General features: G+C 31.8%; 3 pseudogenes; all 3 read right to left on the reverse strand.

Annotated features, from left to right (window-relative positions):
- Positions 1-1,858: 1,858 nt before the first annotated feature.
- LOC145607334 (wall-associated receptor kinase 2 pseudogene) lies at positions 1,859-8,225 on the reverse strand (annotated as a pseudogene).
- Positions 8,226-30,394: 22,169 nt separating this feature from the next.
- On the reverse strand, positions 30,395-36,758 carry LOC145607335 (wall-associated receptor kinase 2 pseudogene; annotated as a pseudogene).
- Positions 36,759-59,017: 22,259 nt separating this feature from the next.
- On the reverse strand, positions 59,018-65,386 carry LOC145607336 (wall-associated receptor kinase 2 pseudogene; annotated as a pseudogene).
- Between the last annotated feature and the right edge of the window lie 6,703 nt (positions 65,387-72,089).

Below are 72,089 nucleotides of genomic sequence, written 5' to 3' on the forward strand. Positions count from 1 at the left end.
TTAAAGTAATAATATATATATATATATATATATATATATATATATATATATATATATATATATATATATATATATATATATATATATAAATATATATATATATACATATATATATAAATATATATATATATACATATATATATATATATATATATATATATATATATATATATATATATATATATATATATATATATATATATATTGTTTTAATCATGTATTTTAACCCTCAAAATAATGATATACGAAGTATTACTCGAAAACACCATTTTTTTTATAATTCTTAAATTGTACGGAAAGATTTAAAAAATAATTTAACTCAATAAACTGACAATCAATACTCACATTAAGTCATATTTTTCCCCTCATTTCTACTTGAGCCACTGGCCACCTTATTTTTAAATGGGGGATTTTTTTTTTTGTGTGGCTGGTCACACTGTGTAGCCAGGATGACTCGAGTTACTTAGTCAGGGGTTACTCGAGTTACTTCGAACCGAGTAACCCCTCAAGTAACTCCTGACCGAATAACTCGTAAGACCTAATTGAACCCCTCGATTAAATTAAACCCCTGACCGAGCAACCCCTCTAATAACCCTTGACCGAGTAACCCGGACCCTAAACCAAACCTCTCAAGTTACCCATGAGTGAGTAACCCCTGACCGAATTGAACCCCTCAAGTAACCCTTAAAGTAAACCTGAAAGAATAACCCCTCGAGGAACCCCAGACCGGGTAACCCCTTAAGTAACCCATGACCGAGTAATTAATAATCCTTGATCAAACCCCTCAAGTAACCCCTGACCGAACCCCTCAAGTAACCCCTGACCGAGTAACTCGAGTTACTCATGAGCAAGTAACCCCTAACCGAGTAACCCTTAAGTAACCCCTCAAGTAATTGTTCACAAATTTTTTATAAAACGGGTAGTTATTCACAAAATTGCCTATCTTTGGGGTTGTTCTTGTTGACAAATTTTCTTATTATGTATGAGAATGGTAAAAAAAATTTATTCTATTTTTTTAACAGTAAATAAACTTGAAAATTGAAGGAATGATGTCAACTGATAATTACTATATATCTTTTCTTACTAAATTTTTTCATATTTTAAAATATAATGGGAAATTTTCAACGGTGACTCCCAACTTTATTTTACTACGCACACATGGTGACTCTCTTAAAATTAAATTATACAAAATGACCTTTTTTAAGAATTTCATCCCATTTATAACCTTATTTCATTAAAAAGAAAAATTAATAAAAACTAAGTATGGTTTGAATAATTTAATTTTTTTTAAAAAAGTAAACCTACCACCAAACCAGCCACCCCACCTACCCAGCCACTATCTCCCCTTCCGGCGACGCTACTCCAAGCCCCACGGCCCCACCGCCGGCGACGCTGCTCCACCTCAACCGCCTAGCTAGAACCCCCAACCCACCAAAGACCCTCCTCAATTTTATTATAAAGTTCTTAATTTTTAGTTCATCTTTGTTGATATTGCTAAGACTTTTTAAATATCATTAGATTCTATTAATAAAATTAATACTAGTATATACTTTTAATTAAATTTTTTTATTTTTTTTTAAATAGAAAGAAATTTGTATAAAAAAAATTACAAGAGTAAGACAGCTTGCTTTGCAATGCATTAAGGAGGAACTAAGGGCACAAATCAAACCACCACAAGCATAAAAAACTAACACAATTCAATTAGTTTATCACTTAAGAGAATTTTAATATCCCATTATTTAACATGTGTGCATGTACTTGAACTTTGAACACAATCGGAAAACTAGAACTTTAAACACATTAAATTATATATATATGGTGCACAAATTAAACATCATAACTATATAGATGCAACTAGCTAGCTAGCTAGAACTTTGTCGAACATGAAGTAGTGAACAAGCATAAAAATCATCTCCCATGCATAGTCCAAAAGCACCACCAACTACACAATTCAACCTTGGCTACTTGAAGAGTAGTTCATGTCATTGTTGTCATAGCCATTGTTGAAATCATGCGCCTCACCAAGCATATTTTCACTCTCTTCTTGGAGTGGCATGTTATTGTTTGACGAGTATGGATGAGAAGAAGTAATACATGTAATCCTTTCTAGCTCTCTTGCGACCTCTTTCATTGTTGGGCGATCCTCTCCTTTAAGCTGTAGGCACCTTCTTGCAAGATTAGCTACTTCCTTAAGCTGCTCGATTGCACCATCACTTACTAATTTGTCATCAAGGATCTCAAACAATCTATCTTCCTTAAGCTTCCTAAGAAAATGTATAGCAAGGCATCTCTCACTCTCCGGCTTAGAATATGCAATCGCCTTCTCTCTAGTTAGTAACTCAGCAAGAACAACACCAAAGCTATAAACATCGCTCTTATCAGTGAGCTCACCAGTTTGCATGTACTCTGGATCAAGATACCCACATGTTCCTTGAACTATAGTTCCTAACTGCTCTTGATCTACCGGCACTAGCTTAGAAGCTCCAAAATCAGCAACTTTTGCTGTGTACTTATCATCCAAGAGAATGTTTGCAGACTTAATATCTCTGTGAATTATCGGTATAGAAATTGTAGTATGCAAATAGGCCAAGACTTGAGCAACTTGTGTCGCAATTCTTAAGCGAATATCCCAAATAAAAAATTCTACTCTTCTTTCATCATGCAAATGATCATGCAATGTACCATTACTTATGAACTCATAAACAAGTAATGGTACTTCTATCTCCAAACAACAACCTAAGAGCTTTACCACATTCCTATTGTTGATTTGGGACAAGGCAATGACCTCATTTATAAATTGCTCAACTTGGGTGGAATCTACCTTGAGTGACCTTTTGATGGCAACAATTTGGTTGTTTGGTAATTTTCCTTTGAAAACCATGCCAAAACCTCCGCGACCAATGATGTTATTCTCATTATAGTTATCTGTGGCCTCTTGTAGTTGTTCAATTGTAAACATTTTAACCATATTGCCAACTGATACATCTCGTCTTGAAAGTTTTTGTTGTAAAATATGACCACCATTTTGTTGAAAGCATTTTTTCTTTAGTTTTTGGATCTTCTTTTTTCCAAGTTGCCAATGTAAACAAAATCCAGCCAACAAAGATACAATGATGCCGGCACCAACACCTAACCACATAAATAATAATCTAAGTGTTAATAAGTTGTATGTGTTAGACTACTTTTCTTGGTCTCGTACAAAGATTTTAAATGAGAAAAACTACTTAATAACATGGTGTAAATCAAAGTGTTGCATTAAAACAATTACGCGCTCGAGTGATAAAACTGGCATGTAGTCATGAAAAATGATCTTAAGTAAATTAGTTTGTGGTGGCCCTTATTATTTAACACTGTTAAAGATCCAATTCAACCAAAACTTTAACCTAATAGTCGAAGCCCTAGATTGGATTATATACTCTATCATATTCTTTCACGTGAGAGCCTTTTGGACTTGAAGTGTTGAAATGGGAACGGATGAGATCCAAACCTGTGACATTTATGTCATGTTGGCTCTTGATACCATGCAACCATGCTAATGGACCAAACACAACTAAAAATTTAAGTTGATGGTTAAAGTTCAAAATTGGTTTATATACTCTATTATACTACAAAAGTAATAGATTATTTGCATAACCTATTATCAAGCACATCCACAATTAATGGTCCATAGTGACCTAGCTTGTCATGTTTCACCCAGTTGAAGCGTGAGAATGCTAAGATCATATGACTTCCAAAGCATTCTCTATGACATTTTATGAATTTTTGGTATGATAATGCTAGGATCCTATATAATTATAAACGTGACATTGCCAAACAAAAAAAGAAAAAAGTAGTGGAGATCAAACTTACTGGCCTAACCAACATAAAAAGGAACAATAAAATTCAACGGAAAGGGTGATTAAGAGTAATGACTAATTAAATATCAGTTTCTTTCCTTTATCAAGCAATTTGAATAGAGTATAAACTATTCTAAGGGAGACCTTAAAATGCTATGAAAGATGCTCCATTTGTTCCCTTTTGTCAATTTTAAGGGATGAAAGATACTTCGTCAGTTTCTTTTTTTATTCATTTGATTTTCAATAATTACTTTTATTTATCTAATTTATGGTATTTATTTGAACTTATTTAATTATTTCCTCTGTCTCATAATAATTGCAAGTTTGCAACACTTTTTTTTTTTTTTTTTTCATTTGTTTTATAATATATAATTGCAACACTACCAACCCCACCTACACTATACTACAAAACAGAGGGAGTGAAACTTTTTATAAGTAATTAGAGCATATTTTAGTGATAAACTAAACATGTATAACTACTATTGTTTTTTAACAAAACATGTATAACTATTGATCAAAACTTATCTTATTTTTTTGAACCTATTTAAATGATTTCCCATTAAATTAAGTGAAAATAAGATAAAAAGAACCTGTCTATAATTTTGAGCATTTGATTGGTTATATCCTTATATGGAGTGTAAGTAGTGTGGTTATATTTAATAATGATTACAATACGGATTTAAATTAAATAACTACTCCCTCCGCCCCCTTTTGATAGTCCCTTATGGGCATTTTTCACGGGAATTAATAAACACAAATAAAAATAGTAAAAGTTCATTGAAAAAGTAAATTGACAATTGGTATGCAAAAAAGTAGAGAGAAAAAGTAATAAAAGTACATGGGAAAACAAAATTTACATGGAAAATTTAAATTTGCACAAGTATTGTTGCAAATTGGAGGGAATTTTTGTAAAAAATTAATATTAATGGTTGTTGGAAAAAACAAATGGGGTGAACATTTTTGGACTAAAATTTACCCATAAGAAACTATCAAAAGGGGACGGAGGGAGTATCTAAAAAAAAATTAGAAACATGATGACACTTTCAATTAATGGTACGACCGTACGATCAAATATCAACACTCCCAACTCCCAACTCCCAAGTCCCAACTGTGGTTGAACATGTCACCGAAGTTTTAATAGAATTGTCTTTGTTTTAGTGCTTCTAATTTAAGCATGTACTCGTAATTAGTACAATCATAGCATGAACTATGTTCCCTAAAATCATTATTAGCAGTTTATTTTGTCAACTCTAATCATCATTGCTATTGGCATATTTTGACTTATAGTTGTATATGGCTTTTATTCACATCTACAAAATAATTAAATACTTCCTCTAAACTTAAATACACCCTCAATTACTAAAGTTTGTCCTTGAACCACTTAAAATGTAAAATCATAACATCTTTAATTTTAAAACCAATAACATAATACTAAAAGCGAATCTGACATGACACTTGTAATATTTTGATTAAATTTTTTTTCGGTATTATTAATATACTATTTTTTTTTAATATACAAATATTCACCGTTCAAAAAATATATATATACAAATCTTCACGAATATTAATTTATATATAAATCCTATAATTTTTAATTTTTATTTTGTCAACTATATACGAAGAAATATATTATATATATGCATTATGTGAAAATATTTAACATGTCTTTCATATATTTTATAGTATGTATTTTTTTTTTCCTTATTTCAAAAAAAAATAAAATATAAAGGTATTTTTCTATAATAAACAAACATGTAATATATTAGTCTTCCAAAAAAAAACAAACATGTAATTTATTAGAATAACGTACTACTCCCGTACTCTGTACCATTCTACATCATATTTTTTTTCCTTTAAAAGTCTTTTTCTCTAACAAGGATTGACACTTAAGCTTTAATTTTATATTATTTGATTTATTTATAATAATAACAATTCAATTTAACACCTATATATATATATATATATATAACCTTGATTATTAATTATTGTCACAAAAATAAGTCAATTAAATTTGTATAAAGCATTGTTTTAGTCAAAGTATGTTATAAAACATTGTGCCGGTCAAATCATATCAACAAAGTAGGGACATTATGAGGTATATGAGTGCATCGTACGAGTTCCTCTAAAAAAATTGTATATTGCACAGGTTATAGTTAACATAAAACTTAATTCTAATTTAAAATCCTATAATCATTAAATTTGTATTTTTTTTAATGTTTAATGATCAATAAATTTTGATAAACTCGAGTTGTGTTTTTTTAAAAATATATTCAAGTATTTGTTTCAAATAAAAAATATTGATTTTTTGTACCAAAAAAAAAAAAAAAAAAAAAAGAAGTTAAATTAACATTATGATTCATAAGAATAAATAAGTTGATACTTCCTTTGCTTTCATATGATAATCCCATATGGAATAAATCACATAATTTAAGAAATTAAGAATATTTGGAATTTAACATTAAAGCACAAAACATGTCATAATTTGTTTTACCTTATTTAATTTTTAGATTTTATTGGGAAAACATCACCCATAATTGCATTTTTAAGGGTGGGTTTCCTTACGTACATAAAGTCATGTCATTAATCCACAATAGGTTAATTTCACCAATAAGAATTTAATATGTATAAAATAGAATAAAAAAATTAAGTTTAAAATGGAATACATTCAATATGAGTAGATTTTAAAAACACAAAGTCTTATATGTGGCTAGCGACACCGTGTGGCAAGGGTTATTACGTAGTGTAATAGGGGTTATTTGGTCAACGTTAAAGGGGTTATTTCGTCAATATTATAGGGTTACTCAGTTAGTGTTATAGGAGTTATTTAGTCAATATTTTAGAGGTTACTTGGTCAGCATTATAGGGTTAATTTATTCTTTTGTAAGTGATCACACGGTGTGACTAGCCACACACAAAACGAGTTGTTTTTTGAAACACCAGATTGAGTATATGAGACTAACAAATAGAAACGGAGGAAATATGTAATTTTAGAGAGAATAAACTAGTAATACTCACCAAGGATGATTTTTATTGCCAGTTGCATTCTCTTTCGGATACTTCGATCAGCAATGAAATGACAATGAGCAGATTTTGTGCCACTGCCGACGAAGTCTTTAGGGCAGGTGCAATTGTAACTTCCCGGCGTGTTAGTACAATACGCTGGTTTCTCACATGAATTCAGTTCACTGTGCGCGCATTCGTCGATGTCTATATATATACACAGAACACTCAATTAGCTACATTGAAATGATGTTATGATGATATGACACTTGTCAATGCATCACTTTTAACTAACAATAATATCTTTAATTTAAAAAAAAATAGATTTGTAAATAGATCTTTTTTTTTACTAAATCGATAAAAAAATGATTATGTGAATATTGTAAAAGTTCTTGATTCTAATAAAAACTCGAGACCCAAAATGAAAAAGATAGAATTACCTTGACAAGCGTAAAGATAGGGATTACCCTCGTAACCAGGGTTACACTGGCAACGATATCCCCATTCCCCAACAGACGGGTCGTAGCAGGTACTATTTTCCTTACATAGGTAATAATTATTACCTTGTTTAGATGCTGCTGTACAATTATTTGTTCCAATCGACCAATTATAGACCCTTGGTACTTTGTAATTACTTAAAGAAGTGTCGTTTTGTTGTAGAAGGTTTTGAATATTGAAGGGGAATATTTTATCATTTTTTGCCACAACAAACGCGGCACTGCACGGGTTAAACTTGGTCACATTGATATGGTGATGCATACTCGAAGCCATTATATTAATGTCGGTTACTCCGTCTGGAATAGGGACCTCGCAGCAGCCTATTCCAGCGCATTCATCACCCACATCTTCTTTATTAGTGCAACTAGTTATACATCCTGTTTCAAAATTAATGGATCTATTCATCTGCAAACCAGAGAATACACCTATGGTATCGCAACCAATAGCGCCAACAATGTTATGGGTCCTCGAGAGGGCAAACCTCGCAATACGAGTCCAGGTTTTAGACTGTTTGATATTCGCACCACCACTACCATAACATTTATATGAGATTGGGCTACTTACCCGGAATTCGCCTTTTAGACTGATTTTTTGGACTTGAATACTACCATCATCACCATAAGTTGGAATTGGAGGGTTCCGATTCATGTCGCAAGTGATATTGTAGTGCTTGCCGTCTTCGGGGTGATGGTAGTGGCACTTATCTCCTATTCCGAAAGGATAGGGGATCGTCACGTTGCCACATTTGTCTGGACAACCTGGAAGAGCTATTTTTTTTGTAGCAGCAACATCTTCACCCACGGTGTGTGCGTGATGTAGTGATGATGATATTGATAATACTATTACTACAATTAGTAAAGTATGAGCCAAATCCAATTTTACTCTCATCATTTTAATTTGTTTGTGCACAAACTTATGTCATCAACTACTGTATTAATTAAATATCTTGATTTTTTAAACAAACTGCTTGTATATAACAACAACTAGAGTATGGCACACACGCCCTTTTGAAAGACTCCACAAAATACTAATAACTAGGTCTTTGTTTAGTTAGTACAAGCTAAGTACTGTACAACTGCTTTACATTTATTATTATGGCCATTTTTTCTATGTATCGACCTATTTTTTTCAATTTCTTAAAAATAACTCAAGTAAAATCTAATGTTATAAACATCAACTTTTGTATATGATCGGTGTCACCTAATAACAACGAGTAACCCCTAACTAATCAAATAAGCCTTGACCAAATGAGTAACTCCTGGCCGAGCTAAGTGAGGTAAACCCTAGCTGACCGAGTAACGTGTGAACAAGTAAGTGAAGTAACCCTCATCATTCTAAAAATTAAAAAAAAAAAAAATGTAAAATCCTAAGTGATGTATTTAAACAAAAAAAAAATGAAGGGATGATAACTAATTCCTCTATTTTTTAAGTGTCTCATTAGAGCTTAGCACACAAGCTGACACGGAACTTTGACTACTAATAATATCTTTTATTATCAATAAGTATAAATTACAACAATTGAATTTTAATAATCTATTTGTTTAGATGATTCCAACAAGTCTGTACCCACGAACATTGGTTGAAGTGAATCAAGTGAATTAATTAACAATGCAAAAAGTGTAAATTAATTAAAAAAGTCAAAGGAAGTACAATTATAGATAAGTTTTAGTACAAACATAATGTTAGAAGTGGCAAATAGGGTCGTTCAATTTCGAGTAAATGTGTACGGATTTAGATTCCGGTTCGTAGGCTTTATTTTGGTTTAGGACTTTAGGTATGGATTAGATTGGTTCCATTAAATTGTGGTCTTAATTTTTGATTTAGTTGGTATCATGGTATGTCGGTTCAGCTCGTCAATCAGTTTTGCTTTGAGTTATCAAAAATCAAGTTGATTATGTAACTTTAGTAAGCTTGAATGATTTTTTACACATGGATGGTTTTTTTTTTTTTTTTTTTTTTTTGAAACAATTACACATGAATTTTAGTTTCATACTACTACTTAATTAATGCCCAATATCCCATTTTTATAATTTCATCATTTTTTATGTTCGAAAAAAATTTGTTGAGTCGGAGTCACGGTTATTTAAATTTAGAAATACTCCGGTATGACTTTTTTGTTTTTCTTAAGGGATTGTATTTTTCTTTGTCTATTTGTACATATACGAAGTATATTTTAACAATGGAAAATGCTATATGTAGCTCTAAGGGATATGTATAATAAGCTAAAAAGGGAAAGTATTAATGAAATATATTCATTAATTACAGTGAGTTGCACATGATTTTGTCATGCATTTCATATTTATACCAAAAAAGGAAAGATATAAAATGCTTATTTTTAGCTAACGAACGCCTGTTGAAAAAGCTAATAACTAAAAGTAGAAAGATTACATTAAAATGAACATTAATTACACCTACCGACGTGTGATTTTGTCATGAATTCCCAAATTAATACCACTTAGGTAATATTTTAAATGCTTATCTAACGCCTCGGGCGCGTTCGTTAGCAGATCGTTTTATCAAATTTGTTAAAGGGTAATGCTATAGAAATGATTATATTCAAGTAATTTTGTAACCACATAATTTTTAAAAATGTTTGTAATGTAAATTTTTAATCCAAAAAAATGCATTAAAATTATTTAAGACCACATTAATTTTATTGGTTAAAGTATATCCAATAGTTTATCTTTGGGCTAACGTGATTTGTGCATGCTCACCCATATTCTTCGGCGTAATAAGTTTTTAATAATTAAAACTACCTAAATCTGATCTATAAATTACATGAATTGATCAATCTATTTAAAATTGAATTAGGCTTCCAATTCAAAAACATAATAATACTCCGTACAATACAATGGGTTTTTACAAGAAAATTTGCACACAAGTAATTTCTCTCCTTTGCCTAATAGACGTTTTGACACATGCCGCAGACAACGTTACTCTAGTTAACAAAATGTGCGGTGCAACATTCGCTCCAGAAGTATGCATTAGCTGCATAAAGAGCAATAGCAAGGACGCTCTTACGGACGTAGATGTCATCCACCAAATGCTTGGATGCTTGTATAACGATGCTTTAAAACTATGGCATGATATGGACAACATTATCAATAACAACTCCGATTTGACAGCGATTTATATCTTTAAAAAAACTAAAGCTAACTCTACCCCGCTGCTAATGGTATCTGGAGTTGTTAGTGCGCAAGCTGAAGTTTCTAAAAGGAAATTTAATGATGCTAAGACAATAATTAGACAAAATGTTTACAATAGTCTAAAGAGAATGAATTATAACTTGAACAATTTTAAAAACCGTAATGATGCTAAGACAAAGACTGGTACAATTACATTTAATTGGCCTCCTCTTATGTTTTCTGGAGTTTTTAATGTTGAAGCTGATTATAAGATCTCTGATCAGTTGCTTGCTTCCGTCAAGGCTTAATAACATTACATTGTACTATATGTTCAATGTCATCAATAAGTTTTTTTTTAACTAGTATATTCATGAGCACTTGTTAAGCTCAACTAGTTTTTAGGCACATTCGACGCATAGACTGTGTTTTTTGTTTTTTTTTTTTAATACCAAAAACTTTCAAATTTAATTCTCTAATTGCAAGAGAGTTAAATAATACTTTGTATCAAATAATTGAAGAACAATCCATACATTTTTATAATTTTATATTTGTACTTATTCAAAAAAAATATATTATATTTGTACATCCATACTTCCTCCTTTTATTTTCGTTGATCATTTCTCATTTTATGTAAAAAATATATTAGAATTTGATTTTTGAAAAGACGTTTAGAACTTAGAAGAATCTAACTAGCAATTCCCCTATTTTTTAGAAAAAAAAAAATTAATTTTTATCATTAGTATCTATTATCTAATAATATATATTTACAAAATTTAGAACAAACTACAAAAACAAGAAAAAGGTGTTTCCACTTTTTAATTGTCAGTTTTCTAATTTATCATGATTTTAATAAGTTTGACTATTTTTTAATTCATTATATGACATATATCATATAATTTTGAAAAACAAAAAACCAAAAAACAGAAAACCACAGTGATACCAAACGAACCCTAATTTTTGTTATATTTCCTTCCTTTTACTTGAAAAAATTTAACTTTTACATTATTTATATATGTCACTTTGACTAGATTTGATGATTATGAGGGCTAGGTTCAAGGGCTCGTCGAGGTCCGTTTCGGTAAAAGAGGAATAGATTTTCAAGAAAAAAGAACTGGATATGTATTTGTAGAGAAAGAAGGGGTTTTTTTTTTTTAGCAAAGCTAGCAAATACTCCATCTGTCTCCTTTTGATAGTCCCTTATGGGCATTTTTCACGGGAATTAATAAATACAAATAAGAATAGTAAAAGAAAATTGAAAAAAAAGTAGAGAGAAGGTAATAAAAGTATATGGGAAAATAAAATTTACATGGGAAAGGTAAATATTGCACCAATATTGTTGTAAATTGGAGGGAATTTTGGTAAAGAATTAATATTAATAGTTGTTTGAAAAAGCAAATGGGGTGAACATTTTGAGACTAAAATTTGCACATAAAGGACTATTTAAAGAGGACGGAGGAAGTATATAGTGGCATGTATCCCAAATTTTCTTTTCGTAACTAGATGTAACTTGAAGTCAAATCTGACTTTTTCCTTCATAAGTTTTCTCCAAGTCAGTGTGGCAAAAGCCTTCCTTTAAAAGACAAAATATTAAATCAGGTCTAAGTCTAGTTAATGGTATAGTATTGCAGATAAAGGAGGGATGACTCTATTTTTTAAGGAGGTTATATAAACGGAGGGTTGAGAGAGATTTAGAAGTGTCTCACAGGGGTAGGTTGGTCATTTCATGCGGGATTTAAATTTTGCCATTTTAGATTCAGTGGTACAAAATACACTCTCAGTGGTACAAAAATATAATTTTAATGGTATTTAAAAAAAGGTTCAAATATCTAATTACGCTGTCAAATAATACCATTACATCTCAGTGGTACATAATACACTCCCAGTGGTACTCAATGCGGTTTTAGTGGTACTTAAAAAAATCCTCAGTGGTACAAAATATACTTTCAGTAGTTGTGGTCCCAATTTTTTTTGTCGTTTTCGCACGTGAAACCATTTCTGACTCCAAAGGTGGGCCCTACCTCACCCTTTTTCACTCTCTCTATCTCTCTCTTCCTTTCTCCCTCTTCCTAGTACATTTGCTATATTATTTTATGTTGTGAGACATTTTATTTTGTCTCACAACCCTTCAAATGTAGTTCCTCTTTTTTAAGTGCCTCGTTGGAGCTTAGCACACATGACGATAAGATCTGTCGTCATGTGTGCTAAGCTCATATTTTGACTGCTAATAATATCTTAAATAATCAAAAAGTATAAATTAAAACAATCGAATGTTATTAATAATTTATTCGTTGACGATTTAGCAATTACATACCCACATAACTTTTTTTTTATTGGGTTTATTTTCTGATCGTACCCTTGAATTTTTTAGTTTTCTACCTTATACCCTCCTAAATTCAAATCTTTACAAGGTGACCTTGAGTTATTAGTTTATTTTACATTATACCATTGAGTTTTTGGATTTTTCTATATGGTACCCTAGAGTAGTAAAATAAATGACTCTAAATTAATTTGACCCAAACCAACACCATCTAATCAACTTATTTAGCACCCTCAAAGACACAACTAGCATGTTTATTGCAAAAAAAAAAAAAAAAAAAAAAAAAAAAAAAAAAAAAAAACTTGAGTCCCCTCTTAAACAAGCTCTTTTAGTTAAAGTAGAAGCAAAAAAAAAAGTTGTTATCTTCCATCTCAAACAATCATACAAAAGTTCCACTAAATAGCGAATAATGAAGATTGGTGATTCCTCCATCTAATATAAATATAGAAGTGGTAAATAGATCATTTAGCACTTATTTAGCACCCTCAAAGACACAATTAGTATGTTTATTGCAAAAAAAAAAAAAAAAAAAAAAAAAAAAAAAAAAAAAAAACAAACAACTTGAGTCCCCTCTAAAACAAGCTCTTTTAGTTAAAGTAGAAGCAAAAAAAAGTTATTATCCTCCATCTCAAACAATCATACAAAAATTCCACTAAATAGCTGTAGACACCCATTTGTGTCTCCCCAAAACCAAACCCAGTGATGAATGCCTTTCGCGTCGAACCATAATCGAATGGGGTGAAAGTGGTTGAAAGTCAAGTGTTGCGGTTTAGTTTTATTAAAATTCTCTTCTCTCTGTTTTTGAAAATAACTCTATTTGAAAATAGCCAAATCAGTTTAGTTTGGTTCATAATTAAGGTCCAATAATAGTGTAGTTGGATGGGGCTCGAAAAGACCTTTCCAACAATATATTATAAGCCCAATTCCGATGAATATTGAGGAAGTTATGGCCAAAATACTAAACTGGGCCCGGTTAATTATTTACATACGGCCCAATGATCTAGAGGAGGGCCAAATATTAATTATTATTCCTATAATCATTAGGATTAATTATAATTTTCTAGAAGTTTCTAGAAGGTTCTTTTTAATTCTAATATTATTAGATTTAATAATTATTTATTTTAAATAGACTTTTATTTGGAGTAGAACATTATTTTATTATTATTATTATCTTAAAAGTACGTATTTTATCTTCTGTACGGATTCTGTAGATCAAGTTGATTAAAGATCGGATTCTGCGTGAAGAAAACACGTTAATACAGGTTGTCACCAAACGACAAGTCTGTCGCCACGCGACAGACCCTGTCGCCTCGCGACAGAGTCGATTCCTGGCGACAGCGTGTATTTTTATTCCTTATCAAATTCTATGATTTTTCGGACTGCTTCCTTATAAATAGGGTCCCCGAACCTCTGTTTTGATTCATCAACTCTCATCATTAATTCTCTCTATGCTCTCTCTAGGCAATATAGCTTAATTCTTATTCTTTCTCTCTCTTTCTAAACTACCCCTTTTTACATACAATATTCCGCATTCACAAGACTTAGAATCTCTTAACCAAGTTCGAAGTTGCCTTCGCCCTAGACGTGCAAGGTTTGATAATTTCTGAGGGTTTGGTCCAAAACTAGTCAAAACTTTGTTTAATTTGATTTCAATTTAATTATTTAATTGTTCTTTATTATTTTCATTGAAGTTTACTAACTTGTGTATTTTGTTATTAGAAAGAGGTACGAGGCTTCAAAGTAAGTAGATTAGCTTACTCCCAATTTTATTAACAATGTAGAAAACATGCTTATTATTGTTTTATGATTCCTAGTATCATGTTAGGATATTCAATTCCTAGTATCATGTTAGGATGTTATTTTATGCTTTCTAGTATCATGTTTAGGGTGCCTTTATTCTTTCTAATATCATGTAAGTACCATGTTAGGTTTAAAGCTTTGATCTTTATTGTTTAGTGACATGCTAGGAGTTGTTATTAATCTTGTTAGTATCATGCCTAGGATCTTGCTATTATTATCAAGCTTTATCATGCCTTATCATGCTATTATCATCATTATTGTTATGTTTATTATTATGTTGCTTGATATTTATTTTATATTGTTATTGCTTGATCACACCTTTTATGCATGTTAAAGGGAATTTGTACTTGAAATCACGCTTAATAAGATAATTAATAATTTGGTTTAGGTTAATGTTATTTTAACTCAAGTGATCGCCAATAATAGTTTTATTTGTGCATTAATATTCAACCAACATAGATAAACAGGTTAGGTTCAATATGATGTTTGTATGTTATTCGAAAAGCGCACATAAATACGAGCAGAACAAAGTAGAGGCCTATTTTATAGGGCGGGTCCTTTCTTTTGTAGATTGGATTCGTACCCTCATCCCCGGACCCTGTTTGGTTCAAGACCTTATGGAGTAGTTGATGGTCCTTTTGGATTGTCTTTTGGGTTTACAAGTTCCTAAAACTTGTTGGCGACTCTTTTGCTCTCTTTTCTTTCCCTTTGGAACGCCACCATACTTTAGTGTATGATCACAGTGGGGTTCAAGTTTGGGGTTATCATAATGCTTGAAATATTCCCTACAATAGCGAATAATAAAGATTGGTGATTCCTCCATCTAATATAAATATGAAAGTGGTAAATAGATCATTTAGATGGTGTTGGTTTGAGTCAAATTAAGTTAAGAGTAATTTATTTTACAACTCAAGGCTACCATGTAGAAAAACACAAAAACTCAAGGGCACCTTGTAGAACTTTGGACTTACGGAGTTCAAGGGTACAATGTAGAAAACCCAATAACTCAAGGGTACAAGGGTACAATGTACAAGGGGTATCATGTAGAAAAACCAATTTTATTTCTTTTTTTTTTTTTTTTTTTTTTTTTTTTTGTATAATTCACAACATTGGCTGAAAGCGTGAAATGAAACAAGTAACTAGTGCAAAACGGCCCTACAAGTGAATGAAAAGAGTCAAATAAAGGAAGTACAATTATAGATACAAGTATGTTTTAGTACAAACATAATGTTAATGGCTAATAAGGTCGTTCAATTACAAGTAAATGTGGGGTAGGATTTAAATTCTGGTTTGTAGGCTTTTGGTTGAGGTATGGATTAGATTGGTTTCATTAAATTGTGGTCTTAATTTTTGATTTAGTTGGTATCATGGTATGTCGGTTCAGCTCGTCTATCAGTTTTGCTTTGAGTTATCAAGTTGATTATATTTAACCAAAAATCAAGTTGATTATGTATTTTTAGTAAGCTTGAATGATTTTTTACACATGGATTTTAGTTTCATTCTACGGAGTAATATCCAATATCCCATTTTTACGTTTTTATTTTTAAATTCGGAAATATAACTTTTGTGTTTTCCAAGGGAATTGTATTTTTCTTTGTCTATTTGTACATATTTTAACAATGAAAAATGCTATATGTAGCCCTAAGTGTTATGTATAAAAAGCTAAAAGAAGAAAGTATTAATAAAATATATTCATTAATTACACTAATTTGTGCAAAATTTTGTCTTTACGTTTTTAAACTTACAACCCGTCTTGTGTATGGCCAACCACACCGTGCGACCACTTGTAAAAGAACAAAGTAACTCATATAATGGTTTCAAAAAAAAAAAAAAGTAACCCATATAAAACAGACCAAGTAACCCCTCTAATACTAACTGAGTAACCCCTATAACACTAACCGAGTAACCCTAAAGCACTGGCGAAATTGAAGGAGTTATGTCTTCGTCATGTGCAATTACTAGATATATAAATGGATCAAATTATAAAGATAATTAAGTCCGGACATTTGGGTCGTCGTTTTGCCATAGCTAGAGATACTTACGATCTTTGGACTAGTAAAATAGGCCAAAGCCCAATTGGACGGATCCTATAAGGTCACACAAAGGGGCTAGATCGAGCATTAGAGGACGAGCGAGGCCCATCATGGGCCTCATCACTCTAGGTAGCCGGCCATATGGAGGAATAAGGAGGGTTTTGGGTGCCCTAGTCTAATTATAATGACATTATAAATAGACTAGGTGCCTAGGTTTGCAAGTAAGCAATTATTAACTGATCTTTTGATCAAACCCGAATTAGCAAACACGAAACCCAACCCCTCTCAAAGTCCTCTCTCTCACGGCTCTCTCCTCCTCCTCGACGCACGGTGGTGTCTCGTGGTGGTGGTGGATTGTGCGGTGGTCGGTTGTCCGTAAAGGTGGTGATCGCGGTTTTCCTCAATCACTCGACCAATCTAGTATTGGTTGACGGCTCGTTCGAATCTCGTTGACTAAGTAGAGGAGCAACACTTAGGGCTCTATTCTCTCCCTGATTTGCCTGTCGAATAGCTTTGTGGAATTCACGCATCAAAGGTATGATTATGTGTCTTGTGTGTTATGCATGCGATTCTTGGTTTAGGTGCTTTATGAATATGATTCATGTTATTTCCGCTGCGTAGTACCTAATAAACTCCTACAATGATATCAGTTAGCCTCTTGCATGAACGCGCTAGATCATAATAATACGATTATTTGATGTCCACGTTAATTTTATAATCAAATAAGGGCCTGTTCACATTTACTTAATTTCAGTTCAGTTCAGCTCCAATCAGTTCATTTCAGTTCAGCTCAGCTCTAATCAGTTCAGTTCAGTTCAGCTCTTAATATCTCTCTCACATAAAATATTCATTTCAGCTCAATTCAGTTCAGTTCAGCTCCAATCAGTTCAGTTCAGTTCAGTTCATCTCAGTTTAGTAAATGTGAACAGACCCTAAGAGGGAGAAATTAATTTAATTATGGTTCAATTGTTATATTTAATGTGATTAAAGTCTTGGATTCAATTAAATGTGATTTAATTATGCTCAAATAGCCATGAAAAGGACCGAATTAAGCCCTAATATGTTCGAAATTTCGAACTCCCTAACCCTAATTTTCGAATATTTCGAAATTAATAGCCCTAAAATATGATTTTGTGCTTGATTTTGATTTAATTCGATTTATTCAATTCAGTTCAATTGATGTGTAATGATATTGCTAATGATATAAAGTAGGGGTGTTCAAAAAACCCCGACCCGATTTTCCGATGACCCGGTAAATACCCAATGGGAAATTTAGGAGAAAAAGCAGTTTTTCCGGGTCAGGTACCCGACCCGGGAAAATTGCCTTCTATCCGGGTCGGGACATGGGGCGCATTTTTTCAGAAACGGGTACCCGAATACCCGAATACCAAATTAAAATTTTAAAAAAAAATCGCTACTACTTAGTAAACTAAGCCCAGGCCAGCCCATTTTCAAAATTAGGGTTTCAAAATTAGGGTTATCATTCTCTCTCTCTTCCTCTCTCTCTCTCTCTCCGCCGTCCCTCTCTTTCTCTCTTCCTCTCTCTCTCTCTCTCTCCGCCGTCCCTCTCTCTCTCTCTTCCTCTCACGTTGTTCCTCTCTCTCTCTTTTCCTTCCTTCCTTCTTCATCCTTGAGTTCCTTCTATGTTCTTCCTACTTCCATTGCTTCTTCTACTTCTCTATTCACAAACTCTCAAAAATCGATTATCAATCGCCTTCTCATTCAATTCCCTCACTCTCAAAATCGATCCTTGAGCCTCCGACCTCTGCTTTGCCCACCTAAGGCTCGCTGCTGCTTTAAGTAACTCCGTCGTCAGTGGTGGTCGCTTCTACTTCGCCCAACAATAATAAAAATGTCGGTGGTCACTGCTACTTCGCCCAACTGTACCAAATATGTTTTTTTTGTTTATAAATTTATTTATTTGTTCGCATATGTAAGATCTAGTTCCTTGCCATGCAATTTCTAATTATATATTTTTTTCTTCTAATTCTTTGTATATTTCAAATTTTATTGAAACAAAGCTTTGTGTAATTGGTTATTTTGTATGTTGGTTGTTCGATTGTGTGGAGTTTGGGTAGTAGATCTAAATTGTTTTTCAATTTTTTAACTTTTGGGAGCAAATTAATATAAAGCCAAATTTCATTCTTTTAAGCTCTTATTACAACGACGATAATAATAATAATAATAATAATAATAATAATAATAATAGTAATAGTAATCAATAAATAATAATAATAATAATAATCAATAAATAATAATAATAATAATAATAATAATAATAATAATCAATAAATAATAATAATAATAACAATCAATAAATTATAATAATCAATAAATAATAATAATAATAATAATAACAATCAGTAAATAATAATAATCAATAAATAATAATAATAATAACAATCAATAAATAATAATAATAATAATAATAAAATAATAATAATAAATAATCAATAAATAATAAAAGATCACTAATCCGTAGTTAAAAATTACTAATTAATAAGTTCAGTTCAGTTCAGCTCAGTTCAGTTCAGTTCAGCTCAGTTCAATTCAGTTTAATTCAGCTGAGTTCAGTCAATGAGAACAGGCCCTTATTCTTTGTTTCAAAAAAAAAAAAAAATTTAATACTAATTCTTTTATGAAACTAAATATTGAATATCCCTACAATATACAAAATCTTGGTGTATGGTTTACATACTCCCTCCGTATTTTTTTAAGTGATACACTTTGACCGGGACATAATTTTAGACAATTTAATTGACTTAAATAAAATAAGTGGTAAGTGGGGTAGTGGAGTATTAAAAAATTGCTAAAGAAAGATAGTGGTGTTAATAGTTTATTGAAAAGTAATGAATGTGAGAGGAAAGATATAATAAAAAAGTAGTAGTGGTTTGGGTGGGGACCATGAGAGGAGAGAGATATTGTAACACCCCGACCCCAAACAAATTAGGGAGGGGCCTATTGTCACGAAATGCGCATCAAGGGCCAACAACTGTCCCCCCAAACCAACACAAGTCCTTCCGGCGCATTTTGTCCTCACTCAAGCGCACCCCGGGAAAACTTCCCAGGAGGTCACCCATCCCAAGACTACTCCCAGCCAAGCACGCTTAACTAAGGAGTATTCTTAGCATATGAGCTCCCTAAAAGAAAGATGCATCTTGTTGAAATGAGTAGTATATCAAACTCCTTTAAAGCAATCATGAGGGGTATTACATACACCCCCACTTGAGAACGGCAACGCCCCCGTTGCGCCTAGAAGCCTTAGGACTCCGGTATTACGCCTAACGGCAACTGGGTAGCCAAAGTGTTACATCCAGTCTGGCTATGGCCATATGGCCCCAGAATTCTCCCCCGCTAGGCGACTGACATAGGATTAATTATCCACGGTCAGCACGCGGTCGCAGGGTTGCTCTGATACCATTTGTAACACCCCGACCCCAAACAAATTAGGGAGGGGTCTATTGTCACGAAATGCGCATCGAGGGCCAACAATTGTCCCCACAAACCAACACAAGTCCTTCCGGCGCATTTTGTCCTCACTCAAGCGCACCCCGGGAAAACTTTCCAGGAGGTCACCCATCCAAAGACTACTCCCAGCCAAGCACGCTTAACTAAGGAGTATTCTTAGCATATGAGCTCCCTAAAAGGAAGATGCATCTTGTTGATATGAGTAGTATATCAAACTCCTTTAAAGCAATCATGAGGGGTATTACAGATCAGATATAATATTTTAATGTATTTTTTTGCCAAAAAAGGAAGTGTATCACTTAAAAAAACACGGCCGAAAATGGAAAGTGTATCACTTAAAAAAACACGGAGGGAGTATCAAAATAAACCAAGTTGAGTCAAATTAATTAAAAAAACCCTAAAATTTTCTCTATTTTCTCTCTTTAAACCTAGCCACCATCATTGGCGTAGCCAGGAATAAAAAGTTACGGGGCCAAGACTATTATATTTTCGAGGCTAAAATTTCTTTCGTGTTGCTATTAATAATAAAAAAAATCCTAAACAAATTTTAAAGTTCATCATTTTATTACCTTTTGTTTTCAAAGTTCATCATTAACATTATAACAAATACAAGACAAGTATAAAGTACTTCACAAAAAAGTTAAAAACTACTCTAAATCGGTAAAAACTAGGTTAGGTCCCGTGCCATGCACGGTATATTTTAATATTTATTATTAACTTTGCATTATATTTAATTAAAATAAAATGAGCATTTTAATCCTTTGTTCTTATAGAAATTTACAATCATTTTGTTGTATACTCGTATTGACATTTTGTTCAATCCTTTGTTCTTATAGAAATATGTAGTAGAATGAGTTTCCTCAAAAAGAAAACAAGAATACTCGTACAAAATAGAGAAGAAGAAGATGATAGAAATACCAAGTAAATTTTTTTGTGCCTAATTCAGTAGTTCTTGTCAAATAAATGAATGAAGATTATATCTGCTAAAAAAAATATTCTCAAAAGATTGTGTTTTTTTTAAGTACTTATATATATGTTGTCAAAACACATACCTTAGATACTAGATAGTGGAATATCCATATTTAGAATGCAAAAGATCATTAATCAATGTATACACTTAACTATGACAATTATTATTATGTAATAATTTCCTAAAATAAATGTTTTATAGGAGTTTTTTTTTTTAAATAAAAAAATTAATGGCACACCAGAAATTAACATGTGCCATTGAATACCTATTCATCTAGTAGAACCATCTCTAGAAAATGTACATCATTTACATTATTAAAATATGGAATAGTTCATATAAGTAGATAACCCTAGCTTGTATAGTAATATTTTCATTCGACGGATTGATATTTAGAGTGTATAATTTTGTGCCATTAGAAAAAATAACGTTTAAAGTTATTTAGTGGTTGTGACTCAAAAATTTAGATTAATACTTTTTATAATGGTTAGGTAAGATGTTTTTGGAAAAATTGAGCTAAAAATAAAAGGTATAAAGATTATTGCATGATTTAACTGACATTTCTTAAATTTATACAAATTTTCTTATCTTTGTTAAATCTAAAATTGCATAATTTATTTATTTCGCTTTCTCTAAGGTATATAGACAATATAGTCATCATCTCTATTAATATAAAATATAGACATAATAGTATATAACCGAACTACTACTTGTTAGTTATCAAAAGTGAGTCAATTATAAAGTTAAGTATAATATTACTTACTATTAAGTATTACTTGTTAAAAAAAATATGCATAATTCATATTAATTGACCTTTCTTATCTTTGTTAAGTCTTTTTTTGAAGGGTGTCTTTGTTAAGTTTAAGATTGTTTTTTTTGAAGGGTATATTCGTTAAATCAAAGATTGTTTTTTTAAAGGGAAGATTGCATAATTATATATCATCGTAATATATATGTTAGGACAATCATGGTATATTTAGTAGAATATTTACTTGGTGATTATTGTTGTTTCCTTAATTTTAGAAGATAATAAATTGATGGTAGTAATATTTATATATTCATATCTTTGACATTATTGTATCTTTGTCATATAATTTCTCCATAGACTGTAAGATTTTTTTTATTTAGATATATGCAAAATATTAGTTTCTTTAAATATTTTTATTTAAATGTACTAAGGACACACTAGGAGATGACACGTGTCATGGCTGGTGTGCCTTTTAGTATATAGTTACTGATTGATGATTGATGATTGATAAGAATAAGGGGAAACATAAACTAACAATATACAACATTTATAATTTAGAAAATTACGTGTTCTTTTGAATGTATGTCACAACAATACAACATCATACAAGGCTGGCTTTATTGACAATTAACAAAAACCAAGAGAAACATCAACAAGCAAAGTGCAACATCTTGATTTTTGAAAGTTATGTATTTTTTGAATGCATGTCACAACATTATATAAAGTGAAAATCATTATGATCATCAATTAATCAAATTTAGACAAAGTATTATTGAATTTGAAGCGTTGAATATTCATCTACTACTTATACAAGAGAGAGAAACAGGAAAAAAAAAGGAAGTGGGATCATAAAAAGAAAAAAATAACAGCCAAATTATAAAACAAAATTAAAATAAAAGAGAAAAAATAAAGTGGAATTATAAAAGGGAAAAAAAAAAAACGCCTGATTAAGAAAGTTATAAGAATTGAACTTATAACCTTGAGGTATCAAGTATTACCTTTCTAACACTAAAATAAGACTTTTTATGTATAATAAATTTGCAGGGGCTAAGTTAAAAAATTATAGGCCGCAGGGCTAGGCTACGGGGGTTGGGCCCCCTGTCAGCCCCCCTTGTAGCTCCGCCCCTAACCACCATAGTAAAACTTAAGAGACTGTTATTGATTTTTATCGATGGTAAGCCTCAAATTATTCTTTTTTTAATTTAATGTTTTCAGCCAATTGTAGGGTTTAGTCAGTTCTCTAATGTTGGGATGTTTAATATTGTTTGTTTTGTGTGTGTGTAGAGATACAAATTTGGAAGATTCATCTTGCAAATTTGTGATATTCTGGGTTTGTTGGTATAGGGGTGTAGATGTAGAAGATCTGTCTTGCAAATTTGCAGATCTTGATGACCAATCAAGTTTTATCATTCCTGCGACTATACATTAATAGCTCCATCAAAAACGATGCAAAGACACCTAAAATTATCCATGAGTAGAAGCGATGCCATTAGTAGGATGTTTATTAATAGGTAATGGATCTGTTGGTGAAAAGGGGTATAAAGATTGGATTTTTGTGGGACAAACAAAAAGGTTGGAGTTTTTAGAAAAGAAAGTGCAAAGGTTAGATTTTTAATTTCCATTTTATCAATCTTAAAAGAGAGTAAAATAGGTGGGAAAATTTTTAAATAGCGGATGACACGTGTCATTCTTGATTTTGCTTTTAGTATATAGTTATTGATAATTATTGATTATTTAACCATATGTTATTTTATTCTAGGTATATAGTCATCAAATTTTAACATTGTTTTTTTTTTTTTTTAATTTTTAATTTTATTTATTTATTTTTTATTTTTTTATTTCACTGTAATTATATGTTCATTACATTTTTATAATATGCTTTTTCCGTTGTTTTTTATTTTTTTCTATAGCTTGCGCTTTGTGGAGAACGTAACTTTTTTTTTTGGTATATAGAGAGCGCACAAGGGCAGGGGTGAGAATTAATTGCAAGATCTCCTGGAATCGAGAGGGAAGCTCTAACCACTTGAGCTTAGGTAGGGATGTCAATGGGGCGGGACGGGGCGGATGTTGGCCTTCCCATCCCCACCTAACATTTTCATCCCATCCCCATCCTCATCCCCGCGACGGGTCTAATATTCATCCCCATCCCCGCCCCGGCGGGTACAACTCCAAAACCATCCCCGCCCCACCCCCACTTGGATATCCATCCCCGCCTAATCCCCACCAAATACTCGCCTGATCCCCACCCAAGACCCACCAAATTTCCGTGTCTTAAATACACAATCCTACATAACTAATACGGATTATAATATTAAAAAAAAAATTCTTAATATTACACACATTTTTGTTTATAATATAAGTGTAGTACAAAATATTATAATTAATATTTATTTCACGTAATTATTTTATAAAATAATATAAAAGCATATAGATGTGGGTATGAGGTGGGGATGGGGCGGGTACGAAGTGGGGCGGGTGAGGCGGGGCGGGGATGGGGCGGGTACAACTTAAAATCCACCCCGCCCCATCACCCATGGCGGGTATCGTTTTTATCCCCATCCCCGCCCCACCATTCGCCAAACCGAGACCCATCCCCGCCCCACTAGGGCGGGGCAGGTGTCCTACTTGACCCGCTCCACTGACATTCCTAAGCTTAGGGATGTTCAAAAATCGATCCGGGCCGAAAATGTGTTCTGGACCAGATTGGAACAACCTCGGACCGGACCAGATCGAATTAACCGGCCCAGTCTCTTGGTCTAGAAATTAAATTTATTTTTTCGATCTTTGGTCCAGTGTGGTCCAAAACCCCAGAAAAAACCGGTCTTGGACCGGACCAATTTTTTCCTTTAATTTATGCATAAAATATTAGCTAATGGTTAAACTTTAATTATATGGACTTTTTTGTACTTAAAAATTAAAAAAAAGACGCTAAAGTAGAATTTTTCCTTAGATATTTTTTCGAGTTTTCCACTTTTCCATAATATTATTAAAAATTTAGCATTTTTTAAATAAATTTATAAAATCGGCTCAAAGTGGTCTGGTTCGGATTCTAGATCGATTTTTTCGGTCCGATTTGGGTTTGATCCTAGCTTAATCAGTCCGGTTTTCGATTCTTGAATTTAAAATTTCATTCTCCGGCCTTATCCGGTCCGATCTTGGACCGATGACCAGCCCAACTTGAGCTATCTCTTACTCTCTCGTGGAAAACTATGGATTAGAATAACTATTTGTTTTTTTTTTTTGAAAGAAATTAGAATACTCCCTTCGTGTTTTTTTTAAGTGTTACAGTTCGACCGGCACATAGTTTTAGGCAATTTAATTGTCTTAAGTAAAATAAGAGGTAAGTGGGGTAATTGGAGTATTAAAAAAATTGTAAAAGGCCCCAAGGGAGTAGAAATTTTCAAGCTGATATAAAGTATACACACTTTATCTTGCCTTGGCTGCAATCAAACAAAAAGTGGCCCTTATTTTAACTTGACGTGAAGAATGCCTTTCAACAACATAAGGGAAGAGAGGCAATGAAATTGATGACTTAAGTAAAATAAGAGGTAAGTGGGGTAGTTAAAGTATTAAAAAAATTGTAAAAGAAAGATGGTGTGTTATTGAAAAGTAATGAACGTGAGAGGGAAATATAATAAAAAAAAGTAGTAGTGGGTTTGGGTGGGGATCATGAGAGGAAAGATATATAATGTTTTAATGTAGTTTTTTGACAAAAATAGAAATATAACACTTATTAAAACACGGCCGAATTTGATAAGTGTAACACTTATTAAAACACGGAGGGAGTAACTATTTGTTCATTCCATCTCTATAATATACTACCTCCGTTTCTTTTTAGTTGACACGTATTCCTTTTTAGGAAGTTTCTTTTTAATTGACACGTTTCCTTTTTTGGGTAAATTTTTTACCTTACATTTACAAGTACCCCACTTGTTTTTTCATTCTCTATCACTCTCTCTCCTCTCCTTAATATATGTGCCTAAATCAAACGCGTCAACTAAATAGAAACGGAGGAAGTACGTATTCTTTAGCCGCTTTAGTTATCGTTAAATAATAATAATACTCCGTAATAAAAAAAAATGATTGGTTTAGGTTTCACGGTTTCCCCATTGTGTCCGTACAATCTATAAAGTACAAAAAGTCCAATAATTGTACAAGACAAGTCGAATAAAAAACATAGGACTAATAAAAGTTTTGTTTTAGATTTGTGTCTGGGAAAGTGAAAACCTAAAATCCTTGAGTTGTGAATTGAAGTATGTATCTCTACAGCTTAACCCTCCAAAAAGCTACCGGCATAATCTCCGGCATTACCGGCAATTTCTCCGGCAGCAACAAGCATGAAATCGTGATTGCACGAGGCAAAATTCTAGATCTTGTTTGCCCCAATGAAAGCGGTAAGCTTCAAACCCATGTTTCCGTTGAAATCTTTGGTACTATTCGCTGTTTATCTCAATTCCGTTTAACCGGCTCTCTAAAGGACTACATTGTTGTTGGTTCTGATTCTGGTCGAATCGTTTAATCACTAATTTACCCTTAATTATCCTAATTAGTCATAACTTTCACTAACTATTTAATAATTAAATTGATTTATAAATTAAATCAAAAACCACCCTCACCACCACCACTCAACCACCCCATCCTTCTCCCCTCCCATGGCAGCAACCCCTCCCTCCCAGCCTCCACCATCCCTAGCCGCCGCCTGAAATCCCTCACCCCTGCCGAACTGACCCCCTCCCTCTCCCCTTTACCCTGTACCCTTGCCGGTAAATAAAGGAAATCGATGGCTTAAATAAAGGGCGGGATTAAACGGAATGCATACAGAAATCAAACCACAATAGCTGATATATAAGTGATCATTGATACCAAACTTGGTATATGTACATTGTGACTTGGCTAGTGAATGAGGATTGAGGACCACGATAGATCCTATTTGCTATCAGTTAAGAAAATTATTAGGATATTAATGCATGCACAGTATGAACTAATAATTAGCAATGTCCAAAATAACGTATGGTCGTAGACCAAATAAACAATAATATTGCGTTTTATAGGTAATGTCCTATTAGCATTTGGGTTAATGCCTTATATAGTTATATGCAAACAGAATTGAAAACTATATTTTTTTTTCGGATCAAACAAGTGTTTCAAAACAAAAATCGTTGTCTTCTCCAATTTGTTCACAAACCCAGATTTCGAAAATTGTTATTTTTTTTTTAAAAGTTTCCCATACATATAATGACCAATTTTGCATCCCTTGTTTGCGATTATGCAATTAACATTTATTGTTTAATTTTAGGATTAAAAACAATCCCAAATTCATACATGAATCCAAATTTCGAATGAACTCTTCACATATAATATGTAAATCGATGCATATTTTCAATTTTCATTGATGTACGAGTGTATTTACGGGACAAAGATTACCATAATGGTGGTTAATCTCATCCATGGATGAACAAAGTTGAAGAACAATAATGAATAATAAAGAACATTGATGAAAAATTTTTTGATTTTGATTTTTTTAATTTAATGTTATTTTTTTTATTTAATTAAAAACTGATTTTAATAAATAAATTTTGAAAATCATAAAATAATTTTCAGAAATTCGGTAAATATATTTTGGAAAATAAAAATTGAATTAAAAAAGGATAATACTAAAAATAGTGTTTGACCAAGGTTAAAAAAAAAAAAATCGGCCAATGAGAATTCAGTATAGTTATGTTCCAAATAAAGTGGACCACAGTAGAAACATCCAAAAAGTGAGGGAAATTGAAGTGAATGATGTCATGTAGGGGGGTTTAAGTAAACTGATGGTAAAATTTAAAATTTTGAATAATTATTAATGGTAAAATAAAAAAAAAAAAACTGTTGATTATTATTAAAACTTGAACTACATAGGTGGTAAGTATTAAATTTTCCTTTTTTTATGTACTTTTTCGAGTATGTCAATTAGGCATATATATATAAGAGCTTCCTTCTCCCGTGTTGCCAATACAACCAAAAGGCGACTATAAGAGAAAACAATTATGCTATCACCAACACCTAGACCATGAATACGAGTAATTAATCCGAGTGTCATTTAAATCAAGTCAATAACCTACAACTCAATGATGTAGTGCAAGAAAGCTGCTTAAAGAGAAATTCTGATCCCTCTCGTCTTTAACAAGTGAGTCAAAGGAGATGAAAATCAAGTGAGAAATGACAAAAAGGGAAGGAAAAGAAGAGGCAAAGTAAAAAGTGGGGCTCACATGACGTGATATTGTCATAAGGTAGTTGGGAGGAAAATAGGTGGGAGTTTTTGATGTTTTATAAAAGCGTAGGTGGTAATTTTCAAAAAAAAAAAAATAGCAGGTGGTAATTGCTAAAATGGAAAGAATAGTAGGTAGTAATTATCAAAATTTCCTAAAATAAAATAAAAGAAAATAAAAATAAGAAAAAAAAAACTAATTGATGACATTATATAAATAGTACGGGCCAGTTCTCTTCAAATTATTTTCAATTCAATTCAGTTCTTAATTTTTTTAAAAAATTATTTAGTTGACACCTTTCTATTATCACGCTTGCCAACATATGTTTTTAACATTAATATCTCTAATTATCAACATTATAAAATTATAAAAAGTGGATATTAATAAAATATACATTGAAACTATTCAAATAAAATCCCACATGAATATGTTTTATGGTATCTATAAACCACAAAAGCGAGTCAAAGCGTGTTGTGTGAATAGTGTAAAAGTCAAACAGTGTCAACAAAAAAAACGGAGGAAGTATTATAAAAACTAGTACAGCACCCGTGCGATGCACGACTTACAAATCTTGATACTCATTTCACAAAATTTTAAAATAATAATATATATATATATATATATATATATATACATATATATATATATATATATATATATATATATATATATATATATATATATATATATATATATATATTGTTTTAATCATGTATTTTAACCCTCAAAATAATGATATACGAAGTATTACTCGAAAACACCATTTTTTTTATAATTCTTAAATTGTACGGAAAGATTTGAAAAATAATTTAACTCAATAAACTGACAATCAATACTCACATTAAGTCATATTTTTCCCCTCATTTCTACTTGAGCCACTGGCCACCTTATTTTTAAATGGGGGATTTTTTTTTTTTGTGTGGCTGGTCACACTGTGTAGCCAGGATGACTCGAGTTACTTAGTCAGGGGTTACTCGAGTTACTTCGAACCGAGTAACCCCTCAAGTAACTCCTGACCGAATAACTCGTAAGACCTAATTGAACCCCTCGATTAAATTAAACCCCTGACCGAGCAACCCCTCTAATAACCCTTGACCGAGTAACCCGGACCCTAAACCAAACCTCTCAAGTTACCCATGAGTGAGTAACCCCTGACCGAATTGAACCCCTCAAGTAACCCTTAAAGTAAACCTGAAAGAATAACCCCTCGAGGAACCCCAGACCGGGTAACCCCTTAAGTAACCCATGACCGAGTAATTAATAATCCTTGATCAAACCCCTCAAGTAACCCCTGACCGAACCCCTCAAGTAACCCCTGACCGAGTAACTCGAGTTACTCATGAGCAAGTAACCCCTAACCGAGTAACCCTTAAGTAACCCCTCAAGTAATTGTTCACAAATTTTTTATAAAACGGGTAGTTATTCACAAAATTGCCTATCTTTGGGGTTGTTCTTGTTGACAAATTTTCTTATTATGTATGAGAATGGTAAAAAAAATTTATTCTATTTTTTTAACAGTAAATAAACTTGAAAATTGAAGGAATGATGTCAACTGATAATTACTATATATCTTTTCTTACTAAATTTTTTCATATTTTAAAATATAATGGGAAATTTTCAACGGTGACTCCCAACTTTATTTTACTACGCACACATGGTGACTCTCTTAAAATTAAATTATACAAAATGACCTTTTTTAAGAATTTCATCCCATTTATAACCTTATTTCATTAAAAAGAAAAATTAATAAAAACTAAGTATGGTTTGAATAATTTAATTTTTTTTAAAAAAGTAAACCTACCACCAAACCAGCCACCCCACCTACCCAGCCACTATCTCCCCTTTCGGCGACGCTACTCCAAGCCCCACGGCCCCACCGCCGGCGACGCTGCTCCACCTCAACCGCCTAGCTAGAACCCCCAACCCACCAAAGACCCTCCTCAATTTTATTATAAAGTTCTTAATTTTTAGTTCATCTTTGTTGATATTGCTAAGACTTTTTAAATATCATTAGATTCTATTAATAAAATTAATACTAGTATATACTTTTAATTAAATTTTTTTATTTTTTTTTAAATAGAAAGAAATTTGTATAAAAAAAATTACAAGAGTAAGACAGCTTGCTTTGCAATGCATTAAGGAGGAACTAAGGGCACAAATCAAACCACCACAAGCATAAAAAACTAACACAATTCAATTAGTTTATCACTTAAGAGAATTTTAATATCCCATTATTTAACATGTGTGCATGTACTTGAACTTTGAACACAATCGGAAAACTAGAACTTTAAACACATTAAATTATATATATATGGTGCACAAATTAAACATCATAACTATATAGATGCAACTAGCTAGCTAGCTAGAACTTTGTCGAACATGAAGTAGTGAACAAGCATAAAAATCATCTCCCATGCATAGTCCAAAAGCACCACCAACTACACAATTCAACCTTGGCTACTTGAAGAGTAGTTCATGTCATTGTTGTCATAGCCATTGTTGAAATCATGCGCCTCACCAAGCATATTTTCACTCTCTTCTTGGAGTGGCATGTTATTGTTTGACGAGTATGGATGAGAAGAAGTAATACATGTAATCCTTTCTAGCTCTCTTGCGACCTCTTTCATTGTTGGGCGATCCTCTCCTTTAAGCTGTAGGCACCTTCTTGCAAGATTAGCTACTTCCTTAAGCTGCTCGATTGCACCATCACTTACTAATTTGTCATCAAGGATCTCAAACAATCTATCTTCCTTAAGCTTCCTAAGAAAATGTATAGCAAGGCATCTCTCACTCTCCGGCTTAGAATATGCAATCGCCTTCTCTCTAGTTAGTAACTCAGCAAGAACAACACCAAAGCTATAAACATCGCTCTTATCAGTGAGCTCACCAGTTTGCATGTACTCTGGATCAAGATACCCACATGTTCCTTGAACTATAGTTCCTAACTGCTCTTGATCTACCGGCACTAGCTTAGAAGCTCCAAAATCAGCAACTTTTGCTGTGTACTTATCATCCAAGAGAATGTTTGCAGACTTAATATCTCTGTGAATTATCGGTATAGAAATTGTAGTATGCAAATAGGCCAAGACTTGAGCAACTTGTGTCGCAATTCTTAAGCGAATATCCCAAATAAAAAATTCTACTCTTCTTTCATCATGCAAATGATCATGCAATGTACCATTACTTATGAACTCATAAACAAGTAATGGTACTTCTATCTCCAAACAACAACCTAAGAGCTTTACCACCTTCCTATTGTTGATTTGGGACAAGGCAATGACCTCATTTATAAATTGCTCAACTTGGGTGGAATCTACCTTGAGTGACCTTTTGATGGCAACAATTTGGTTGTTTGGTAATTTTCCTTTGAAAACCATGCCAAAACCTCCGCGACCAATGATGTTATTCTCATTATAGTTATCTGTGGCCTCTTGTAGTTGTTCAATTGTAAACATTTTAACCATATTGCCAACTGATACATCTCGTCTTGAAAGTTTTTGTTGTAAAATATGACCACCATTTTGTTGAAAGCATTTTTTCTTTAGTTTTTGGATCTTCTTTTTTCCAAGTTGCCAATGTAAACAAAATCCAGCCAACAAAGATACAATGATGCCGGCACCAACACCTAACCACATAAATAATAATCTAAGTGTTAATAAGTTGTATGTGTTAGACTACTTTTCTTGGTCTCGTACAAAGATTTTAAATGAGAAAAACTACTTAATAACATGGTGTAAATCAAAGTGTTGCATTAAAACAATTACGCGCTCGAGTGATAAAACTGGCATGTAGTCATGAAAAATGATCTTAAGTAAATTAGTTTGTGGTGGCCCTTATTATTTAACACTGTTAAAGATCCAATTCAACCAAAACTTTAACCTAATAGTCGAAGCCCTAGATTGGATTATATACTCTATCATATTCTTTCACGTGAGAGCCTTTTGGACTTGAAGTGTTGAAATGGGAACGGATGAGATCCAAACCTGTGACATTTATGTCATGTTGGCTCTTGATACCATGCAACCATGCTAATGGACCAAACACAACTAAAAATTTAAGTTGATGGTTAAAGTTCAAAATTGGTTTATATACTCTATTATACTACAAAAGTAATAGATTATTTGCATAACCTATTATCAAGCACATCCACAATTAATGGTCCATAGTGACCTAGCTTGTCATGTTTCACCCAGTTGAAGCGTGAGAATGCTAAGATCATATGACTTCCAAAGCATTCTCTATGACATTTTATGAATTTTTGGTATGATAATGCTAGGATCCTATATAATTATAAACGTGACATTGCCAAACAAAAAAAGAAAAAAGTAGTGGAGATCAAACTTACTGGCCTAACCAACATAAAAAGGAACAATAAAATTCAACGGAAAGGGTGATTAAGAGTAATGACTAATTAAATATCAGTTTCTTTCCTTTATCAAGCAATTTGAATAGAGTATAAACTATTCTAAGGGAGACCTTAAAATGCTATGAAAGATGCTCCATTTGTTCCCTTTTGTCAATTTTAAGGGATGAAAGATACTTCGTCAGTTTCTTTTTTTATTCATTTGATTTTCAATAATTACTTTTATTTATCTAATTTATGGTATTTATTTGAACTTATTTAATTATTTCCTCTGTCTCATAATAATTGCAAGTTTGCAACACTTTTTTTTTTTTTTTTCATTTGTTTTATAATATATAATTGCAACACTACCAACCCCACCTACACTATACTACAAAACAGAGGGAGTGAAACTTTTTATAAGTAATTAGAGCATATTTTAGTGATAAACTAAACATGTATAACTACTATTGTTTTTTAACAAAACATGTATAACTATTGATCAAAACTTATCTTATTTTTTTGAACCTATTTAAATGATTTCCCATTAAATTAAGTGAAAATAAGATAAAAAGAACCCGTCTATAATTTTGAGCATTTGATTGGTTATATCCTTATATGGAGTGTAAGTAGTGTGGTTATATTTAATAATGATTACAATACGGATTTAAATTAAATAACTACTCCCTCCGCCCCCTTTTGATAGTCCCTTATGGGCATTTTTCACGGGAATTAATAAACACAAATAAAAATAGTAAAAGTTCATTGAAAAAGTAAATTGACAATTGGTATGCAAAAAAGTAGAGAGAAAAAGTAATAAAAGTACATGGGAAAACAAAATTTACATGGAAAATTTAAATTTGCACAAGTATTGTTGCAAATTGGAGGGAATTTTTGTAAAAAATTAATATTAATGGTTGTTGGAAAAAACAAATGGGGTGAACATTTTTGGACTAAAATTTACCCATAAGAAACTATCAAAAGGGGACGGAGGGAGTATCTAAAAAAAAATTAGAAACATGATGACACTTTCAATTAATGGTACGACCGTACGATCAAATATCAACACTCCCAACTCCCAACTCCCAAGTCCCAACTGTGGTTGAACATGTCACCGAAGTTTTAATAGAATTGTCTTTGTTTTAGTGCTTCTAATTTAAGCATGTACTCGTAATTAGTACAATCATAGCATGAACTATGTTCCCTAAAATCATTATTAGCAGTTTATTTTGTCAACTCTAATCATCATTGCTATTGGCATATTTTGACTTATAGTTGTATATGGCTTTTATTCACATCTACAAAATAATTAAATACTTCCTCTAAACTTAAATACACCCTCAATTACTAAAGTTTGTCCTTGAACCACTTAAAATGTAAAATCATAACATCTTTAATTTTAAAACCAATAACATAATACTAAAAGCGAATCTGACATGACACTTGTAATATTTTGATTAAATTTTTTTTCGGTATTATTAATATACTATTTTTTTTTAATATACAAATATTCACCGTTCAAAAAATATATATATACAAATCTTCACGAATATTAATTTATATATAAATCCTATAATTTTTAATTTTTATTTTGTCAACTATATACGAAGAAATATATTATATATATGCATTATGTGAAAATATTTAACATGTCTTTCATATATTTTATAGTATGTATTTTTTTTTTCCTTATTTCAAAAAAAAATAAAATATAAAGGTATTTTTCTATAATAAACAAACATGTAATATATTAGTCTTCCAAAAAAAAACAAACATGTAATTTATTAGAATAACGTACTACTCCCGTACTCTGTACCATTCTACATCATATTTTTTTTCCTTTAAAAGTCTTTTTCTCTAACAAGGATTGACACTTAAGCTTTAATTTTATATTATTTGATTTATTTATAATAATAACAATTCAATTTAACACCTATATATATATATATATATATAACCTTGATTATTAATTATTGTCACAAAAATAAGTCAATTAAATTTGTATAAAGCATTGTTTTAGTCAAAGTATGTTATAAAACATTGTGCCGGTCAAATCATATCAACAAAGTAGGGACATTATGAGGTATATGAGTGCATCGTACGAGTTCCTCTAAAAAAATTGTATATTGCACAGGTTATAGTTAACATAAAACTTAATTCTAATTTAAAATCCTATAATCATTAAATTTGTATTTTTTTTAATGTTTAATGATCAATAAATTTTGATAAACTCGAGTTGTGTTTTTTTAAAAATATATTCAAGTATTTGTTTCAAATAAAAAATATTGATTTTTTGTACCAAAAAAAAAAAAAAAAAAAAAGAAGTTAAATTAACATTATGATTCATAAGAATAAATAAGTTGATACTTCCTTTGCTTTCATATGATAATCCCATATGGAATAAATCACATAATTTAAGAAATTAAGAATATTTGGAATTTAACATTAAAGCACAAAACATGTCATAATTTGTTTTACCTTATTTAATTTTTAGATTTTATTGGGAAAACATCACCCATAATTGCATTTTTAAGGGTGGGTTTCCTTACGTACATAAAGTCATGTCATTAATCCACAATAGGTTAATTTCACCAATAAGAATTTAATATGTATAAAATAGAATAAAAAAATTAAGTTTAAAATGGAATACATTCAATATGAGTAGATTTTAAAAACACAAAGTCTTATATGTGGCTAGCGACACCGTGTGGCAAGGGTTATTACGTAGTGTAATAGGGGTTATTTGGTCAACGTTAAAGGGGTTATTTCGTCAATATTATAGGGTTACTCAGTTAGTGTTATAGGAGTTATTTAGTCAATATTTTAGAGGTTACTTGGTCAGCATTATAGGGTTAATTTATTCTTTTGTAAGTGATCACACGGTGTGACTAGCCACACACAAAACGAGTTGTTTTTTGAAACACCAGATTGAGTATATGAGACTAACAAATAGAAACGGAGGAAATATGTAATTTTAGAGAGAATAAACTAGTAATACTCACCAAGGATGATTTTTATTGCCAGTTGCATTCTCTTTCGGATACTTCGATCAGCAATGAAATGACAATGAGCAGATTTTGTGCCACTGCCGACGAAGTCTTTAGGGCAGGTGCAATTGTAACTTCCCGGCGTGTTAGTACAATACGCTGGTTTCTCACATGAATTCAGTTCACTGTGCGCGCATTCGTCGATGTCTATATATATACACAGAACACTCAATTAGCTACATTGAAATGATGTTATGATGATATGACACTTGTCAATGCATCACTTTTAACTAACAATAATATCTTTAATTTAAAAAAAAATAGATTTGTAAATAGATCTTTTTTTTTACTAAATCGATAAAAAAATGATTATGTGAATATTGTAAAAGTTCTTGATTCTAATAAAAACTCGAGACCCAAAATGAAAAAGATAGAATTACCTTGACAAGCGTAAAGATAGGGATTACCCTCGTAACCAGGGTTACACTGGCAACGATATCCCCATTCCCCAACAGACGGGTCGTAGCAGGTACTATTTTCCTTACATAGGTAATAATTATTACCTTGTTTAGATGCTGCTGTACAATTATTTGTTCCAATCGACCAATTATAGACCCTTGGTACTTTGTAATTACTTAAAGAAGTGTCGTTTTGTTGTAGAAGGTTTTGAATATTGAAGGGGAATATTTTATCATTTTTTGCCACAACAAACGCGGCACTGCACGGGTTAAACTTGGTCACATTGATATGGTGATGCATACTCGAAGCCATTATATTAATGTCGGTTACTCCGTCTGGAATAGGGACCTCGCAGCAGCCTATTCCAGCGCATTCATCACCCACATCTTCTTTATTAGTGCAACTAGTTATACATCCTGTTTCAAAATTAATGGATCTATTCATCTGCAAACCAGAGAATACACCTATGGTATCGCAACCAATAGCGCCAACAATGTTATGGGTCCTCGAGAGGGCAAACCTCGCAATACGAGTCCAGGTTTTAGACTGTTTGATATTCGCACCACCACTACCATAACATTTATATGAGATTGGGCTACTTACCCGGAATTCGCCTTTTAGACTGATTTTTTGGACTTGAATACTACCATCATCACCATAAGTTGGAATTGGAGGGTTCCGATTCATGTCGCAAGTGATATTGTAGTGCTTGCCGTCTTCGGGGTGATGGTAGTGGCACTTATCTCCTATTCCGAAAGGATAGGGGATCGTCACGTTGCCACATTTGTCTGGACAACCTGGAAGAGCTATTTTTTTTGTAGCAGCAACATCTTCACCCACGGTGTGTGCGTGATGTAGTGATGATGATATTGATAATACTATTACTACAATTAGTAAAGTATGAGCCAAATCCAATTTTACTCTCATCATTTTAATTTGTTTGTGCACAAACTTATGTCATCAACTACTGTATTAATTAAATATCTTGATTTTTTAAACAAACTGCTTGTATATAACAACAACTAGAGTATGGCACACACGCCCTTTTGAAAGACTCCACAAAATACTAATAACTAGGTCTTTGTTTAGTTAGTACAAGCTAAGTACTGTACAACTGCTTTACATTTATTATTATGGCCATTTTTTCTATGTATCGACCTATTTTTTTCAATTTCTTAAAAATAACTCAAGTAAAATCTAATGTTATAAACATCAACTTTTGTATATGATCGGTGTCACCTAATAACAACGAGTAACCCCTAACTAATCAAATAAGCCTTGACCAAATGAGTAACTCCTGGCCGAGCTAAGTGAGGTAAACCCTAGCTGACCGAGTAACGTGTGAACAAGTAAGTGAAGTAACCCTCATCATTCTAAAAATTAAAAAAAAAAAAAATGTAAAATCCTAAGTGATGTATTTAAACAAAAAAAAAATGAAGGGATGATAACTAATTCCTCTATTTTTTAAGTGTCTCATTAGAGCTTAGCACACAAGCTGACACGGAACTTTGACTACTAATAATATCTTTTATTATCAATAAGTATAAATTACAACAATTGAATTTTAATAATCTATTTGTTTAGATGATTCCAACAAGTCTGTACCCACGAACATTGGTTGAAGTGAATCAAGTGAATTAATTAACAATGCAAAAAGTGTAAATTAATTAAAAAAGTCAAAGGAAGTACAATTATAGATAAGTTTTAGTACAAACATAATGTTAGAAGTGGCAAATAGGGTCGTTCAATTTCGAGTAAATGTGTACGGATTTAGATTCCGGTTCGTAGGCTTTATTTTGGTTTAGGACTTTAGGTATGGATTAGATTGGTTCCATTAAATTGTGGTCTTAATTTTTGATTTAGTTGGTATCATGGTATGTCGGTTCAGCTCGTCAATCAGTTTTGCTTTGAGTTATCAAAAATCAAGTTGATTATGTAACTTTAGTAAGCTTGAATGATTTTTTACACATGGATGGTTTTTTTTTTTTTTTTTTTTTTTGAAACAATTACACATGAATTTTAGTTTCATACTACTACTTAATTAATGCCCAATATCCCATTTTTATAATTTCATCATTTTTTATGTTCGAAAAAAATTTGTTGAGTCGGAGTCACGGTTATTTAAATTTAGAAATACTCCGGTATGACTTTTTTGTTTTTCTTAAGGGATTGTATTTTTCTTTGTCTATTTGTACATATACGAAGTATATTTTAACAATGGAAAATGCTATATGTAGCTCTAAGGGATATGTATAATAAGCTAAAAAGGGAAAGTATTAATGAAATATATTCATTAATTACAGTGAGTTGCACATGATTTTGTCATGCATTTCATATTTATACCAAAAAAGGAAAGATATAAAAGGCTTATTTTTAGCTAACGAACGCCTGTTGAAAAAGCTAATAACTAAAAGTAGAAAGATTACATTAAAATGAACATTAATTACACCTACCGACGTGTGATTTTGTCATGAATTCCCAAATTAATACCACTTAGGTAATATTTTAAATGCTTATCTAACGCCTCGGGCGCGTTCGTTAGCAGATCGTTTTATCAAATTTGTTAAAGGGTAATGCTATAGAAATGATTATATTCAAGTAATTTTGTAACCACATAATTTTTAAAAATGTTTGTAATGTAAATTTTTAATCCAAAAAAATGCATTAAAATTATTTAAGACCACATTAATTTTATTGGTTAAAGTATATCCAATAGTTTATCTTTGGGCTAACGTGATTTGTGCATGCTCACCCATATTCTTCGGCGTAATAAGTTTTTAATAATTAAAACTACCTAAATCTGATCTATAAATTACATGAATTGATCAATCTATTTAAAATTGAATTAGGCTTCCAATTCAAAAACATAATAATACTCCGTACAATACAATGGGTTTTTACAAGAAAATTTGCACACAAGTAATTTCTCTCCTTTGCCTAATAGACGTTTTGACACATGCCGCAGACAACGTTACTCTAGTTAACAAAATGTGCGGTGCAACATTCGCTCCAGAAGTATGCATTAGCTGCATAAAGAGCAATAGCAAGGACGCTCTTACGGACGTAGATGTCATCCACCAAATGCTTGGATGCTTGTATAACGATGCTTTAAAACTATGGCATGATATGGACAACATTATCAATAACAACTCCGATTTGACAGCGATTTATATCTTTAAAAAAACTAAAGCTAACTCTACCCCGCTGCTAATGGTATCTGGAGTTGTTAGTGCGCAAGCTGAAGTTTCTAAAAGGAAATTTAATGATGCTAAGACAATAATTAGACAAAATGTTTACAATAGTCTAAAGAGAATGAATTATAACTTGAACAATTTTAAAAACCGTAATGATGCTAAGACAAAGACTGGTACAATTACATTTAATTGGCCTCCTCTTATGTTTTCTGGAGTTTTTAATGTTGAAGCTGATTATAAGATCTCTGATCAGTTGCTTGCTTCCGTCAAGGCTTAATAACATTACATTGTACTATATGTTCAATGTCATCAATAAGTTTTTTTTTAACTAGTATATTCATGAGCACTTGTTAAGCTCAACTAGTTTTTAGGCACATTCGACGCATAGACTGTGTTTTTTGTTTTTTTTTTTTAATACCAAAAACTTTCAAATTTAATTCTCTAATTGCAAGAGAGTTAAATAATACTTTGTATCAAATAATTGAAGAACAATCCATACATTTTTATAATTTTATATTTGTACTTATTCAAAAAAAATATATTATATTTGTACATCCATACTTCCTCCTTTTATTTTCGTTGATCATTTCTCATTTTATGTAAAAAATATATTAGAATTTGATTTTTGAAAAGACGTTTAGAACTTAGAAGAATCTAACTAGCAATTCCCCTATTTTTTAGAAAAAAAAAAATTAATTTTTATCATTAGTATCTATTATCTAATAATATATATTTACAAAATTTAGAACAAACTATAAAAACAAGAAAAAGGTGTTTCCACTTTTTAATTGTCAGTTTTCTAATTTATCATGATTTTAATAAGTTTGACTATTTTTTAATTCATTATATGACATATATCATATAATTTTGAAAAACAAAAAACCAAAAAACAGAAAACCACAGTGATACCAAACGAACCCTAATTTTTGTTATATTTCCTTCCTTTTACTTGAAAAAATTTAACTTTTACATTATTTATATATGTCACTTTGACTAGATTTGATGATTATGAGGGCTAGGTTCAAGGGCTCGTCGAGGTCCGTTTCGGTAAAAGAGGAATAGATTTTCAAGAAAAAAGAACTGGATATGTATTTGTAGAGAAAGAAGGGGTTTTTTTTTTTTAGCAAAGCTAGCAAATACTCCATCTGTCTCCTTTTGATAGTCCCTTATGGGCATTTTTCACGGGAATTAATAAATACAAATAAGAATAGTAAAAGAAAATTGAAAAAAAAGTAGAGAGAAGGTAATAAAAGTATATGGGAAAATAAAATTTACATGGGAAAGGTAAATATTGCACCAATATTGTTGTAAATTGGAGGGAATTTTGGTAAAGAATTAATATTAATAGTTGTTTGAAAAAGCAAATGGGGTGAACATTTTGAGACTAAAATTTGCACATAAAGGACTATTTAAAGAGGACGGAGGAAGTATATAGTGGCATGTATCCCAAATTTTCTTTTCGTAACTAGATGTAACTTGAAGTCAAATCTGACTTTTTCCTTCATAAGTTTTCTCCAAGTCAGTGTGGCAAAAGCCTTCCTTTAAAAGACAAAATATTAAATCAGGTCTAAGTCTAGTTAATGGTATAGTATTGCAGATAAAGGAGGGATGACTCTATTTTTTAAGGAGGTTATATAAACGGAGGGTTGAGAGAGATTTAGAAGTGTCTCACAGGGGTAGGTTGGTCATTTCATGCGGGATTTAAATTTTGCCATTTTAGATTCAGTGGTACAAAATACACTCTCAGTGGTACAAAAATATAATTTTAATGGTATTTAAAAAAAGGTTCAAATATCTAATTACGCTGTCAAATAATACCATTACATCTCAGTGGTACATAATACACTCCCAGTGGTACTCAATGCGGTTTTAGTGGTACTTAAAAAAATCCTCAGTGGTACAAAATATACTTTCAGTAGTTGTGGTCCCAATTTTTTTTGTCGTTTTCGCACGTGAAACCATTTCTGACTCCAAAGGTGGGCCCTACCTCACCCTTTTTCACTCTCTCTATCTCTCTCTTCCTTTCTCCCTCTTCCTAGTACATTTGCTATATTATTTTATGTTGTGAGACATTTTATTTTGTCTCACAACCCTTCAAATGTAGTTCCTCTTTTTTAAGTGCCTCGTTGGAGCTTAGCACACATGACGATAAGATCTGTCGTCATGTGTGCTAAGCTCATATTTTGACTGCTAATAATATCTTAAATAATCAAAAAGTATAAATTAAAACAATCGAATGTTATTAATAATTTATTCGTTGACGATTTAGCAATTACATACCCACATAACTTTTTTTTTATTGGGTTTATTTTCTGATCGTACCCTTGAATTTTTTAGTTTTCTACCTTATACCCTCCTAAATTCAAATCTTTACAAGGTGACCTTGAGTTATTAGTTTATTTTACATTATACCATTGAGTTTTTGGATTTTTCTATATGGTACCCTAGAGTAGTAAAATAAATGACTCTAAATTAATTTGACCCAAACCAACACCATCTAATCAACTTATTTAGCACCCTCAAAGACACAACTAGCATGTTTATTGCAAAAAAAAAAAAAAAAAAAAAAAAAAAAAAAAAAAAAAAAACTTGAGTCCCCTCTTAAACAAGCTCTTTTAGTTAAAGTAGAAGCAAAAAAAAAAGTTGTTATCTTCCATCTCAAACAATCATACAAAAGTTCCACTAAATAGCGAATAATGAAGATTGGTGATTCCTCCATCTAATATAAATATAGAAGTGGTAAATAGATCATTTAGCACTTATTTAGCACCCTCAAAGACACAATTAGTATGTTTATTGCAAAAAAAAAAAAAAAAAAAAAAAAAAAAAAAAAAAAACAAACAACTTGAGTCCCCTCTAAAACAAGCTCTTTTAGTTAAAGTAGAAGCAAAAAAAAGTTATTATCCTCCATCTCAAACAATCATACAAAAATTCCACTAAATAGCTGTAGACACCCATTTGTGTCTCCCCAAAACCAAACCCAGTGATGAATGCCTTTCGCGTCGAACCATAATCGAATGGGGTGAAAGTGGTTGAAAGTCAAGTGTTGCGGTTTAGTTTTATTAAAATTCTCTTCTCTCTGTTTTTGAAAATAACTCTATTTGAAAATAGCCAAATCAGTTTAGTTTGGTTCATAATTAAGGTCCAATAATAGTGTAGTTGGATGGGGCTCGAAAAGACCTTTCCAACAATATATTATAAGCCCAATTCCGATGAATATTGAGGAAGTTATGGCCAAAATACTAAACTGGGCCCGGTTAATTATTTACATACGGCCCAATGATCTAGAGGAGGGCCAAATATTAATTATTATTCCTATAATCATTAGGATTAATTATAATTTTCTAGAAGTTTCTAGAAGGTTCTTTTTAATTCTAATATTATTAGATTTAATAATTATTTATTTTAAATAGACTTTTATTTGGAGTAGAACATTATTTTATTATTATTATTATCTTAAAAGTACGTATTTTATCTTCTGTACGGATTCTGTAGATCAAGTTGATTAAAGATCGGATTCTGCGTGAAGAAAACACGCTAATACAGGTTGTCACCAAACGACAAGTCTGTCGCCACGCGACAGACCCTGTCGCCTCGCGACAGAGTCGATTCCTGGCGACAGCGTGTATTTTTATTCCTTATCAAATTCTATGATTTTTCGGACTGCTTCCTTATAAATAGGGTCCCCGAACCTCTGTTTTGATTCATCAACTCTCATCATTAATTCTCTCTATGCTCTCTCTAGGCAATATAGCTTAATTCTTATTCTTTCTCTCTCTTTCTAAACTACCCCTTTTTACATACAATATTCCGCATTCACAAGACTTAGAATCTCTTAACCAAGTTCGAAGTTGCCTTCGCCCTAGACGTGCAAGGTTTGATAATTTCTGAGGGTTTGGTCCAAAACTAGTCAAAACTTTGTTTAATTTGATTTCAATTTAATTATTTAATTGTTCTTTATTATTTTCATTGAAGTTTACTAACTTGTGTATTTTGTTATTAGAAAGAGGTACGAGGCTTCAAAGTAAGTAGATTAGCTTACTCCCAATTTTATTAACAATGTAGAAAACATGCTTATTATTGTTTTATGATTCCTAGTATCATGTTAGGATATTCAATTCCTAGTATCATGTTAGGATGTTATTTTATGCTTTCTAGTATCATGTTTAGGGTGCCTTTATTCTTTCTAATATCATGTAAGTACCATGTTAGGTTTAAAGCTTTGATCTTTATTGTTTAGTGACATGCTAGGAGTTGTTATTAATCTTGTTAGTATCATGCCTAGGATCTTGCTATTATTATCAAGCTTTATCATGCCTTATCATGCTATTATCATCATTATTGTTATGTTTATTATTATGTTGCTTGATATTTATTTTATATTGTTATTGCTTGATCACACCTTTTATGCATGTTAAAGGGAATTTGTACTTGAAATCACGCTTAATAAGATAATTAATAATTTGGTTTAGGTTAATGTTATTTTAACTCAAGTGATCGCCAATAATAGTTTTATTTGTGCATTAATATTCAACCAACATAGATAAACAGGTTAGGTTCAATATGATGTTTGTATGTTATTCGAAAAGCGCACATAAATACGAGCAGAACAAAGTAGAGGCCTATTTTATAGGGCGGGTCCTTTCTTTTGTAGATTGGATTCGTACCCTCATCCCCGGACCCTGTTTGGTTCAAGACCTTATGGAGTAGTTGATGGTCCTTTTGGATTGTCTTTTGGGTTTACAAGTTCCTAAAACTTGTTGGCGACTCTTTTGCTCTCTTTTCTTTCCCTTTGGAACGCCACCATACTTTAGTGTATGATCACAGTGGGGTTCAAGTTTGGGGTTATCATAATGCTTGAAATATTCCCTACAATAGCGAATAATAAAGATTGGTGATTCCTCCATCTAATATAAATATGAAAGTGGTAAATAGATCATTTAGATGGTGTTGGTTTGAGTCAAATTAAGTTAAGAGTAATTTATTTTACAACTCAAGGCTACCATGTAGAAAAACACAAAAACTCAAGGGCACCTTGTAGAACTTTGGACTTACGGAGTTCAAGGGTACAATGTAGAAAACCCAATAACTCAAGGGTACAAGGGTACAATGTACAAGGGGTATCATGTAGAAAAACCAATTTTATTTCTTTTTTTTTTTTTTTTTTTTTTTTTTTTGTATAATTCACAACATTGGCTGAAAGCGTGAAATGAAACAAGTAACTAGTGCAAAACGGCCCTACAAGTGAATGAAAAGAGTCAAATAAAGGAAGTACAATTATAGATACAAGTATGTTTTAGTACAAACATAATGTTAATGGCTAATAAGGTCGTTCAATTACAAGTAAATGTGGGGTAGGATTTAAATTCTGGTTTGTAGGCTTTTGGTTGAGGTATGGATTAGATTGGTTTCATTAAATTGTGGTCTTAATTTTTGATTTAGTTGGTATCATGGTATGTCGGTTCAGCTCGTCTATCAGTTTTGCTTTGAGTTATCAAGTTGATTATATTTAACCAAAAATCAAGTTGATTATGTATTTTTAGTAAGCTTGAATGATTTTTTACACATGGATTTTAGTTTCATTCTACGGAGTAATATCCAATATCCCATTTTTACGTTTTTATTTTTAAATTCGGAAATATAACTTTTGTGTTTTCCAAGGGAATTGTATTTTTCTTTGTCTATTTGTACATATTTTAACAATGAAAAATGCTATATGTAGCCCTAAGTGTTATGTATAAAAAGCTAAAAGAAGAAAGTATTAATAAAATATATTCATTAATTACACTAATTTGTGCAAAATTTTGTCTTTACGTTTTTAAACTTACAACCCGTCTTGTGTATGGCCAACCACACCGTGCGACCACTTGTAAAAGAACAAAGTAACTCATATAATGGTTTCAAAAAAAAAAAAAAGTAACCCATATAAAACAGACCAAGTAACCCCTCTAATACTAACTGAGTAACCCCTATAACACTAACCGAGTAACCCTAAAGCACTGGCGAAATTGAAGGAGTTATGTCTTCGTCATGTGCAATTACTAGATATATAAATGGATCAAATTATAAAGATAATTAAGTCCGGACATTTGGGTCGTCGTTTTGCCATAGCTAGAGATACTTACGATCTTTGGACTAGTAAAATAGGCCAAAGCCCAATTGGACGGATCCTATAAGGTCACACAAAGGGGCTAGATCGAGCATTAGAGGACGAGCGAGGCCCATCATGGGCCTCATCACTCTAGGTAGCCGGCCATATGGAGGAATAAGGAGGGTTTTGGGTGCCCTAGTCTAATTATAATGACATTATAAATAGACTAGGTGCCTAGGTTTGCAAGTAAGCAATTATTAACTGATCTTTTGATCAAACCCGAATTAGCAAACACGAAACCCAACCCCTCTCAAAGTCCTCTCTCTCACGGCTCTCTCCTCCTCCTCGACGCACGGTGGTGTCTCGTGGTGGTGGTGGATTGTGCGGTGGTCGGTTGTCCGTAAAGGTGGTGATCGCGGTTTTCCTCAATCACTCGACCAATCTAGTATTGGTTGACGGCTCGTTCGAATCTCGTTGACTAAGTAGAGGAGCAACACTTAGGGCTCTATTCTCTCCCTGATTTGCCTGTCGAATAGCTTTGTGGAATTCACGCATCAAAGGTATGATTATGTGTCTTGTGTGTTATGCATGCGATTCTTGGTTTAGGTGCTTTATGAATATGATTCATGTTATTTCCGCTGCGTAGTACCTAATAAACTCCTACAATGATATCAGTTAGCCTCTTGCATGAACGCGCTAGATCATAATAATACGATTATTTGATGTCCACGTTAATTTTATAATCAAATAAGGGCCTGTTCACATTTACTTAATTTCAGTTCAGTTCAGCTCCAATCAGTTCATTTCAGTTCAGCTCAGCTCTAATCAGTTCAGTTCAGTTCAGCTCTTAATATCTCTCTCACATAAAATATTCATTTCAGCTCAATTCAGTTCAGTTCAGCTCCAATCAGTTCAGTTCAGTTCAGTTCATCTCAGTTTAGTAAATGTGAACAGACCCTAAGAGGGAGAAATTAATTTAATTATGGTTCAATTGTTATATTTAATGTGATTAAAGTCTTGGATTCAATTAAATGTGATTTAATTATGCTCAAATAGCCATGAAAAGGACCGAATTAAGCCCTAATATGTTCGAAATTTCGAACTCCCTAACCCTAATTTTCGAATATTTCGAAATTAATAGCCCTAAAATATGATTTTGTGCTTGATTTTGATTTAATTCGATTTATTCAATTCAGTTCAATTGATGTGTAATGATATTGCTAATGATATAAAGTAGGGGTGTTCAAAAAACCCCGACCCGATTTTCCGATGACCCGGTAAATACCCAATGGGAAATTTAGGAGAAAAAGCAGTTTTTCCGGGTCAGGTACCCGACCCGGGAAAATTGCCTTCTATCCGGGTCGGGACATGGGGCGCATTTTTTCAGAAACGGGTACCCGAATACCCGAATACCAAATTAAAATTTTAAAAAAAAATCGCTACTACTTAGTAAACTAAGCCCAGGCCAGCCCATTTTCAAAATTAGGGTTTCAAAATTAGGGTTATCATTCTCTCTCTCTTCCTCTCTCTCTCTCTCTCCGCCGTCCCTCTCTTTCTCTCTTCCTCTCTCTCTCTCTCTCTCCGCCGTCCCTCTCTCTCTCTCTTCCTCTCACGTTGTTCCTCTCTCTCTCTTTTCCTTCCTTCCTTCTTCATCCTTGAGTTCCTTCTATGTTCTTCCTACTTCCATTGCTTCTTCTACTTCTCTATTCACAAACTCTCAAAAATCGATTATCAATCGCCTTCTCATTCAATTCCCTCACTCTCAAAATCGATCCTTGAGCCTCCGACCTCTGCTTTGCCCACCTAAGGCTCGCTGCTGCTTTAAGTAACTCCGTCGTCAGTGGTAGTCGCTTCTACTTCGCCCAACAATAATAAAAATGTCGGTGGTCACTGCTACTTCGCCCAACTGTACCAAATATGTTTTTTTTGTTTATAAATTTATTTATTTGTTCGCATATGTAAGATCTAGTTCCTTGCCATGCAATTTCTAATTATATATTTTTTTCTTCTAATTCTTTGTATATTTCAAATTTTATTGAAACAAAGCTTTGTGTAATTGGTTATTTTGTATGTTGGTTGTTCGATTGTGTGGAGTTTGGGTAGTAGATCTAAATTGTTTTTCAATTTTTTAACTTTTGGGAGCAAATTAATATAAAGCCAAATTTCATTCTTTTAAGCTCTTATTACAACGACGATAATAATAATAATAATAATAATAATAATAATAATAATAATAGTAATAGTAATCAATAAATAATAATAATAATAATAATCAATAAATAATAATAATAATAATAATAATAATAATAATAATAATCAATAAATAATAATAATAATAACAATCAATAAATTATAATAATCAATAAATAATAATAATAATAATAACAATCAGTAAATAATAATAATCAATAAATAATAATAATAATAACAATCAATAAATAATAATAATAATAATAATAAAATAATAATAATAAATAATCAATAAATAATAAAAGATCACTAATCCGTAGTTAAAAATTACTAATTAATAAGTTCAGTTCAGTTCAGCTCAGTTCAGTTCAGTTCAGCTCAGTTCAATTCAGTTTAATTCAGCTGAGTTCAGTCAATGAGAACAGGCCCTTATTCTTTGTTTCAAAAAAAAAAAAAAATTTAATACTAATTCTTTTATGAAACTAAATATTGAATATCCCTACAATATACAAAATCTTGGTGTATGGTTTACATACTCCCTCCGTATTTTTTTAAGTGATACACTTTGACCGGGACATAATTTTAGACAATTTAATTGACTTAAATAAAATAAGTGGTAAGTGGGGTAGTGGAGTATTAAAAAATTGCTAAAGAAAGATAGTGGTGTTAATAGTTTATTGAAAAGTAATGAATGTGAGAGGAAAGATATAATAAAAAAGTAGTAGTGGTTTGGGTGGGGACCATGAGAGGAGAGAGATATTGTAACACCCCGACCCCAAACAAATTAGGGAGGGGCCTATTGTCACGAAATGCGCATCAAGGGCCAACAACTGTCCCCCCAAACCAACACAAGTCCTTCCGGCGCATTTTGTCCTCACTCAAGCGCACCCCGGGAAAACTTCCCAGGAGGTCACCCATCCCAAGACTACTCCCAGCCAAGCACGCTTAATTAAGGAGTATTCTTAGCATATGAGCTCCCTAAAAGAAAGATGCATCTTGTTGAAATGAGTAGTATATCAAACTCCTTTAAAGCAATCATGAGGGGTATTACATACACCCCCACTTGAGAACGGCAACGCCCCCGTTGCGCCTAGAAGCCTTAGGACTCCGGTATTACGCCTAACGGCAACTGGGTAGCCAAAGTGTTACATCCAGTCTGGCTATGGCCATATGGCCCCAGAATTCTCCCCCGCTAGGCGACTGACATAGGATTAATTATCCACGGTCAGCACGCGGTCGCAGGGTTGCTCTGATACCATTTGTAACACCCCGACCCCAAACAAATTAGGGAGGGGTCTATTGTCACGAAATGCGCATCGAGGGCCAACAATTGTCCCCACAAACCAACACAAGTCCTTCCGGCGCATTTTGTCCTCACTCAAGCGCACCCCGGGAAAACTTTCCAGGAGGTCACCCATCCAAAGACTACTCCCAGCCAAGCACGCTTAACTAAGGAGTATTCTTAGCATATGAGCTCCCTAAAAGGAAGATGCATCTTGTTGATATGAGTAGTATATCAAACTCCTTTAAAGCAATCATGAGGGGTATTACAGATCAGATATAATATTTTAATGTATTTTTTTGCCAAAAAAGGAAGTGTATCACTTAAAAAAACACGGCCGAAAATGGAAAGTGTATCACTTAAAAAAACACGGAGGGAGTATCAAAATAAACCAAGTTGAGTCAAATTAATTAAAAAAACCCTAAAATTTTCTCTATTTTCTCTCTTTAAACCTAGCCACCATCATTGGCGTAGCCAGGAATAAAAAGTTACGGGGCCAAGACTATTATATTTTCGAGGCTAAAATTTCTTTCGTGTTGCTATTAATAATAAAAAAAATCCTAAACAAATTTTAAAGTTCATCATTTTATTACCTTTTGTTTTCAAAGTTCATCATTAACATTATAACAAATACAAGACAAGTATAAAGTACTTCACAAAAAAGTTAAAAACTACTCTAAATCGGTAAAAACTAGGTTAGGTCCCGTGCCATGCACGGTATATTTTAATATTTATTATTAACTTTGCATTATATTTAATTAAAATAAAATGAGCATTTTAATCCTTTGTTCTTATAGAAATTTACAATCATTTTGTTGTATACTCGTATTGACATTTTGTTCAATCCTTTGTTCTTATAGAAATATGTAGTAGAATGAGTTTCCTCAAAAAGAAAACAAGAATACTCGTACAAAATAGAGAAGAAGAAGATGATAGAAATACCAAGTAAATTTTTTTGTGCCTAATTCAGTAGTTCTTGTCAAATAAATGAATGAAGATTATATCTGCTAAAAAAAATATTCTCAAAAGATTGTGTTTTTTTTAAGTACTTATATATATGTTGTCAAAACACATACCTTAGATACTAGATAGTGGAATATCCATATTTAGAATGCAAAAGATCATTAATCAATGTATACACTTAACTATGACAATTATTATTATGTAATAATTTCCTAAAATAAATGTTTTATAGGAGTTTTTTTTTTTAAATAAAAAAATTAATGGCACACCAGAAATTAACATGTGCCATTGAATACCTATTCATCTAGTAGAACCATCTCTAGAAAATGTACATCATTTACATTATTAAAATATGGAATAGTTCATATAAGTAGATAACCCTAGCTTGTATAGTAATATTTTCATTCGACGGATTGATATTTAGAGTGTATAATTTTGTGCCATTAGAAAAAATAACGTTTAAAGTTATTTAGTGGTTGTGACTCAAAAATTTAGATTAATACTTTTTATAATGGTTAGGTAAGATGTTTTTGGAAAAATTGAGCTAAAAATAAAAGGTATAAAGATTATTGCATGATTTAACTGACATTTCTTAAATTTATACAAATTTTCTTATCTTTGTTAAATCTAAAATTGCATAATTTATTTATTTCGCTTTCTCTAAGGTATATAGACAATATAGTCATCATCTCTATTAATATAAAATATAGACATAATAGTATATAACCGAACTACTACTTGTTAGTTATCAAAAGTGAGTCAATTATAAAGTTAAGTATAATATTACTTACTATTAAGTATTACTTGTTAAAAAAAATATGCATAATTCATATTAATTGACCTTTCTTATCTTTGTTAAGTCTTTTTTTGAAGGGTGTCTTTGTTAAGTTTAAGATTGTTTTTTTTGAAGGGTATATTCGTTAAATCAAAGATTGTTTTTTTAAAGGGAAGATTGCATAATTATATATCATCGTAATATATATGTTAGGACAATCATGGTATATTTAGTAGAATATTTACTTGGTGATTATTGTTGTTTCCTTAATTTTAGAAGATAATAAATTGATGGTAGTAATATTTATATATTCATATCTTTGACATTATTGTATCTTTGTCATATAATTTCTCCATAGACTGTAAGATTTTTTTTATTTAGATATATGCAAAATATTAGTTTCTTTAAATATTTTTATTTAAATGTACTAAGGACACACTAGGAGATGACACGTGTCATGGCTGGTGTGCCTTTTAGTATATAGTTACTGATTGATGATTGATGATTGATAAGAATAAGGGGAAACATAAACTAACAATATACAACATTTATAATTTAGAAAATTACGTGTTCTTTTGAATGTATGTCACAACAATACAACATCATACAAGGCTGGCTTTATTGACAATTAACAAAAACCAAGAGAAACATCAACAAGCAAAGTGCAACATCTTGATTTTTGAAAGTTATGTATTTTTTGAATGCATGTCACAACATTATATAAAGTGAAAATCATTATGATCATCAATTAATCAAATTTAGACAAAGTATTATTGAATTTGAAGCGTTGAATATTCATCTACTACTTATACAAGAGAGAGAAACAGGAAAAAAAAAGGAAGTGGGATCATAAAAAGAAAAAAATAACAGCCAAATTATAAAACAAAATTAAAATAAAAGAGAAAAAATAAAGTGGAATTATAAAAGGGAAAAAAAAAAAACGCCTGATTAAGAAAGTTATAAGAATTGAACTTATAACCTTGAGGTATCAAGTATTACCTTTCTAACACTAAAATAAGACTTTTTATGTATAATAAATTTGCAGGGGCTAAGTTAAAAAATTATAGGCCGCAGGGCTAGGCTACGGGGGTTGGGCCCCCTGTCAGCCCCCCTTGTAGCTCCGCCCCTAACCACCATAGTAAAACTTAAGAGACTGTTATTGATTTTTATCGATGGTAAGCCTCAAATTATTCTTTTTTTAATTTAATGTTTTCAGCCAATTGTAGGGTTTAGTCAGTTCTCTAATGTTGGGATGTTTAATATTGTTTGTTTTGTGTGTGTGTAGAGATACAAATTTGGAAGATTCATCTTGCAAATTTGTGATATTCTGGGTTTGTTGGTATAGGGGTGTAGATGTAGAAGATCTGTCTTGCAAATTTGCAGATCTTGATGACCAATCAAGTTTTATCATTCCTGCGACTATACATTAATAGCTCCATCAAAAACGATGCAAAGACACCTAAAATTATCCATGAGTAGAAGCGATGCCATTAGTAGGATGTTTATTAATAGGTAATGGATCTGTTGGTGAAAAGGGGTATAAAGATTGGATTTTTGTGGGACAAACAAAAAGGTTGGAGTTTTTAGAAAAGAAAGTGCAAAGGTTAGATTTTTAATTTCCATTTTATCAATCTTAAAAGAGAGTAAAATAGGTGGGAAAATTTTTAAATAGCGGATGACACGTGTCATTCTTGATTTTGCTTTTAGTATATAGTTATTGATAATTATTGATTATTTAACCATATGTTATTTTATTCTAGGTATATAGTCATCAAATTTTAACATTGTTTTTTTTTTTTTTAATTTTTAATTTTATTTATTTATTTTTTATTTTTTTATTTCACTGTAATTATATGTTCATTACATTTTTATAATATGCTTTTTCCGTTGTTTTTTTATTTTTTTCTATAGCTTGCGCTTTGTGGAGAACGTAACTTTTTTTTTTTTTGGTATATAGAGAGCGCACAAGGGCAGGGGTGAGAATTAATTGCAAGATCTCCTGGAATCGAGAGGGAAGCTCTAACCACTTGAGCTTAGGTAGGGATGTCAATGGGGCGGGACGGGGCGGATGTTGGCCTTCCCATCCCCACCTAACATTTTCATCCCATCCCCATCCTCATCCCCGCGACGGGTCTAATATTCATCCCCATCCCCGCCCCGGCGGGTACAACTCCAAAACCATCCCCGCCCCACCCCCACTTGGATATCCATCCCCGCCTAATCCCCACCAAATACTCGCCTGATCCCCACCCAAGACCCACCAAATTTCCGTGTCTTAAATACACAATCCTACATAACTAATACGGATTATATTATTAAAAAAAAAATTCTTAATATTACACACATTTTTGTTTATAATATAAGTGTAGTACAAAATATTATAATTAATATTTATTTCACGTAATTATTTTATAAAATAATATAAAAGCATATAGATGTGGGTATGAGGTGGGGATGGGGCGGGTACGAAGTGGGGCGGGTGAGGCGGGGCGGGGATGGGGCGGGTACAACTTAAAATCCACCCCGCCCCATCACCCATGGCGGGTATCGTTTTTATCCCCATCCCCGCCCCACCATTCGCCAAACCGAGACCCATCCCCGCCCCACTAGGGCGGGGCAGGTGTCCTACTTGACCCGCTCCACTGACATTCCTAAGCTTAGGGATGTTCAAAAATCGATCCGGGCCGAAAATGTGTTCTGGACCAGATTGGAACAACCTCGGACCGGACCAGATCGAATTAACCGGCCCAGTCTCTTGGTCTAGAAATTAAATTTATTTTTTCGATCTTTGGTCCAGTGTGGTCCAAAACCCCAGAAAAAACCGGTCTTGGACCGGACCAATTTTTTCCTTTAATTTATGCATAAAATATTAGCTAATGGTTAAACTTTAATTATATGGACTTTTTTGTACTTAAAAATTAAAAAAAAGACGCTAAAGTAGAATTTTTCCTTAGATATTTTTTCGAGTTTTCCACTTTTCCATAATATTATTAAAAATTTAGCATTTTTTAAATAAATTTATAAAATCGGCTCAAAGTGGTCTGGTTCGGATTCTAGATCGATTTTTTCGGTCCGATTTGGGTTTGATCCTAGCTTAATCAGTCCGGTTTTCGATTCTTGAATTTAAAATTTCATTCTCCGGCCTTATCCGGTCCGATCTTGGACCGATGACCAGCCCAACTTGAGCTATCTCTTACTCTCTCGTGGAAAACTATGGATTAGAATAACTATTTGTTTTTTTTTTTTGAAAGAAATTAGAATACTCCCTTCGTGTTTTTTTTAAGTGTTACAGTTCGACCGGCACATAGTTTTAGGCAATTTAATTGTCTTAAGTAAAATAAGAGGTAAGTGGGGTAATTGGAGTATTAAAAAAATTGTAAAAGGCCCCAAGGGAGTAGAAATTTTCAAGCTGATATAAAGTATACACACTTTATCTTGCCTTGGCTGCAATCAAACAAAAAGTGGCCCTTATTTTAACTTGACGTGAAGAATGCCTTTCAACAACATAAGGGAAGAGAGGCAATGAAATTGATGACTTAAGTAAAATAAGAGGTAAGTGGGGTAGTTAAAGTATTAAAAAAATTGTAAAAGAAAGATGGTGTGTTATTGAAAAGTAATGAACGTGAGAGGGAAATATAATAAAAAAAAGTAGTAGTGGGTTTGGGTGGGGATCATGAGAGGAAAGATATATAATGTTTTAATGTAGTTTTTTGACAAAAATAGAAATATAACACTTATTAAAACACGGCCGAATTTGATAAGTGTAACACTTATTAAAACACGGAGGGAGTAACTATTTGTTCATTCCATCTCTATAATATACTACCTCCGTTTCTTTTTAGTTGACACGTATTCCTTTTTAGGAAGTTTCTTTTTAATTGACACGTTTCCTTTTTTGGGTAAATTTTTTACCTTACATTTACAAGTACCCCACTTGTTTTTTCATTCTCTATCACTCTCTCTCCTCTCCTTAATATATGTGCCTAAATCAAACGCGTCAACTAAATAGAAACGGAGGAAGTACGTATTCTTTAGCCGCTTTAGTTATCGTTAAATAATAATAATACTCCGTAATAAAAAAAAATGATTGGTTTAGGTTTCACGGTTTCCCCATTGTGTCCGTACAATCTATAAAGTACAAAAAGTCCAATAATTGTACAAGACAAGTCGAATAAAAAACATAGGACTAATAAAAGTTTTGTTTTAGATTTGTGTCTGGGAAAGTGAAAACCTAAAATCCTTGAGTTGTGAATTGAAGTATGTATCTCTACAGCTTAACCCTCCAAAAAGCTACCGGCATAATCTCCGGCATTACCGGCAATTTCTCCGGCAGCAACAAGCATGAAATCGTGATTGCACGAGGCAAAATTCTAGATCTTGTTTGCCCCAATGAAAGCGGTAAGCTTCAAACCCATGTTTCCGTTGAAATCTTTGGTACTATTCGCTGTTTATCTCAATTCCGTTTAACCGGCTCTCTAAAGGACTACATTGTTGTTGGTTCTGATTCTGGTCGAATCGTTTAATCACTAATTTACCCTTAATTATCCTAATTAGTCATAACTTTCACTAACTATTTAATAATTAAATTGATTTATAAATTAAATCAAAAACCACCCTCACCACCACCACTCAACCACCCCATCCTTCTCCCCTCCCATGGCAGCAACCCCTCCCTCCCAGCCTCCACCATCCCTAGCCGCCGCCTGAAATCCCTCACCCCTGCCGAACTGACCCCCTCCCTCTCCCCTTTACCCTGTACCCTTGCCGGTAAATAAAGGAAATCGATGGCTTAAATAAAGGGCGGGATTAAACGGAATGCATACAGAAATCAAACCACAATAGCTGATATATAAGTGATCATTGATACCAAACTTGGTATATGTACATTGTGACTTGGCTAGTGAATGAGGATTGAGGACCACGATAGATCCTATTTGCTATCAGTTAAGAAAATTATTAGGATATTAATGCATGCACAGTATGAACTAATAATTAGCAATGTCCAAAATAACGTATGGTCGTAGACCAAATAAACAATAATATTGTGTTTTATAGGTAATGTCCTATTAGCATTTGGGTTAATGCCTTATATAGTTATATGCAAACAGAATTGAAAACTATATTTTTTTTTCGGATCAAACAAGTGTTTCAAAACAAAAATCGGTGTCTTCTCCAATTTGTTCACAAACCCAGATTTCGAAAATTGTTATTTTTTTTTAAAAGTTTCCCATACATATAATGACCAATTTTGCATCCCTTGTTTGCGATTATGCAATTAACATTTATTGTTTAATTTTAGGATTAAAAACAATCCCAAATTCATACATGAATCCAAATTTCGAATGAACTCTTCACATATAATATGTAAATCGATGCATATTTTCAATTTTCATTGATGTACGAGTGTATTTACGGGACAAAGATTACCATAATGGTGGTTAATCTCATCCATGGATGAACAAAGTTGAAGAACAATAATGAATAATAAAGAACATTGATGAAAAATTTTTTGATTTTGATTTTTTTAATTTAATGTTATTTTTTTTATTTAATTAAAAACTGATTTTAATAAATAAATTTTGAAAATCATAAAATAATTTTCAGAAATTCGGTAAATATATTTTGGAAAATAAAAATTGAATTAAAAAAGGATAATACTAAAAATAGTGTTTGACCAAGGTTAAAAAAAAAAAAAAATCGGCCAATGAGAATTCAGTATAGTTATGTTCCAAATAAAGTGGACCACAGTAGAAACATCCAAAAAGTGAGGGAAATTGAAGTGAATGATGTCATGTAGGGGGGTTTAAGTAAACTGATGGTAAAATTTAAAATTTTGAATAATTATTAATGGTAAAATAAAAAAAAAAAAACTGTTGATTATTATTAAAACTTGAACTACATAGGTGGTAAGTATTAAATTTTCCTTTTTTTATGTACTTTTTCGAGTATGTCAATTAGGCATATATATATAAGAGCTTCCTTCTCCCGTGTTGCCAATACAACCAAAAGGCGACTATAAGAGAAAACAATTATGCTATCACCAACACCTAGACCATGAATACGAGTAATTAATCCGAGTGTCATTTAAATCAAGTCAATAACCTACAACTCAATGATGTAGTGCAAGAAAGCTGCTTAAAGAGAAATTCTGATCCCTCTCGTCTTTAACAAGTGAGTCAAAGGAGATGAAAATCAAGTGAGAAATGACAAAAAGGGAAGGAAAAGAAGAGGCAAAGTAAAAAGTGGGGCTCACATGACGTGATATTGTCATAAGGTAGTTGGGAGGAAAATAGGTGGGAGTTTTTGATGTTTTATAAAAGCGTAGGTGGTAATTTTCAAAAAAAAAAAAATAGCAGGTGGTAATTGCTAAAATGGAAAGAATAGTAGGTAGTAATTATCAAAATTTCCTAAAATAAAATAAAAGAAAATAAAAATAAGAAAAAAAAAACTAATTGATGACATTATATAAATAGTACGGGCCAGTTCTCTTCAAATTATTTTCAATTCAATTCAGTTCTTAATTTTTTTAAAAAATTATTTAGTTGACACCTTTCTATTATCACGCTTGCCAACATATGTTTTTAACATTAATATCTCTAATTATCAACATTATAAAATTATAAAAAGTGGATATTAATAAAATATACATTGAAACTATTCAAATAAAATCCCACATGAATATGTTTTATGGTATCTATAAACCACAAAAGCGAGTCAAAGCGTGTTGTGTGAATAGTGTAAAAGTCAAACAGTGTCAACAAAAAAAACGGAGGAAGTATTATAAAAACTAGTACAGCACCCGTGCGATGCACGACTTACAAATCTTGATACTCATTTCACAAAATTTTAAAGTAATAATATATATATATATATATATATATATATATATATAAATATATATATATATACATATATATATATATATATATATATATATATATATATATATATAAATATATATATATATACATATATATATATATATATATATATATATATATATATATATATATATATATATATATATATATATATATATATTGTTTTAATCATGTATTTTAACCCTCAAAATAATGATATACGAAGTATTACTCGAAAACACCATTTTTTTTATAATTCTTAAATTGTACGGAAAGATTTGAAAAATAATTTAACTCAATAAACTGACAATCAATACTCACATTAAGTCATATTTTTCCCCTCATTTCTACTTGAGCCACTGGCCACCTTATTTTTAAATGGGGGATTTTTTTTTTTGTGTGGCTGGTCACACTGTGTAGCCAGGATGACTCGAGTTACTTAGTCAGGGGTTACTCGAGTTACTTCGAACCGAGTAACCCCTCAAGTAACTCCTGACCGAATAACTCGTAAGACCTAATTGAACCCCTCGATTAAATTAAACCCCTGACCGAGCAACCCCTCTAATAACCCTTGACCGAGTAACCCGGACCCTAAACCAAACCTCTCAAGTTACCCATGAGTGAGTAACCCCTGACCGAATTGAACCCCTCAAGTAACCCTTAAAGTAAACCTGAAAGAATAACCCCTCGAGGAACCCCAGACCGGGTAACCCCTTAAGTAACCCATGACCGAGTAATTAATAATCCTTGATCAAACCCCTCAAGTAACCCCTGACCGAACCCCTCAAGTAACCCCTGACCGAGTAACTCGAGTTACTCATGAGCAAGTAACCCCTAACCGAGTAACCCTTAAGTAACCCCTCAAGTAATTGTTCACAAATTTTTTATAAAACGGGTAGTTATTCACAAAATTGCCTATCTTTGGGGTTGTTCTTGTTGACAAATTTTCTTATTATGTATGAGAATGGTAAAAAAAATTTATTCTATTTTTTTAACAGTAAATAAACTTGAAAATTGAAGGAATGATGTCAACTGATAATTACTATATATCTTTTCTTACTAAATTTTTTCATATTTTAAAATATAATGGGAAATTTTCAACGGTGACTCCCAACTTTATTTTACTACGCACACATGGTGACTCTCTTAAAATTAAATTATACAAAATGACCTTTTTTAAGAATTTCATCCCATTTATAACCTTATTTCATTAAAAAGAAAAATTAATAAAAACTAAGTATGGTTTGAATAATTTAATTTTTTTTAAAAAAGTAAACCTACCACCAAACCAGCCACCCCACCTACCCAGCCACTATCTCCCCTTCCGGCGACGCTACTCCAAGCCCCACGGCCCCACCGCCGGCGACGCTGCTCCACCTCAACCGCCTAGCTAGAACCCCCAACCCACCAAAGACCCTCCTCAATTTTATTATAAAGTTCTTAATTTTTAGTTCATCTTTGTTGATATTGCTAAGACTTTTTAAATATCATTAGATTCTATTAATAAAATTAATACTAGTATATACTTTTAATTAAATTTTTTTATTTTTTTTTAAATAGAAAGAAATTTGTATAAAAAAAATTACAAGAGTAAGACAGCTTGCTTTGCAATGCATTAAGGAGGAACTAAGGGCACAAATCAAACCACCACAAGCATAAAAAACTAACACAATTCAATTAGTTTATCACTTAAGAGAATTTTAATATCCCATTATTTAACATGTGTGCATGTACTTGAACTTTGAACACAATCGGAAAACTAGAACTTTAAACACATTAAATTATATATATATGGTGCACAAATTAAACATCATAACTATATAGATGCAACTAGCTAGCTAGCTAGAACTTTGTCGAACATGAAGTAGTGAACAAGCATAAAAATCATCTCCCATGCATAGTCCAAAAGCACCACCAACTACACAATTCAACCTTGGCTACTTGAAGAGTAGTTCATGTCATTGTTGTCATAGCCATTGTTGAAATCATGCGCCTCACCAAGCATATTTTCACTCTCTTCTTGGAGTGGCATGTTATTGTTTGACGAGTATGGATGAGAAGAAGTAATACATGTAATCCTTTCTAGCTCTCTTGCGACCTCTTTCATTGTTGGGCGATCCTCTCCTTTAAGCTGTAGGCACCTTCTTGCAAGATTAGCTACTTCCTTAAGCTGCTCGATTGCACCATCACTTACTAATTTGTCATCAAGGATCTCAAACAATCTATCTTCCTTAAGCTTCCTAAGAAAATGTATAGCAAGGCATCTCTCACTCTCCGGCTTAGAATATGCAATCGCCTTCTCTCTAGTTAGTAACTCAGCAAGAACAACACCAAAGCTATAAACATCGCTCTTATCAGTGAGCTCACCAGTTTGCATGTACTCTGGATCAAGATACCCACATGTTCCTTGAACTATAGTTCCTAACTGCTCTTGATCTACCGGCACTAGCTTAGAAGCTCCAAAATCAGCAACTTTTGCTGTGTACTTATCATCCAAGAGAATGTTTGCAGACTTAATATCTCTGTGAATTATCGGTATAGAAATTGTAGTATGCAAATAGGCCAAGACTTGAGCAACTTGTGTCGCAATTCTTAAGCGAATATCCCAAATAAAAAATTCTACTCTTCTTTCATCATGCAAATGATCATGCAATGTACCATTACTTATGAACTCATAAACAAGTAATGGTACTTCTATCTCCAAACAACAACCTAAGAGCTTTACCACATTCCTATTGTTGATTTGGGACAAGGCAATGACCTCATTTATAAATTGCTCAACTTGGGTGGAATCTACCTTGAGTGACCTTTTGATGGCAACAATTTGGTTGTTTGGTAATTTTCCTTTGAAAACCATGCCAAAACCTCCGCGACCAATGATGTTATTCTCATTATAGTTATCTGTGGCCTCTTGTAGTTGTTCAATTGTAAACATTTTAACCATATTGCCAACTGATACATCTCGTCTTGAAAGTTTTTGTTGTAAAATATGACCACCATTTTGTTGAAAGCATTTTTTCTTTAGTTTTTGGATCTTCTTTTTTCCAAGTTGCCAATGTAAACAAAATCCAGCCAACAAAGATACAATGATGCCGGCACCAACACCTAACCACATAAATAATAATCTAAGTGTTAATAAGTTGTATGTGTTAGACTACTTTTCTTGGTCTCGTACAAAGATTTTAAATGAGAAAAACTACTTAATAACATGGTGTAAATCAAAGTGTTGCATTAAAACAATTACGCGCTCGAGTGATAAAACTGGCATGTAGTCATGAAAAATGATCTTAAGTAAATTAGTTTGTGGTGGCCCTTATTATTTAACACTGTTAAAGATCCAATTCAACCAAAACTTTAACCTAATAGTCGAAGCCCTAGATTGGATTATATACTCTATCATATTCTTTCACGTGAGAGCCTTTTGGACTTGAAGTGTTGAAATGGGAACGGATGAGATCCAAACCTGTGACATTTATGTCATGTTGGCTCTTGATACCATGCAACCATGCTAATGGACCAAACACAACTAAAAATTTAAGTTGATGGTTAAAGTTCAAAATTGGTTTATATACTCTATTATACTACAAAAGTAATAGATTATTTGCATAACCTATTATCAAGCACATCCACAATTAATGGTCCATAGTGACCTAGCTTGTCATGTTTCACCCAGTTGAAGCGTGAGAATGCTAAGATCATATGACTTCCAAAGCATTCTCTATGACATTTTATGAATTTTTGGTATGATAATGCTAGGATCCTATATAATTATAAACGTGACATTGCCAAACAAAAAAAGAAAAAAGTAGTGGAGATCAAACTTACTGGCCTAACCAACATAAAAAGGAACAATAAAATTCAACGGAAAGGGTGATTAAGAGTAATGACTAATTAAATATCAGTTTCTTTCCTTTATCAAGCAATTTGAATAGAGTATAAACTATTCTAAGGGAGACCTTAAAATGCTATGAAAGATGCTCCATTTGTTCCCTTTTGTCAATTTTAAGGGATGAAAGATACTTCGTCAGTTTCTTTTTTTATTCATTTGATTTTCAATAATTACTTTTATTTATCTAATTTATGGTATTTATTTGAACTTATTTAATTATTTCCTCTGTCTCATAATAATTGCAAGTTTGCAACACTTTTTTTTTTTTTTTTTTCATTTGTTTTATAATATATAATTGCAACACTACCAACCCCACCTACACTATACTACAAAACAGAGGGAGTGAAACTTTTTATAAGTAATTAGAGCATATTTTAGTGATAAACTAAACATGTATAACTACTATTGTTTTTTAACAAAACATGTATAACTATTGATCAAAACTTATCTTATTTTTTTGAACCTATTTAAATGATTTCCCATTAAATTAAGTGAAAATAAGATAAAAAGAACCTGTCTATAATTTTGAGCATTTGATTGGTTATATCCTTATATGGAGTGTAAGTAGTGTGGTTATATTTAATAATGATTACAATACGGATTTAAATTAAATAACTACTCCCTCCGCCCCCTTTTGATAGTCCCTTATGGGCATTTTTCACGGGAATTAATAAACACAAATAAAAATAGTAAAAGTTCATTGAAAAAGTAAATTGACAATTGGTATGCAAAAAAGTAGAGAGAAAAAGTAATAAAAGTACATGGGAAAACAAAATTTACATGGAAAATTTAAATTTGCACAAGTATTGTTGCAAATTGGAGGGAATTTTTGTAAAAAATTAATATTAATGGTTGTTGGAAAAAACAAATGGGGTGAACATTTTTGGACTAAAATTTACCCATAAGAAACTATCAAAAGGGGACGGAGGGAGTATCTAAAAAAAAATTAGAAACATGATGACACTTTCAATTAATGGTACGACCGTACGATCAAATATCAACACTCCCAACTCCCAACTCCCAAGTCCCAACTGTGGTTGAACATGTCACCGAAGTTTTAATAGAATTGTCTTTGTTTTAGTGCTTCTAATTTAAGCATGTACTCGTAATTAGTACAATCATAGCATGAACTATGTTCCCTAAAATCATTATTAGCAGTTTATTTTGTCAACTCTAATCATCATTGCTATTGGCATATTTTGACTTATAGTTGTATATGGCTTTTATTCACATCTACAAAATAATTAAATACTTCCTCTAAACTTAAATACACCCTCAATTACTAAAGTTTGTCCTTGAACCACTTAAAATGTAAAATCATAACATCTTTAATTTTAAAACCAATAACATAATACTAAAAGCGAATCTGACATGACACTTGTAATATTTTGATTAAATTTTTTTTCGGTATTATTAATATACTATTTTTTTTTAATATACAAATATTCACCGTTCAAAAAATATATATATACAAATCTTCACGAATATTAATTTATATATAAATCCTATAATTTTTAATTTTTATTTTGTCAACTATATACGAAGAAATATATTATATATATGCATTATGTGAAAATATTTAACATGTCTTTCATATATTTTATAGTATGTATTTTTTTTTTCCTTATTTCAAAAAAAAATAAAATATAAAGGTATTTTTCTATAATAAACAAACATGTAATATATTAGTCTTCCAAAAAAAAACAAACATGTAATTTATTAGAATAACGTACTACTCCCGTACTCTGTACCATTCTACATCATATTTTTTTTCCTTTAAAAGTCTTTTTCTCTAACAAGGATTGACACTTAAGCTTTAATTTTATATTATTTGATTTATTTATAATAATAACAATTCAATTTAACACCTATATATATATATATATATATATAACCTTGATTATTAATTATTGTCACAAAAATAAGTCAATTAAATTTGTATAAAGCATTGTTTTAGTCAAAGTATGTTATAAAACATTGTGCCGGTCAAATCATATCAACAAAGTAGGGACATTATGAGGTATATGAGTGCATCGTACGAGTTCCTCTAAAAAAATTGTATATTGCACAGGTTATAGTTAACATAAAACTTAATTCTAATTTAAAATCCTATAATCATTAAATTTGTATTTTTTTTAATGTTTAATGATCAATAAATTTTGATAAACTCGAGTTGTGTTTTTTTAAAAATATATTCAAGTATTTGTTTCAAATAAAAAATATTGATTTTTTGTACCAAAAAAAAAAAAAAAAAAAAAAGAAGTTAAATTAACATTATGATTCATAAGAATAAATAAGTTGATACTTCCTTTGCTTTCATATGATAATCCCATATGGAATAAATCACATAATTTAAGAAATTAAGAATATTTGGAATTTAACATTAAAGCACAAAACATGTCATAATTTGTTTTACCTTATTTAATTTTTAGATTTTATTGGGAAAACATCACCCATAATTGCATTTTTAAGGGTGGGTTTCCTTACGTACATAAAGTCATGTCATTAATCCACAATAGGTTAATTTCACCAATAAGAATTTAATATGTATAAAATAGAATAAAAAAATTAAGTTTAAAATGGAATACATTCAATATGAGTAGATTTTAAAAACACAAAGTCTTATATGTGGCTAGCGACACCGTGTGGCAAGGGTTATTACGTAGTGTAATAGGGGTTATTTGGTCAACGTTAAAGGGGTTATTTCGTCAATATTATAGGGTTACTCAGTTAGTGTTATAGGAGTTATTTAGTCAATATTTTAGAGGTTACTTGGTCAGCATTATAGGGTTAATTTATTCTTTTGTAAGTGATCACACGGTGTGACTAGCCACACACAAAACGAGTTGTTTTTTGAAACACCAGATTGAGTATATGAGACTAACAAATAGAAACGGAGGAAATATGTAATTTTAGAGAGAATAAACTAGTAATACTCACCAAGGATGATTTTTATTGCCAGTTGCATTCTCTTTCGGATACTTCGATCAGCAATGAAATGACAATGAGCAGATTTTGTGCCACTGCCGACGAAGTCTTTAGGGCAGGTGCAATTGTAACTTCCCGGCGTGTTAGTACAATACGCTGGTTTCTCACATGAATTCAGTTCACTGTGCGCGCATTCGTCGATGTCTATATATATACACAGAACACTCAATTAGCTACATTGAAATGATGTTATGATGATATGACACTTGTCAATGCATCACTTTTAACTAACAATAATATCTTTAATTTAAAAAAAAATAGATTTGTAAATAGATCTTTTTTTTTACTAAATCGATAAAAAAATGATTATGTGAATATTGTAAAAGTTCTTGATTCTAATAAAAACTCGAGACCCAAAATGAAAAAGATAGAATTACCTTGACAAGCGTAAAGATAGGGATTACCCTCGTAACCAGGGTTACACTGGCAACGATATCCCCATTCCCCAACAGACGGGTCGTAGCAGGTACTATTTTCCTTACATAGGTAATAATTATTACCTTGTTTAGATGCTGCTGTACAATTATTTGTTCCAATCGACCAATTATAGACCCTTGGTACTTTGTAATTACTTAAAGAAGTGTCGTTTTGTTGTAGAAGGTTTTGAATATTGAAGGGGAATATTTTATCATTTTTTGCCACAACAAACGCGGCACTGCACGGGTTAAACTTGGTCACATTGATATGGTGATGCATACTCGAAGCCATTATATTAATGTCGGTTACTCCGTCTGGAATAGGGACCTCGCAGCAGCCTATTCCAGCGCATTCATCACCCACATCTTCTTTATTAGTGCAACTAGTTATACATCCTGTTTCAAAATTAATGGATCTATTCATCTGCAAACCAGAGAATACACCTATGGTATCGCAACCAATAGCGCCAACAATGTTATGGGTCCTCGAGAGGGCAAACCTCGCAATACGAGTCCAGGTTTTAGACTGTTTGATATTCGCACCACCACTACCATAACATTTATATGAGATTGGGCTACTTACCCGGAATTCGCCTTTTAGACTGATTTTTTGGACTTGAATACTACCATCATCACCATAAGTTGGAATTGGAGGGTTCCGATTCATGTCGCAAGTGATATTGTAGTGCTTGCCGTCTTCGGGGTGATGGTAGTGGCACTTATCTCCTATTCCGAAAGGATAGGGGATCGTCACGTTGCCACATTTGTCTGGACAACCTGGAAGAGCTATTTTTTTTGTAGCAGCAACATCTTCACCCACGGTGTGTGCGTGATGTAGTGATGATGATATTGATAATACTATTACTACAATTAGTAAAGTATGAGCCAAATCCAATTTTACTCTCATCATTTTAATTTGTTTGTGCACAAACTTATGTCATCAACTACTGTATTAATTAAATATCTTGATTTTTTAAACAAACTGCTTGTATATAACAACAACTAGAGTATGGCACACACGCCCTTTTGAAAGACTCCACAAAATACTAATAACTAGGTCTTTGTTTAGTTAGTACAAGCTAAGTACTGTACAACTGCTTTACATTTATTATTATGGCCATTTTTTCTATGTATCGACCTATTTTTTTCAATTTCTTAAAAATAACTCAAGTAAAATCTAATGTTATAAACATCAACTTTTGTATATGATCGGTGTCACCTAATAACAACGAGTAACCCCTAACTAATCAAATAAGCCTTGACCAAATGAGTAACTCCTGGCCGAGCTAAGTGAGGTAAACCCTAGCTGACCGAGTAACGTGTGAACAAGTAAGTGAAGTAACCCTCATCATTCTAAAAATTAAAAAAAAAAAAAATGTAAAATCCTAAGTGATGTATTTAAACAAAAAAAAAATGAAGGGATGATAACTAATTCCTCTATTTTTTAAGTGTCTCATTAGAGCTTAGCACACAAGCTGACACGGAACTTTGACTACTAATAATATCTTTTATTATCAATAAGTATAAATTACAACAATTGAATTTTAATAATCTATTTGTTTAGATGATTCCAACAAGTCTGTACCCACGAACATTGGTTGAAGTGAATCAAGTGAATTAATTAACAATGCAAAAAGTGTAAATTAATTAAAAAAGTCAAAGGAAGTACAATTATAGATAAGTTTTAGTACAAACATAATGTTAGAAGTGGCAAATAGGGTCGTTCAATTTCGAGTAAATGTGTACGGATTTAGATTCCGGTTCGTAGGCTTTATTTTGGTTTAGGACTTTAGGTATGGATTAGATTGGTTCCATTAAATTGTGGTCTTAATTTTTGATTTAGTTGGTATCATGGTATGTCGGTTCAGCTCGTCAATCAGTTTTGCTTTGAGTTATCAAAAATCAAGTTGATTATGTAACTTTAGTAAGCTTGAATGATTTTTTACACATGGATGGTTTTTTTTTTTTTTTTTTTTTTTGAAACAATTACACATGAATTTTAGTTTCATACTACTACTTAATTAATGCCCAATATCCCATTTTTATAATTTCATCATTTTTTATGTTCGAAAAAAATTTGTTGAGTCGGAGTCACGGTTATTTAAATTTAGAAATACTCCGGTATGACTTTTTTGTTTTTCTTAAGGGATTGTATTTTTCTTTGTCTATTTGTACATATACGAAGTATATTTTAACAATGGAAAATGCTATATGTAGCTCTAAGGGATATGTATAATAAGCTAAAAAGGGAAAGTATTAATGAAATATATTCATTAATTACAGTGAGTTGCACATGATTTTGTCATGCATTTCATATTTATACCAAAAAAGGAAAGATATAAAAGGCTTATTTTTAGCTAACGAACGCCTGTTGAAAAAGCTAATAACTAAAAGTAGAAAGATTACATTAAAATGAACATTAATTACACCTACCGACGTGTGATTTTGTCATGAATTCCCAAATTAATACCACTTAGGTAATATTTTAAATGCTTATCTAACGCCTCGGGCGCGTTCGTTAGCAGATCGTTTTATCAAATTTGTTAAAGGGTAATGCTATAGAAATGATTATATTCAAGTAATTTTGTAACCACATAATTTTTAAAAATGTTTGTAATGTAAATTTTTAATCCAAAAAAATGCATTAAAATTATTTAAGACCACATTAATTTTATTGGTTAAAGTATATCCAATAGTTTATCTTTGGGCTAACGTGATTTGTGCATGCTCACCCATATTCTTCGGCGTAATAAGTTTTTAATAATTAAAACTACCTAAATCTGATCTATAAATTACATGAATTGATCAATCTATTTAAAATTGAATTAGGCTTCCAATTCAAAAACATAATAATACTCCGTACAATACAATGGGTTTTTACAAGAAAATTTGCACACAAGTAATTTCTCTCCTTTGCCTAATAGACGTTTTGACACATGCCGCAGACAACGTTACTCTAGTTAACAAAATGTGCGGTGCAACATTCGCTCCAGAAGTATGCATTAGCTGCATAAAGAGCAATAGCAAGGACGCTCTTACGGACGTAGATGTCATCCACCAAATGCTTGGATGCTTGTATAACGATGCTTTAAAACTATGGCATGATATGGACAACATTATCAATAACAACTCCGATTTGACAGCGATTTATATCTTTAAAAAAACTAAAGCTAACTCTACCCCGCTGCTAATGGTATCTGGAGTTGTTAGTGCGCAAGCTGAAGTTTCTAAAAGGAAATTTAATGATGCTAAGACAATAATTAGACAAAATGTTTACAATAGTCTAAAGAGAATGAATTATAACTTGAACAATTTTAAAAACCGTAATGATGCTAAGACAAAGACTGGTACAATTACATTTAATTGGCCTCCTCTTATGTTTTCTGGAGTTTTTAATGTTGAAGCTGATTATAAGATCTCTGATCAGTTGCTTGCTTCCGTCAAGGCTTAATAACATTACATTGTACTATATGTTCAATGTCATCAATAAGTTTTTTTTTAACTAGTATATTCATGAGCACTTGTTAAGCTCAACTAGTTTTTAGGCACATTCGACGCATAGACTGTGTTTTTTGTTTTTTTTTTTTAATACCAAAAACTTTCAAATTTAATTCTCTAATTGCAAGAGAGTTAAATAATACTTTGTATCAAATAATTGAAGAACAATCCATACATTTTTATAATTTTATATTTGTACTTATTCAAAAAAAATATATTATATTTGTACATCCATACTTCCTCCTTTTATTTTCGTTGATCATTTCTCATTTTATGTAAAAAATATATTAGAATTTGATTTTTGAAAAGACGTTTAGAACTTAGAAGAATCTAACTAGCAATTCCCCTATTTTTTAGAAAAAAAAAATTAATTTTTATCATTAGTATCTATTATCTAATAATATATATTTACAAAATTTAGAACAAACTACAAAAACAAGAAAAAGGTGTTTCCACTTTTTAATTGTCAGTTTTCTAATTTATCATGATTTTAATAAGTTTGACTATTTTTTAATTCATTATATGACATATATCATATAATTTTGAAAAACAAAAAACCAAAAAACAGAAAACCACAGTGATACCAAACGAACCCTAATTTTTGTTATATTTCCTTCCTTTTACTTGAAAAAATTTAACTTTTACATTATTTATATATGTCACTTTGACTAGATTTGATGATTATGAGGGCTAGGTTCAAGGGCTCGTCGAGGTCCGTTTCGGTAAAAGAGGAATAGATTTTCAAGAAAAAAGAACTGGATATGTATTTGTAGAGAAAGAAGGGGTTTTTTTTTTTTAGCAAAGCTAGCAAATACTCCATCTGTCTCCTTTTGATAGTCCCTTATGGGCATTTTTCACGGGAATTAATAAATACAAATAAGAATAGTAAAAGAAAATTGAAAAAAAAGTAGAGAGAAGGTAATAAAAGTATATGGGAAAATAAAATTTACATGGGAAAGGTAAATATTGCACCAATATTGTTGTAAATTGGAGGGAATTTTGGTAAAGAATTAATATTAATAGTTGTTTGAAAAAGCAAATGGGGTGAACATTTTGAGACTAAAATTTGCACATAAAGGACTATTTAAAGAGGACGGAGGAAGTATATAGTGGCATGTATCCCAAATTTTCTTTTCGTAACTAGATGTAACTTGAAGTCAAATCTGACTTTTTCCTTCATAAGTTTTCTCCAAGTCAGTGTGGCAAAAGCCTTCCTTTAAAAGACAAAATATTAAATCAGGTCTAAGTCTAGTTAATGGTATAGTATTGCAGATAAAGGAGGGATGACTCTATTTTTTAAGGAGGTTATATAAACGGAGGGTTGAGAGAGATTTAGAAGTGTCTCACAGGGGTAGGTTGGTCATTTCATGCGGGATTTAAATTTTGCCATTTTAGATTCAGTGGTACAAAATACACTCTCAGTGGTACAAAAATATAATTTTAATGGTATTTAAAAAAAGGTTCAAATATCTAATTACGCTGTCAAATAATACCATTACATCTCAGTGGTACATAATACACTCCCAGTGGTACTCAATGCGGTTTTAGTGGTACTTAAAAAAATCCTCAGTGGTACAAAATATACTTTCAGTAGTTGTGGTCCCAATTTTTTTTGTCGTTTTCGCACGTGAAACCATTTCTGACTCCAAAGGTGGGCCCTACCTCACCCTTTTTCACTCTCTCTATCTCTCTCTTCCTTTCTCCCTCTTCCTAGTACATTTGCTATATTATTTTATGTTGTGAGACATTTTATTTTGTCTCACAACCCTTCAAATGTAGTTCCTCTTTTTTAAGTGCCTCGTTGGAGCTTAGCACACATGACGATAAGATCTGTCGTCATGTGTGCTAAGCTCATATTTTGACTGCTAATAATATCTTAAATAATCAAAAAGTATAAATTAAAACAATCGAATGTTATTAATAATTTATTCGTTGACGATTTAGCAATTACATACCCACATAACTTTTTTTTTATTGGGTTTATTTTCTGATCGTACCCTTGAATTTTTTAGTTTTCTACCTTATACCCTCCTAAATTCAAATCTTTACAAGGTGACCTTGAGTTATTAGTTTATTTTACATTATACCATTGAGTTTTTGGATTTTTCTATATGGTACCCTAGAGTAGTAAAATAAATGACTCTAAATTAATTTGACCCAAACCAACACCATCTAATCAACTTATTTAGCACCCTCAAAGACACAACTAGCATGTTTATTGCAAAAAAAAAAAAAAAAAAAAAAAAAAAAAAAAAAAAAAACTTGAGTCCCCTCTTAAACAAGCTCTTTTAGTTAAAGTAGAAGCAAAAAAAAAAGTTGTTATCTTCCATCTCAAACAATCATACAAAAGTTCCACTAAATAGCGAATAATGAAGATTGGTGATTCCTCCATCTAATATAAATATAGAAGTGGTAAATAGATCATTTAGCACTTATTTAGCACCCTCAAAGACACAATTAGTATGTTTATTGCAAAAAAAAAAAAAAAAAAAAAAAAAAAAAAAAAAAAACAAACAACTTGAGTCCCCTCTAAAACAAGCTCTTTTAGTTAAAGTAGAAGCAAAAAAAAGTTATTATCCTCCATCTCAAACAATCATACAAAAATTCCACTAAATAGCTGTAGACACCCATTTGTGTCTCCCCAAAACCAAACCCAGTGATGAATGCCTTTCGCGTCGAACCATAATCGAATGGGGTGAAAGTGGTTGAAAGTCAAGTGTTGCGGTTTAGTTTTATTAAAATTCTCTTCTCTCTGTTTTTGAAAATAACTCTATTTGAAAATAGCCAAATCAGTTTAGTTTGGTTCATAATTAAGGTCCAATAATAGTGTAGTTGGATGGGGCTCGAAAAGACCTTTCCAACAATATATTATAAGCCCAATTCCGATGAATATTGAGGAAGTTATGGCCAAAATACTAAACTGGGCCCGGTTAATTATTTACATACGGCCCAATGATCTAGAGGAGGGCCAAATATTAATTATTATTCCTATAATCATTAGGATTAATTATAATTTTCTAGAAGTTTCTAGAAGGTTCTTTTTAATTCTAATATTATTAGATTTAATAATTATTTATTTTAAATAGACTTTTATTTGGAGTAGAACATTATTTTATTATTATTATTATCTTAAAAGTACGTATTTTATCTTCTGTACGGATTCTGTAGATCAAGTTGATTAAAGATCGGATTCTGCGTGAAGAAAACACGCTAATACAGGTTGTCACCAAACGACAAGTCTGTCGCCACGCGACAGACCCTGTCGCCTCGCGACAGAGTCGATTCCTGGCGACAGCGTGTATTTTTATTCCTTATCAAATTCTATGATTTTTCGGACTGCTTCCTTATAAATAGGGTCCCCGAACCTCTGTTTTGATTCATCAACTCTCATCATTAATTCTCTCTATGCTCTCTCTAGGCAATATAGCTTAATTCTTATTCTTTCTCTCTCTTTCTAAACTACCCCTTTTTACATACAATATTCCGCATTCACAAGACTTAGAATCTCTTAACCAAGTTCGAAGTTGCCTTCGCCCTAGACGTGCAAGGTTTGATAATTTCTGAGGGTTTGGTCCAAAACTAGTCAAAACTTTGTTTAATTTGATTTCAATTTAATTATTTAATTGTTCTTTATTATTTTCATTGAAGTTTACTAACTTGTGTATTTTGTTATTAGAAAGAGGTACGAGGCTTCAAAGTAAGTAGATTAGCTTACTCCCAATTTTATTAACAATGTAGAAAACATGCTTATTATTGTTTTATGATTCCTAGTATCATGTTAGGATATTCAATTCCTAGTATCATGTTAGGATGTTATTTTATGCTTTCTAGTATCATGTTTAGGGTGCCTTTATTCTTTCTAATATCATGTAAGTACCATGTTAGGTTTAAAGCTTTGATCTTTATTGTTTAGTGACATGCTAGGAGTTGTTATTAATCTTGTTAGTATCATGCCTAGGATCTTGCTATTATTATCAAGCTTTATCATGCCTTATCATGCTATTATCATCATTATTGTTATGTTTATTATTATGTTGCTTGATATTTATTTTATATTGTTATTGCTTGATCACACCTTTTATGCATGTTAAAGGGAATTTGTACTTGAAATCACG

Source organism: Chenopodium album, chromosome 23 (genome assembly GCF_948465745.1).
Source record: "Chenopodium album chromosome 23, dcCheAlbu1.1, whole genome shotgun sequence".
Classification (NCBI taxonomy): Eukaryota; Viridiplantae; Streptophyta; class Magnoliopsida; order Caryophyllales; family Amaranthaceae; genus Chenopodium; species Chenopodium album.